The following is a 72,089-nucleotide window of genomic DNA, read 5'->3' as shown; positions in this document are numbered from 1 at the left end:
GTGTGGTGGGTATGGACACAACATGAGGGTTTGCCCGAGGTTGAGGAGTGCTCAGCCGCACCAGTCGAGGTCTTGCCATGCTTGTGGTGACCCGACGCACATTTCCAGATTTTGCCCTCGAGCTTCGAGCAGCTTTCAACTTCAGAGTTCTCGTACTAGGATTCAGGCACCAGAGGTTCCACAGCTTGCCCAGCCAGCTAGAGGCAGTGGCAGAGGTGTTAGAGGTGGAGGTAGAGGTCATAGAGGTGGAGTTCAGGCCGCCAGAGGTAGAGGCCTGCCAGCAGCCAAGCCAGAGGCTGAGTCTTCAGATGCAGACATTACAGGTACCATTCTGATTGTATGAGAGATGCTTTAGTGCTATTTGACCCTGGGTCTACGTATTCGTATGGGTCGTCCTATTTTGCACCATACTTGGTCATGCCTAGTGATGCTTTGAGTATTCCTGTCTATGTATCTACACCGGTGGGTGATTCTATAGTGGTCGACCGAGTTCATCGTTCTTGTGTGGTAGTGTTTGAGGGCCTTGAGACCCGTGTCGATTTATTGCTCTTAGACATGGTGGATTTTGACGTTACATTAGGGATGGATTGGTTGTCCCCGTATCATGCTATCTTGGATTGTCACGCCAAGACTGTGACCTTGGCTTTGCCAGATTTGCCCCGTTTGGAGTGGAGAGGGACCCCAGGGCATACCACTCGCAGAGTTATTTCATTGTGAAGGCTCGACGCATGGTCGAGAAGGGGTGTTTAGCTTATCTGGCGTATGTTCGTGATTCCAGCGCAGAGGTCCCTTCTATTGATTCTGTTCCTATTGTTCGGGAGTTCCCCGAGGTTTTCCCTTCAGACCTGCCGGGTATGCCGCCCGACAGAGATATTGATTTTTGTATTGATCTGGCTCCGGGAACTCAGCCCATTTCTATCCCGCCGTATCGCATGGTCCTGCCAGAGTTGAAGGAGTTAAAGGATCAGTTGCAGGATTTGCTGGAGAAGGGTTTCATTAGACCCAGTGTTTCGCCTTGGGGTGCGCCAGTGTTATCTGTGAAGAAAAAGGATGGTTCGATGAGGATGTGCATTGATTACCGGCAGTTGAACAAGGTAACTATTAAGAACAAGTATCCACTGTCGAGGATTGACGATTTGTTCGACCAGCTTCAGGGTGCGAAGGTGTTTTCAAAGATAGACTTGAGATCTGGCTACCATTAACTGAGGAATAGGGCGTTTGATGTCCCTAAGACAACATTCCGCACTCGGTATGGGCATTATGAGTTTTTGGTCATGTCATTTGGGTTGACCAATGCCCCAGCAGCATTTATGGAGTTAATGAACCGAGTGTTCAGGCCTTATTTGGACTTGTTCGTGATAGTCTTTATTGATGATATCCTAGTGTACTCCCGCAGCCAGGAGGAGCACGAGCAGCACCTCAGGGTGGTTCTTCAGACTCTGAAGGATAGTCAGTTATATGCCAAGTTCTCCAAGTGCGAGTTCTGGTTGAGTTCGGTTGCATTTCTGGGTCACGTCGTATCAGCAGAAGGTATTCAGGTGGACCCGAAGAAGATAGAGGCAGTCAAGAACTGGCCTCGACCAGCATCAGCTACCGAGATTCGGAGTTTCTTGGGGTTAGCAGGATATTATCGTCGGTTCGTGGAGGGATTTTCATCTATTGTAGCCCCGATGACCAGATTGACCCAGAAGGGTGCCCAGTTCAGATGGTCAGATGAGTGTGAGGCGAGCTTTCAGAAGCTCAAGACAGCTCTGACTACAACACCGGTATTGGTTTTGCCCACAGGTTCAGGGCCTTATACGGTCTATTGTGATGCTTCCCGTATTGGACTTGGTGCAGTATTGATGCAGGATGGCAGAGTCATTGCCTATGCTTCGAGGCAGTTGAAGATCCACGAGAAGAATTATCCGGTTCATGATCTAGAGTTGGCAGCCATTGTTCATGCTTTGAAGATTTGGAGGCATTACCTGTATGGTGTGGCGTGTGAGGTGTACACTGATCACAAGAGTCTTCAATACTTGTTCAAGCAAAAGGAGTTGAATTTGAGGCAGAGGAGATGGTTGGAGTTATTGAAAGATTATGATGTTACTATTTTGTATCACCCGGGGAGAGCCAATGTGGTGGCCGATGCATTGAGTAGGAAGTCCGCCAGCATGGGTAGTCTAGCTTATATTCCGGTCAGCCAGAGACCGCTTGCTTTGGATATTCAGGCCTTGGCCAATCGATTTGTGAGATTGGATATTTCTGAGCCTAGCAGAGTGTTGGCTTGCACGGTCGCTCGTCCCTCATTATTGGAGCGTATCCGTGATCGGCAGTTTGATGATCCCCATTTGTGTGTCCTGAGAGACACGATGCAGCGTGGAGGTCCCACGAAGGTGACCTTAGATAGCGATGGTGTTTTGAGATTGCAGGGGCGAGTTTGTGTGCCCAATGTCGATGGGATTCGAGAGTTGATCTTAGCGGAGGCCCATAGTTCTCGGTATTCTATTCACCTGGGCGCCGCGAAGATGTATCAGGACTTGCGGCAGCATTATTGGTGGCGTAGGATGAAGAAGGATATTGTTGCATATGTGGCTCGATGCTTGAACTGTCAGCAGGTTAAGTACGAGCATCAGAGGCCTGGTGGACTGTTTCAGAGGATTGAGCTTCCCGAGTGGAAGTGGGAAAGGATTACCATGGATTTCATTACCGGACTTCCGTTGACTCGGAAGAAGTTCGATGCGATATGGGTTATTGTTGATAGGCTGACCAAGTCAGCACATTTCATTCCTGTGGCAGTCTCCTATTCATCCGAGATGTTAGCTGAGATTTATATCCGGGAGATTGTTCGCCTTCATGGTGTGCCGGTATCTATCATTTCGGACCGGGGTACGCAGTTTACCTCGCGTTTCTGGGGTGCAGTTCAGAGAGAGTTGGGCACACGGGTTGAGTTGAGCACAGCTTTTCATCCTCAGACGGACAATCAGTCCGAGCGGACTATTCAGATTTTGGAGGATATGCTCCGAGCTTGTGTTATCGACTTTGGAGGTTCGTGGGACCAGTTTTTGCCTTTAGCAGAGTTCGCCTACAACAACAGCTACCGGTCCAGCATCCAGATGGCTCCATATGAGGCGTTGTATGGTAGGCGATGTCGGTCTCCAGTGGGATGGTTTGAGCTGGGAGAGGCCCGGTTATTGGGTACAGATTTAGTTCAGGAGGCCTTGGATAAGGTCAAGATCATTCAGGACAGGCTTCGTTCGGCTCAGTCGCGGCAAAAGAGTTATGCAGATCGTAAGGTTCGGGATGTAGCTTTCGTGGTTGGTGAGCCGGTCTTGCTTCGAGTGTCGCCCATGAAGGACGTGATGAGATTTGGGAAGAAGGGCAAGCTTAGCCCTAGGTTCATTGGTCCCTTTGAGATCCTTGATCGAGTGGGAGAGGTGGCTTATAGACTTGCCTTGCCGCCTAGCTTGTCAGCCGTGCATCCAGTGTTTCATGTGTCCATGCTTCGGAGGTATCACGGTGATCCAGCCCACGTGTTAGATTTCAGCACTGTCCAGTTGGACCAGGATCTGTCTTATGAGAAGGAGCCGGTAGCTATTCTAGACCGGCAGGTTCAACAGTTGAGGTCGAAGAGTTTTCCTTCAGTGCGAGTTCAGTGGAGAGGTCAGCCTCCTGAGGCATCGACCTGGGAGTCCGAGTCTGATATGCGGAGCCGTTATCCCCATCTATTTCCCGACTCAGGTACTTCTTTCTTTTGTCAGTTCGAGGACGAACGATTGTTTTAGAGGTGGAGAATGTGACGACCCAAAGGGGTCATCACCCGTTTTCCCTTTCATTCCGTGCTTCCGAGGCCTTGAAAACCTTATTTTTACTTGCCGCGATTTACGTGCGTAGTCCGGGCGCGTAGCCGGAAAGCTTAAATAGGAATTCTGTGTAAAAATTTATGAATGTTGATATTAATATGATTAAAGTTGACTTTGGTCAACATTTTGAGTAAACGGACCCGGACTCGTGATTTGACGGTCCCGGAGGGTCCGTAGGAAAATATGGGACTCGGGCATATGCCCGGAGTCGAATTCCGAGGTCTAGAGCCCGAGAAATGAATTTTTCTGTGAAATTGTTTTTCTGAAATTATTAAGGAAATTGGAAATGAAAATTGATTAAAAGACTGTGGTATCGGACTCGTATTTTGGTTCCGAGGCCCGGTACAAGTCTTATATATGGTTTAAGCGCTTTCTGTAAAATTTGGTTGAAAACGGACGTCGTTTGACGTGTTTCGGACTCGAAATGGAAATTTGATTCTTTATGAACACATGAGTTTTGAGGCTTGATTCGATGTATATGATGTTATTTTGGCGATTTGATCGCATGGATAAGTCCGTAGGATGTTTTGAGGTTGTGTGCATAATTGGTTTGGAGCCCCGAGGGCTCGGGTGAGTTTTGGTTCGATGTCGAGTTGCATTTTGAACCTTTGAAAATCTGGTATCTTTCAGTTCTGCAGGCTTCGCATTTGCGAAGCCAGCATTCGCAAATGCGAACTCGCAATTGCGAGCTTCTCATTGCAAATGCGATCTTCCACCTGGGGCAGCAATCTTCGCAAATGCGAAGAAACTCATCGCAAATGCGATGCCTGCCTATGAGCCCAGTCTTCGCAAATGCAAACAATTGTCCGCAAATGCGATATTGGGCCTTCGCAAGTGCGACGTAGTTTTCGCAAATGCGAACTTCCCAGCATTCTTTAGAGTTCGCAAATGCGAACAAAAATCTCGCAATTCCCAGTGTTCGCATTTCCCACATCTGAGGCCTGCATTTTTCATACTTAGACGAATTTTCAACCCATTTCTTCATTCTTTCAAACTCAAACACTCCATAGGCAATTTTCCAAGAAACTTATCTTCTCCAAATCATTTGTAAGTCAATTTTTACTTAACTTCTTCAATCTTGAACATCATTAAACATGTTTTCATCTTAAAATCAAGGATTTTCATGGGTGAAAATGGGGATTTTGGGTAGAACTTAGGTTTTCTTAAAATTGGGGATTTGGACCTCAATTTGAGGTCCGATTTTAAAACTAATCATAGATATGAACCCGTGGGGGAATGGGTAACCGGGTTTTGGTTCGAACCTCGGGTTTTGACCACGTGGGCCCGGGGGCATTTTGGGAATTTTTGAGTAAAACTTTGGGAAATTCATTTTCATGCATTCAAATTGATTCGATTAGCATTTGTTGATACATTCAAGTAATTTGTGACTAGATTCGAGCGGTTTGGTGGTGAATTCGAAGGGTAAAGCTATACTAGAGGCTTGAGTTGAGTTTGGAGAATTTGAGGTAAGTGTTTGGTCTAACCTTAGCTTGAGGGAATATGAGTTGAGTCTTATTTGCTATTTGCTAATTGTCGAGTACGATGTATAGGCATGGTGACGAGTATCTATACATTGGTGTCTAGCATGACCGTGAGTCCTATATTGTGAATTTCATGACTTCGTTGTATTATTCATGCCTTGGCGAGTATTTCTATTTGTTGTGCAAAGTTGTGGAAGGAATCGTGGCTTATGAATATTGAGGAGCGTTGGCTCCAGTCGTATAACGAGTTGCGAAAGTATAAGTGATAATTGAACCTCTAGAGCATTGGCTCGAGTTGTGAAGAGAATTGTGAAGTAAAAGTGAGAAAGAGAAGAGATCATCATGTTGCCCCCCCTTGGCGGGCTATTGTCGAGTTGTGGTTCCCTTGTACTGTGTTCTTAATTGATATTACGGACGCTTAGGTTAATGCTTCCTTGCGTTGAGTGATGACTATAGTTATAGCTGAGGTAGATAAGTGTTGTCATAGGTTGGTTATAGCTGAGGTAGTTAAGTGTTGAAATAGGTTGGTTATAGCTGAGGTAGTTAGGTGTAGTAACAAGTTTGATTATAGTTGTGGTAGATAGGTGTCGTAACTGGATTGATTATAGTTGTGGCAGTTAGATGTTGGGACCAGTGCGGTTATAGATGTTTCCCCCTTGCCAGGACATTTGATTTAATTGTGTTAAGTAGAAATTGAATGAGTTTGGTTATAGCTGGATCTCCCTTGCCGGGATAGTTATTATAACATCTTTCTCCCTTGCCGGGATAGTTATTATAACATCTTTCTCCCTTGCCAGGATTATGTTGTGTATTGTGTTGAAAGAAATGGGATCGTGTGGCACGCCGACCACGAGATATTATGAAATGGGATCGTGTGGCACGCCGACCACGAGATATTATGAAATAGGATCGTGTGGCACGCCGACCACGAGATATTATGAAATGGGATCGTGTGGCACGCCGACCACGAGTTATTATGAAATGGGATCGTGTGGCACGCCGACCACGTGATATTATTGTAATGGTAGCGTGTGGTATGCCTACCACGTGATGTAAGGAAATGGGATCGGGTTGCACGCCTGCAATAAGAGGTAATTGAAATAAGTGAAAGTGGTTTGTTTCCCTTTATTCTGTGTTAGAAGAAATCAGATGTAGTTTCTCTTGTTATTCCTGATATTTTGTTTATCTGCTTCCCCATAAGCATGTTCCCCTCTCAGCTTTAATTGCTTACTTTCTGCTATTATTTTTTTGTACTTGTATATATATATCTTTACAGTTTTATCGGGTAGTATGGTCCTAGCCTCGTCACTACTTCGCCGAGGTTAGGCTAGGCACTTACCAGCACATGAGTCGGTTGTGCTGATGCTACACTCTGTGCATCTTTTTGCACAGATCACGGAGCCGGAGCAGCTTTGGACAGCAGTAGTTGATTGGGAGTTGAATTCAGTCCAGAGATTTCGTGGTAGCCTTGCTGACGTCCGCATAGCCCGGAGTCTCTTCTATCTTTGTCAATCGTTTGTTATCCTTGTACCGGAACAAACAGTATTGTGTTTTATTCAGACCTTGTGTTTAGCATTCTGTAGATTTTCGTGAGTTAGTGACTCCAGTCTTGGGTAGAGGTTGTAATTGAATTTCCGCACTTGTTTTCAGTTTTTTATATTTAAAACTTCCGCTTTTATATTAAATGTCTCATTGCCTTAGTATTGTCGATGTTTGCCTAAAAGGTTAATAATTAATTGGCTTGCCTAGCTCCTAATAGTAGGCGCCATCACGACTCCCGACGGTGGGAAATCCGGGTCGTGACACAACTGATGCCGAAACCTATTAAAACACGTCTGATTGACCTTAAATTTTGCACACAAGTCATGTTTGACATTGCGGACCTACTCCAACTTTCGGAATCGGAATCCAACCCCGATATCAAAAAGTCCACTCCGGGTCAAACTTCCCAAAAATCCAACTTTCGCCATTTCAAGCCTAATTCAACTACGAACCTCCAAATCACAATCCGGACACGCTCCTGAGTCCAAAATCACCCAACGGAGCTAACAGAACCGATGAAACTCCATTCCGGAGTCATCTTCATACAATTCCAACCACGGCAAAATTCCTAGCACTTAAGCTTCCATTTTAGGGACTAAGTGCCTCAATTTACTCCGAAACCAAAAACAATTCCTCCCGGCAAGTCACATAAGCATAAAATGATACAGGGGAAGCAATAAACAAGGGATCGTGGCTAATACTCTCAAAACAACCGGACTGGTCGTTACAGTCACCTTATTTTTCCCTTTTATTATATGAAGTGTGAGCTAACTAATCTGGCATAATTCAAAGCTAAAATTAGATTAAATAGTAACTTGTTGAAATTTAGATGTGCCAGATAGTCCATTGAACTGATCAATATTTGTATTAAAGCATTCTACATTTCTGAGTCAGCGTCTGACGTTTTTGAAGGGAAAATAACAAAATTCTTGAATATATAGTAAAATAAAAAAATTGGAAGTTTTCGTGGAAATTGTTCTTTTGAAAACTTCGCAATAAAGCTAACCGTGAATACAAGACGCGCATCATAAAACTGTTTGTTTCTTATAGTTAATTAATTTGTTAAGTCATAAATGAATTTTCCTTTCAACTTCTCTTTTCCTTGCAGTATTGGAAAGTAAAGGAATAATATTAACAATCTATATTTATGAGCAGATAGCCATTGTTGTTCGAGCGTTGTAGGGAATCACCTTTAAAACTTTAGAAGTAAACCTCGAGGGCTTTCTAGTCTGTGCCTATCGTAGGATACCATACCGCGTCGTATTTATATGTAGGCTAGGAACTCTTAAGTAAATACTTTAGCATTAGGGACTTCTTCCATAAAATACGGTTACCCTAGGGACTCATAATTAATAGTTTCCTTCCATGCATCAAGGAAACTTCTAGATATGCATAACCATAAAATCTTACTCCCTCCGGTCTACAATAAGTGATTTTCTGGTTGTTTCACACAAATTAAGAAATTCACCTTTTAACATTAATTAACAATGCAATTGGCCATATTAACCTTTACTATTTCTTCACATAAACACTCTTAACACATACTCCAACACTATTTACTCTACGGGAAATGTAGGAAAAAAATAATTAATTCATTCTTGAAATCTGGAAAAATTACTTATTTTGAACCACAAAAAAGGATAAAAAAAAATCACTTATTATGGACCGGAGGAAATATCTGATAAGGTAATTACTTGGGAGACAAGTTAATTAAATTAACTACCATAACACGTGGGCCACAAAAGTCTTAAGAAAGAGACGTGTAATTCTTACATATACGCATAAAGCTTGAGTCATTCTTGTTGGAAAATTAATTCAAAGTTGTAGTAGGAAACCATAGTTATTTAGGATTTGGTTTATTTAATTCATGTCTAAATAGGATTTGCAGTTAGAATAAATATAGGAATAAGCTTTCATATTTCTAGTTAAAATAGGTTTCATACTATTATAAATAGGGATGTTAGCAGCTTAATTTATGCATGAAGAAGTGTGGAGAAATAAAAAATTTGTGGAGATTTGTGAGAGTTATAGAATATTTTCCTTCAAAATGGTATCAGAGATCCTACGATCTTGGGAGAGAACCAAGTAGCTTCCGCTGCCGGCGGGCGGTGCTAGACAATGTGTGCCGCCCGTCTGGTCAAAAAATATGTTGGCAAAATCATAGATAACTGTCAACAAAATTAGATTATTTGATGATAAATTTCAAGACAAAATCAAGAAAAAACAAGTTTAAAGAGGTGCAAACAAATATGGCACATGAGGAAGAAACTCTTCTCTAAAAGTTGGAGAGAGGTTTAAAAAAGTTTGAAGTTGAAGACAAGTGCTTCAACAAAATTAGGTGTTGGTGACAAAGGGCATCAACAGTTGGTGACAAAGTGCATCAACGTGAGTTGAAGACAGGTGCTTCAGCAAAAATTGAGTGTTGGTGACAAAGTGCATTAACGTGAGTTGGAGAGAGACGCTTCAACAAAAACGGGTGTTGGTGACAAAGTGCATCAACGGTTGGTGACAAAGTGCATCAACGTGAGTTGGAGACATGTGCTTCAACAAAAATTGAGTGTTGGGGACAAAGTGCATCAATGTGAGTTGAACACAGGTGCTTCAACAAATCGAGGGATGAAGACATGTGCTTCATCAAAAGTGAGAGTTGGAGAGAAGTGCTCCAACATAACTGCACAACGAACAAGTCAAACGTATACAACTTTGAATTACGGGTGAATGTTGGAAAACTAATTCAAAGTTGTAGTAGGAAACCTTAGTTATTTAGGCTTTCACGTTTATTTAATTCATGTCTAAATAAGACTTGCAGTTAGAATAAATATAGGAATAGGCTTTCCTGTTTCTAGTTAAAATAGATTTCATAGTATTATAAATAGGGATGTTAACAACTTATTTTATGTGTGAAGAAGTGTGGAGAAAAAAAAAAGATTGGTGGAGATTTGTGAGAATTGCAGAGAACTTTCAGAGAATTTTTAATAAAATATTTTCCTTCAATTCTTAATAATATTTTAAAAATTATTTGAACAATGAAAAAGTTCCCTTGTGATTAAATAAGTCTTCTTCTGCAAAAGAGCATAAATAGTAAAATCTAAATAACAAACCAATAACAAGTAAAGAAAGAAAAATGGGAAAAGGAACAACTAAGAGTTTATTGAAGAAATAATTAGAGGAAACAAATTTGGCTGTGAGAAAATTGTTGAAGGAGGCTTATAATTTCTTACGATGAGAAATGAACTCTTATTATGACAAGAGTAATAGGTTATGAAGCCATTTGTCGATAATCACTCATGAATGAAGTTACTTGATTCCGATTTTTTAACAATAGTGATATCTGCCAACCACGCAATTTTTCATCCTTTTTTTTTTTAAGGATAAGATACTTATATTATATTATAACTTACGACATTGTCTTAGAGATAGTGTCCCAAAGAGCCGCCGTTAATACATAATTGGTTCATATCCCCTAAGGCATTTTCATTACCTAGGGAGGCCAAAATATTACATGCAACTAAACTACAAGTTCGAAAACTATTACAACCATCCTTATCAGCATAATACACATTTAGAGCAAAATTAGGAGGTTCCGCAAAATAGCTAGTAATATTATAGCTAGGATAAAGTAGTGCTTTCTTGGCTAGTTGGTGTGCAACTTTGTTCCCCTCGCGAAAGTTATGCTTCAGTCTGATCTCTCCCATCTCCATTAGCTTCTCCATGAAGTACCTGCACTCATTAAGTAAACTATTGTAAGTAGGAGAATCTTCATCCATGAAACGTATGACCTCAGTAGCATCCGTTTCTATTTCACATGGTGTGAAATTTTCTTTCATAATTGTTTCCAATGCTTGTCGAAAGGCCAGCAGTTCAACATGGATTGGGGATATACTTACACACTTTTTGTAGTATCCTAGCATCCATTCTCCCCTATTATTTCTTATGGCTCCACTTATGCCGCCATGTAAATTCTCTTCATTGAAAGCTCCATCAATATTGATCTTATACCAATCCTGAGGAGGTGGGTGCCACTTGACCTTCACCTGAATGGATCTATTACTAGTGGTGTGTGTAGTAGCTAGGAAGAAAAATTCCATTGCATTATTAAACATTTTAGTGGTGTTGATTTTATTGGCAGTATTGTTAATATTGTTGTCGTTTCTGTTTTTCCAAATTGACCATAATGCAAATGGAAAAACCCCTTCCCAGGTGATGAGAGTGTTTGGAATGTTAGGAGTTTTATTTCTTAGAAAATCCACCCAGTGCTCATATGGCATAGGGTTGCTTGAATGTACCCCTATGGATGCCCAGAATTATTTTGCTATTTTACAATCCCAAAAAATGTGGAGAAGAGATTCGTTAACTTTACAAATTGGGCAGTTTGTGTCTATGTTAACACCAATTTTTCCTAGGTACTCCCTAGTAGGGAGTCTTGAGTGGTAACATTTCCATATAAAAAATTTGATCTTCCTAGGACATTTCAATCCCCATATCCATGCAAAATCATTTCCATTATAGATAGGATTGTCAATTAAATTGTAGCATGATGAGGTTGTGAATATTCCACTGGTATTTTTGGTCCAAATAATAGTGTTAGGATGAGAGATAGATGTGGTTAGTGAGTGGATACTGTTCAGAATATTGTTAGGAAGGTCAAATGAAATGTTAGCCAAGTCCCATGAACCATGGAGTTTTATGTCTTTTATTTTCAGATCACTTTCCTTTTTATTGAGAGGGCCTATAACATTTTTCCTTAATTTCCCAAATTTAGGATCCAATTGGTATCCTATATGGACATGTTTGTATTGTTATCCACAGGCCATCTTATACCTTCTCTACACAAATGCCATCCCTTTAAGAGGCTTTTTCACGTGTGTGAAACTCCCTTTGTTGATTTTATATGGCCGTATATACTAGTAATAATGCATGCCCAAGTGGAAGAGGGGTTATTTAGGAACCTCCAAACCAGGCTTGTTAGGAGGGACAAGTTTTTAGATTGAGCCTTTCTAATGCCTAGACCCCCCCCCCCCCCCCCCATATCTTTTGGCAGGGTTACTACATTCCTGGCTATTAAGTGCATTTTCTTCTTTTCCCTTGTAGTTCCCCACAGGAAATCCCTTTGAATTTTATCAATTTCTTTGAGTGTCCTACTTGGGAGTATTGAGAGCTGTATTTGGTGATTAGGAATTGTATTTAGTGTAGACTTTATAAGAGTACACCTTCCCGCCATATTGAGCCAATTGGCATTCCAAATGTTCAGTCTTGCCCTCATTTTCTCAATTGAAGGCAAATAATCTTTATGTTTGGGAGATTTACCACTCATTGGAAAACCTAGGTAGCTACCAAATTCCTTACTAACTTTTACGTCTAGTGTAGAAATTATCCAGTTGTTCAAACCATTTGAGCAATTCTTTGAGAGAAGCAGTTTTGATTTATCTTTATTGATATTAAGCCCAGATAAATGGCAAAAGGCATCTATATTGTCTTTCATATTAGTGATTGTTTTTTTGTTAGCTCTATCCATTAGGGTTAAGTCATCAACAAAAAACAAATGGGACAGAGGAGGGCTTTTTTTATTTAAAAGAATTGGATCCCAACGAAGGGTGTCAATTTGGTGTTCAATATTTTTGGATAGCATATCCATGCATAAGATAAATATATAGGGGGATAAGGGGTCCCCTTGCCTGATTTCCCTTGTAGGGCAAAATTCCTCAGTTTTATTACCATTAACAAGAATTGAGATTGAGCTAGTTGTAATGCAACTCATTATAAGGGAAGAAATGTTCGGAGGGAAATTGTGGAAACCTAGGGTTTGATAAACAAAAGACCATTCCAATTTTTCAAAGGCCTTCTCTAGGTCAATTTTCAAAAGCCAATTTCCTTTTTCTCTCCGGTTATTAAAACGTTTTAGGACCTCTTGGATATTGATCGCATTATCACTAGGTCTTCTATTTTTCACAAAGCTAGTCTGATGTTCACTAACCAATTTGTTTAAAAAGGGCTTTATACAATTAGCGATTATCTTAGTAATTACTTTATACAAAGTGTTACAGAGACTAATTGGTCTAAAATTTTGAATTTTGTTAGCATTGTCGAATTTTGGGATCAAGCAAACATATGTTTTATTAAGGTCATGGGGTATTGTTTTGCAATTGAAAATTCCATGACATAAATTAATAACCTTATGACCTAGAATAGGCCAAAACTTTTGGAAGAAAAAAGGGTGTAACCCATCAGGTAGGGGTGTGCATTCGATTTATCGATTCGATTTTGGCCCTTATCGATAATTACTTATCGATTATCGATTTGTACATATGCTTATCGTTATCGTTTCAATAAGGTTTCGATTTTTTCGATTTCGATTTATCGATTTTGAGGGCTTATCGATTCGGTTATCGATTACACCAATAAGAAAATTTGCGTGATTCCACGGAAAGTATATCGCTATAAACGCGCCTAACTAATATGGACAAAAAGAAGCTAAAATAAGATAAACGCCATTTATAATATAAAAATTGTGTCAACAAGCACATACAACAGAACTAAAGTAAGGGATCAAATGTATGCCACCAACACTCCAACGGTATAAAAAAAAATAAAACAAGACAAAACACATCATCACGGCTAATTCTGTTTTCCATTAATTTGAATTTCATTCCCTTGATCTTTAAATATGATCATTCCTTAAATGTGGTAGAGGAAATAATAGGGTAAGGGACTTAGGGTAAAGGAATGGGTATAGATTAGGGAAAATAATATTGTATAGCCGCTTTCAAAATAGTAGCGGAATATATATACATTCTGTATGTTATATTAATCTACACAAATAGGTAATTACTCATTTAACAAGTGTCTACAGTCTAGGGGTATCCATTCGATTTATCTATTCGATTTTGACCCTTATCGATAATTACTTATCGATTATCTATTTGTACATATGCTTATCGTTATCGTTTCAATAAGGTTTCAATTTTTTCGATTTTGATTTCGATAACAAATATTCGATTCGATTTATCGGTAAACCGATTCGAATGCACACCCCTACCATCAGGGCCAGGTGCCTTAGTTGGTTTAAAGGAAAAAATAGCTCTTCGAACCTCATGATTTCTAAGAGGCTTGTCAAGACAAGACAAGTCTATTTTACTAAAGTTTTTACTAGCTGAAGTTACTTGTTTCCAATTTGTGACTTCATGAGATGTAGTAAAGATATTGTGGAAGTAACTTGACACATGGTGCATGAGAGCATTTTGGTTCTCAATCCAGCATCCATTGTTGTCCTTGAAGAAGACAATATTATTTCTCCTTCTTCGATTAGTTGCTTGTATATGGAAATATCTTGTATTAGCATCTCCCTCATTTAGCCAATTAACCCTAGAATGAATTTTCCAATAATCCTCCTCTAATTTGAGAACAGACTCATACTCGTCTATAAGGTTAACTTCTAGGTCCCTAAGAAATTGACTATACTGGTAGTTAGGAGAGTTTTTTATTCTAGTTATTCTCTTTAATTGATTTCTTTTTTTTGCAAAAATGTTCCCAAATGTTTCCTTTTTCCACTCTAATACATTTTTTTGGAAATTCACAGTACCTTCTATAATGTCCTTATTAGCCCAGCTATCCGTAACAATCCTTGGGAAGTCTGGGTGGGAACACCAAAAATGTTTCCATTCTAAAGGGTCTAGCATTATGACTGTTAATATTATTGTTAATGTTGACTAAAATAGGGTTATGGTCAGAGTGAATTTTAGGTAGGTGTGTAACCGTAACCTTATTATACTCTTGTAACCAAGATTGATTAGTGTATACCCTATCTAATCGTTCCATATTGAGGCCCCTATTTCTCCTCCTATGGTTTCACCAAGTGTATTTACATCCTTTGTAGCCTAAATCCATTAGGTGGAAATAGTTCAGGCACTTAATAAGATTCTTGGCCCTTCTTTGATTAATAGTTTTGCCCCCAAATTTATCCGTAGAATTAGTAAGTTCATTAAAATCCCCAGTCACTAGCCAGGGTCCCTTATATCTATCATAGGTATATTTAAAATCATCCCATAATAACATCCTAGTAGCAATATTATTACTAGCATATACTGTAGAATAAAGCCACGGAAAATTTTTGGGCTTTACCTCACTCATTGCATGGATGGATTGGCCATTTTTGGTGAAATTGTACACTTTAATCACAGCAGTATTCCATAGGAGCACCATTCCACCAGAGTTTCCCTCCGCTGGGACCTCCACCATCTCATTAAAGTTGTATTCTTCCAGAATAGATACATGGCACTCCATTTTTGTTTCAAGCAGTGCAACTAGATTTGGCTTATGAGTATCCATAATTTCACGGAAGTGTCTCCTAAAATTATCATTATTTGCACCTCGAACATTCCAAACAATTATGTTACTAGGATGATTCATTGGATTCATTGTGGCGGGGGGGGGGGGGGGATGTTTTTTGGATCCCTCCTCAAGGAGGGGACTAGAATGACTACATTCTTGCCTACTGTGGGATCGTGGGGAGGACGAATGTCCAAGGAGCACTTGTAAAGTGTCGTTGGACAACTGTAGATACATTTCCTGTCTAGCATTTCCTTGAAGATTAGTATTTTTACCTCGTTTAGGTTTGAAAAGGTCACTGGTGGCTCTAACAGGATTTCTAGGTCGTCCTCTTGCTCCTCTTCTTCCTCCTAGGCTCCTTCCTGGTTTTGCATGTTGGGAATTGGCGGTTGAACCTCCATTGGCTCTGGATGTGGACCTAGTTGTTGGTCTTGCATGTGATGCTGTGGTGTCCATTGTGTGAAAATGGGGTTCATCATGATTAGATCCTCCGGGGCAAAGAAGGGCAAGTTGAGTGGTGGATTCTGTGGTAGTTGCTGATTGGCATTGTGTGGTATGTTCCACATGCCTTGCATGGTTTGCACTAGATTCTGGTTCAGTGATGGAGCAAGGGGTTGTAGAATATTGCTCATCCATATTTGGTTGATATAGTTGTTCATGGCTAGGGTCATTCCTTCCGAGATTAGTTGTGCCAGAAAGTGTGTGTTTTGAATGATTAGAATGGAGTCTTGCCCGTTGATCTCCATGTTGAAGGATATGGCTTGCCCCTGAAGCCCCAGTTCGACCCATGAATGGGGTACATGGTTGGGAGGGCTTGGTGGTTGGGCATAGACTACTGGTGGTGATTGAATTTGGGGTGGGAGAGGAGGTAGGTTGTTCATTGTTGGATTCCTTGATAGATGAAAGAGTTGGAGCAGTCGATACCTCCTTCTCAGTGTTAGTGGAGTTCTTGCCATTCTCAGATGCTAAGTGTAATATAGAGGGGGAGGTAACTATGTGGGTAGTAGGGTTTGTAATGATTTGATCTAGGGTAGTAGTTTGAGGGATTTTTTGTGTGTGGTTTATATCAATATCTACCGGATCTTGCATGGAAATGGTAGTTGCCACTTGGCATTGTTCTACTTCCATGTGTTGCATGGATGAGTTGTTATTTATGGAGGGAGTTTGCAAGTTGTTAATTTGATGATTATGATTTCCATCCATTGATTGGTTGTTTAGGGTCACGGGTTGGCTAGGAGTAGATGTAGTTATGTTATTTAGGTTTAAGAAGTTTATTAACGGGCTAGTTAATTGCTTGTCCATTTTGATAGCGAAAGGTTTTGATTCATAATTACGGAGATTTTCTTGTGACACGTATTGGCCACTTGTAGAGAGGATGGCATTAGTGCCATGCAAAATTGTATTTTCATTTACTATTTTTTTGCTTACATAATTTTTCAAAATAGTGTTCTCATGTGGTTTCTTAGTAAAACCGCTATTACCCATGTAATGTGGTTTTTCCAGTGGGGATGTGAGCATCTGAGTTTGTTTCTTTTCCCTTAGCTGATTGGGGAACAAAATGAGAAGAAGCAGTAGCTAATTTTGATGTAGTAGTTAATTGTGTAGAAAGGTTTGTAAGAGCTGTACCTGGGGAATAGCTGGACTTACCTGGCCTTGAAGCCAATAAACGTGCATTATTACCTTTGTCATTTTGGAAGACTTCCCTCAATTGCTGTTGATTGCCTACCTTGTTCTTATCTTTCTTGGGAAAGGACACTGTTTTCCACTCTTTTTTATCTTCACCTTCAGGGACTGCTACTTCTTCAATGGTCCTTCCTTGTTGTTGTCCACCCGGGGCTATGCAATAGGTGCAATTGATGGTTGAATGACCCAACCGTCCACAATTTTTACATAGGAAGCCTTCTCCTTCCTATAGGATTGGTTGAGCGTGTTGCCCTATTAAAATAGAGGTTTGGACTGGTTGGTTCAATGGCAATTCCACACATAGGCGAGCATATCTTCCTCTCAATATGACAGATGTGCATGCATCCACCTTCAGTAGTTTCCCAAAGCAGTTTCCAATTTTTGTGAGGATGATCCCATCATAAAATTCCATAGGTAGTTGAGGTAATCTAATCCAGACGGCTGTGTAGTTTTGGGATGCCTTAGTTGCCACAAAATTTGGAATCCATTGTTGTACTGATAAGAAGTGGCCATTGATGAACCGTGGACCATTGTGTAGGATCTTAACCATGCTTTCCTCCTTCATCAATTTGACCGTGTAGTAATCCTCCCCTAAGTCTATTAGGGGGTAATTTTCATCAATCTTCCATAGTTCTTGTGTTTTCTTCTTTAGGTAGTGATGAATTATTCTTTTCCCCAAGAGCTTTATTATTAATGAAAACCTCCAAGGATCATACATTCTTTGCTTGTCTTCCTCACTTAGAGTTATTTGTTTCAAGTTTTTACACATAGATTTCAATGGAGGGTCTTCATCATCATAGGCTTGGGTGTCCATAGATGTGCAGTGTGATCCTAGGTGTGTTGTTCCATAGAGGATAATTCCCCTTGGGTTAACTTATCCTTATAGGATGTAGGACTTTTTGCAGGATTTGTTATGGAAGGTGATGGATTATGTGTATGAGGTTGTTTGTCAGGAGGTTTAGGAGGGATTAGGCAAGAGTTTTCCGGTGGAGTTGGTAGTGAGAGGTTGCTCATTCTCTCTCTCTAGATTAACGAAGGGAAAAATTTCCTAGAAAGAGAGGCTCCTACATCTCTCAAAATCCCCCCAGTTTTTTTTTCTTCCTCCATCTTGAAATTCAATGGACACTGATAAAAAAACCTTTGATAATCCCCATATTCCTCCAAAGCCTCCGGACTTTTTAATGCATACAAACCACCTTATGGATCAATCAAACTCTGAAAACCCAAAGGACCCTATACCTTTAAATTTTAAGAAAAAGCTCGTTGGTAATGGGGACCCTTTAATCCTCTCTTTACGCCATCTTGATCCCAACTCCTCTCCAATGGAAATTCTTGAGGATGAATTAGTTTTTTCCTCCGAAAAGTTGTCTGATAAACAAACACTTTCAATACCCATCACAAAGGAGGATAAAAAATGAATTTACCTCCCCTGGATGTACTCTCTAATCATCAAACTTCATGGCAAAAGAATTCTACACCAAATGCTAAAACAGAAAATTCAGGCGTTATGGAAAATAAAAGAAAACTTCCCTCTCATAGACTTGGGAAACGATTACTACATAGTAAAACTCCAAAATGAAGACAGTATGAATCACATCCTCCAGGATGGACCCTGGTTTGTTTTGGCTTCTTTTTATCAACCCAACAGTGGCAACCAAATTTTGTTTCTAAAAATGCAAAGCAAAGCCATACGACAATTTGGGTGAGATTACCACAATTACCCACAGAGTTCTACGATGGCCAAATTCTGCAAAGGGTAGGGAAATCAATTGGTAAACTCCTAAGGATAGATGCATGCACTTCTTCATCTCTTAGAGGTCGATATGCAAGATTATGCATAGAAGTTCCGATGGATAAGCCGGTTAAAAAACAAATCCTTATTGGTAACCATAAACAAGAAATCCAATATGAAGCAGACAACTACCTATGCAAACACTGTGGCTATTTAGGTTATAGAGATTTGGTCTGCGAGAAGAAAGATTCTAATAAGAAGAACACAAGTCAAACACAGCCGGTAGGAGACATATCCACAACCTCAAGCATACCAGACAAAGGTTGGCAAACAGTCCACTTCCCTCGGCGTAGGAATGCTCATCAGATCAAAGGAAAAGAGGTATCCACATCTAAAGTCCATATGTCAGGTAATAATTTTAGAGTTCCAATCCATAACTCAGGTAAGACACCTTCTTCAAAAAATTTTAAATATGGTCAAAAAATTAGTAATGTTGTTCATGAGAAAATTGTTCTAAACAACTCTCAACCCCCTCTTACCCAATTTCCTCATATTTCCAAAAAATCATAACGATAAGGCTACTAACCACAAGTTTGAACCTCAACAAATGGTATTAGATAATACCACCCTGCCAGTGAACAAAAACCACCCTACTCTAGGTCCATTGAACCGGGTCTAAACCCCAAATGCTGCCAAAAATCCTACAAAATCACTACAGGACAAAATAGCAAATAAAAATGACTACCCCCTAAGTGATACTCATACCCAATCGAAAGAGTCTCAGACTAGCACTAATCACTACCTAAAAACCTCCTCATCTTCTAATAATGATTTAACTAATCAACCAAATACCATGCAAATGCATGCGGACAGCCACCCACCCAACCATGCTCACTCTTCCATCCAAATGGCAAATACACAAATACACGTGCTATTAGAATCTCATGCAAAATCCTCTATATGTTCGAGCACGCTAAACCATCCAGGCTGCATGCAAATAGATCTAATCATACCCCCAAATCCTACCCCTCAATCCTTATATCACAAAGTTTCCCCCTCAGACAATGCCAAGAAACCCTCTAGGCAATCGGAGAAGGTTTTGACTCATCCGAATCTTGACAAAACTTCGACCTTTTTCAATGGAAAATCTTCCACATCTACCCCAACAAATGCCTCCCCTTCCAGTTGTATATGCCCAGCCCCCACTTCCACAGAATCATCACCCCACCAGCTGGATAGAACTAGGTTTGATGGGGAGGGGGATTTCACTTCAAGTGACCATCAATGGGCAAGAGAGCATCATTCTCATAAACAACCCTCAGTTCCTGGCTCAAGTAATATCGGAGGGTCTCCACCTATTAATGAGCAACTACCTAAACCACATTTGGGTAAACAACATCATGCAGCCCTTAGCTCCTGGGATGAACAACAACTTAGTTCAAGCAATGAGGGCACAATGGAACCTTCCTCCCCACTTTGCCCAGAACCCTTATCTCCCTCAAAACATGGGCCTAGAACTACCTTTCTTCCCTCCCCAAGAGCTGATGGCTCTAAACCCAATCCTGATGCCATGGGAACTGCCTCTAAACCCCGTGCTACAGGAGGAGCAAATGAACCCAGCTCAAATGGCCCAACAGATTCCGGAACCTCTTATACCTCCAGACTTAGGAAACCCGGGGGGGAGGAAATGGAGGGGGATATAGACCTTATAGGGAAACACACAGTAGAAATATCAAACCTGGACGAAGGAGATCCCCTGTCCCCTTATATTTTTATACTTTGTTTGGAAATATTATCCATTAATATAAATCATCAGGTGGACATTGGTAACTGGTCCCCCATTAGTTTAGGAAAAAACCATTATAAGATATCTCATTTATTCTATGCGGACGACCTTACCCTAATGTGCAATGTTGACAACAAATCCTCAAATACCATCCTAAAATGACTAGATTCTTTCTGCACTTTATCAGGCCAAAAGATCAACTTAGATAAGTCTAAGTTCATTGTTTCAAAAAATTGTCCTATTTCCACCAAAAAGGAGCTGTCCAAACTATTCAGCATAAAATTCAGTAATTATTTTGACAAATATCTTGGCTTCCCAATAACAAACACAAAACCTAGGCCTTCAGATTACCAATTCATTATTGATAAAATGTTTGCCAAAATGGCTTCTTGGAAATCAAAATTCCTTAACATGGCAGGCAGGACAATTTCAGCATCTGCTTCGCTTAATAGCATCCCAAATCATGTCATGCATTATAATTACTTACCTATCAAGATTCTCAAGAGCATTGACAAAATTCAAAAAAGGTTCATTTGGGGATCCAATACTACTTCTAAAGATGGGGGGATTGGCATCCACGCGGCAAAAGATAAAAACCTTGTAGCTCTAGCTAGTCTTTCTTGGAGAATCCTTCACAATCCTTTGCTTCCTTGGTCACAAACTCTTTCATATCTTTATGGCTCTACCAAAAATCTTAAAACCTCTTCCTTCATTTGGAAAAGTATTATCAAAGGCTGGGAGATTTATAACAAAGGGCTAAAATGGATTCCTCATTCAAACTCTTCTATGAATATTTGGGAATCCAATTGGATTCCAAATTCCACTACTCTTAGGAATAATATAGAGGGACCCCTAACCATTCCTACTGAACATCTTTGCATCAAAGATATTTGGCTAGGTAACCATTGGGATTTTTCTAAAATCTCTTTCAAATTACCACCCCACATTCAGAATGCCATTCTTTCTTTTGAGCCTAATAAAAGTAATCATGACTCTTGTTATTGGGACTTGACTGTAAATGGTATTTTTACTACTAAGACTTGCTACAAACTGATTAATCCTAGAGCAACCAATTTGATTGATTTTGATTGGATTTGGAAGTCCAACTGTCCCAATAAGATTAGATTTCTCTTATGGAAATGTGTCCACAATAGGCTCCCTACACGTCATTACTTACACTATATAGGCCTAAATATCGACCCTATTTGTCTAGTATGCAAAAATGGGGAGGAAACTCTTGAACACATTTTCATAAATTGTGCTTCTGTCAATACGTTCTGGACAACTATAGGTCATACTTTTTCCCAAGCAAAAAACAATTCTGATTGGTTGCTTAAGATTAGGAACATATGCCCAAATTCTCCCTCCACCTTGTTACCTTGGGACAACCTCTTCCTCTTTGTCGTATGGACAATTTGGGCAAACAGAAATAATAACAATCACAATAATATGACCCTCAAATATAATCATTCCCATGCAGTATCCCTAGCTTTAGAATTCTTACTATTATACAACTAGGGAACCTATATTTACCCAATCCAATTCTATAAGATTCCTTGGAACAAACCCCCTCATAATTTTATTAAACTAAACATAGATGGTGCTTTCCAAGATAACTCCAACTTGGGAGGCATGGGTGGTGTTTTCAGAAACAATAGAGGAGACTGGTTAATGGGTTTCCAACACTCCAATCCATCGTCTTCCCCTCTCCAATCTGAACTAGAAGCTTGAAGGATAGGGCTTTCAATAGCGCTCAGAAATGGTTTCTCTCCACTAATTGTAGAAACAGATGCAACGGAGCTCATAATAATCTTATATTCAAATGCTTTGCCTTACAAATCTATTATTACTAATTGTAGGTGGTTAATGCACCAGCTGAAGCACCCGAAGGTCATCCATAATTTTCGGGAAGGGAACAAGTTGGCTCATGAAATTGCCAAGGATGGACTCAAGCATGCAAGGAAAAACCAAGTTTTTGTCAATCCATTGCCTCTAGTATTAAATAATCTAGCAATGGACAGAAATGGTTATGTGTATTTGACCAAAAAACTCAGTATTAATGCGTGTTTTATTTTAGCCGAAATGGGGAATTAAAATGTCCTCGAGGCTTGTTGTTTTATTAGGGATGCAACTGACAGTACTATGTAATATTTTTATAATATATTATCTTTTCCAGTCAAAAAAAAGAAAGAAGTTACTTGACTAATAGTTTGTTTGGCCAAGCTTATAAATTCAACTTTAGAGAAGTGTTTTTCCTCAAAAGGAGAGAAACAATTTGTGCTTGGCTAATTAATTTAAAAAATATTTCTGAGCAGCAATTAATATTTTGCCAAACTTTTAAAAAGTATTTTTAGTATATTTTTTTCAAAAGTGCTTTTCAAAAAAGTATTTTTGGAAAGAATCTACTTTTTTCTTTTTCTCCAAAACTACTTTTGCTTCTGCTTCTACCCAAAAGTACTTTTTTTCTTTTAAAAGTTTGGCCAAATACTTCAACTTTAGGGGAAAAAGCATTTAAAAAAAAAATACTTTGACCTTGAAAAAGTTTGGTCAAACATGCACTAATTTCTATAGCCACTTGTCCATGACATCCTATGCCGAAGCCACTTACTTGTCCAAGAAACTCCATTCGTATAAAAAAAGAAGGCAAAAAGGGATGTCCAAAAAAAAAAAAAAAATATAATAAGTAGAATGGACATGGTAATAGGGCCATATTTTATCACAACAACGAATTACTCAAAGTAAATTAATGTCCAACTCGAGAATGTATATTATAAACTACCAATGGCTCTTAGGAACGAGACAATTTCTTGCTCGTCATGGAATTTCAAGGATAACCTTGTCGATATCCATTGCCATATGTTCTATTCATGTGTATACCAAGAAAATTCCCCTCACACTAAAATGGATCGTACGTTCCGTTTCTTCAATAATATAGATTGTGTTTATCCGTAAAACAGTACAGTTGAATTTATAGTGTGGTATGTAAACAAGTGAATCGATCTGATTCCAAAATGATAAATAAATTAAATAAAATTTAAGACTTAGCATTGAAATGGAGGTAAAATGGCAGACAACTTGGTTCCGGGAGCAAGGCTTCCGAAGATAGCAATAAGAATATTGTTAGATAGAATTAGCTTGGAATAATGTGAAGCGTAAGTTTTTCAAAAATTTCGTCCCCTACAATGGCTGTTGAAGTCACTATTTATAGCTATACCTAGGGAACAAGGTCCTAAGATCAAGCCCCTCTTAAATGACAATAATAGGGGGGGGGGGGGATCATTGATAAATATGTAACGACAGGTGATGAATGCCAAAATTTTCTGTAACGGACATGTATTAAATAGTGAGGAATATTCTTCATTGAATGTCATCTGGCGGCAAATATTCCTTTACCCTGGTTAACAACATTCCCTTCGGGATCTACCCGATGCCAACCAAAGTTGTTGTCCTCGGTCTCGTTTTCACTTGCTTCATCTTTCGTCTATTCCCAGTTCCACGTGTTATTCTACATTCGAGTATTTAATGTGAACCAATTTTACACTATACAGATAGTCCCTTGCTTTCTGGTGGCACAGTTACATCCCGTGCTTTTGTACGTTGGATTTATCGTAAGAAAATTGACATAAGTTCAAGAAAAAGATTGTTTTTGAGGTTATAAGTATTTATGTTATTTATAATAAGAGATAAGTAAAGCCGTGAAGGTCAGAGGGTAAACGAGTTGAAAAACATGGATTTCGTCAAAGTTTGACATTTTGGGATAAGATACAGTCCAAGCTATAATACCCCGTATTTATGGATTAGTGCTATACAATATACCACATGACCATGATAGTAAAATATATTCTAGTATGTTAAAAGTGATTAGTATTTAAGTGAAATGAGATTTAGAAATTAATTATGCATTTAATTAATTATATGGAAAATTAGTTAAAGTGTATGGATAATGTTAAGGAGACAACATGTCCTTGTAGGTCCCACCAGGGGATGACCTTTATTACTATTAGTAAAGGATAAATATTGCTAGTAGTGGAACTAGATAAAGATTTGGTAGAATAAAGGGGTGGATACGTGTGAAAGTTAGGTGAGGTTATGGAATGGGTGTCTAATTTTAGTAGGTGACTAGTGCAATTATATACCCATGTATCTTTATCTAAATTATCCACACATGGCAGCACCATATATAGATAATATAGGCAGGAACATTATATAAAAGGACATCAACTTAGTTAGATAATACAAGGCAATAATATACTTACGTTGTGGAAACAATTCATTTGGAAATAACTCCATTGTTGGTGGCAATAATATTGATCACGCTGGGAACATTTCTTTGGGGAGGGACCAAGCATTGGCAGCAAGTGTATTAGCATAATTGTGTAGCAACGTTACTTCCCAAATTAATCTGAAGAACACCAAAAAGATTTATAGTGTTTGTTTGATTCCTACAAGCTCAGGGTAGAACGGGCCGGTTCCAGATTATATAAGGTCAAGACGCTAACCATGTTGCAGAATAGGAATGCTATAAAGTTTAACGAGGTATGTTAAAGCTATCCCTTCTAACCTTTTGGCTTGATCCATATGATATAACGAAACGAGCAAGCATGCAACTTTCACAAATGATTGTATTCTTAGAAGTACTAGGGTTGCCTATGTTCTTGATTTTCCATATGTCCTACTATCATATTGTCTGTTCATGGGTTTTAGAAAATACGTAAGTTCATAAAGCTTATTCGAAGGCATATTGATCTTATGCTAGTCCGAGAGATCTTATTGAGTTACTTCAATATGCATTGCATTCATTTATACATGTACATTGATCCATGACTAGATGGCGTTATTATACGTGTATATTATATGTATATAGGGTATGGGAAAAGGTTATGGCGTTATATACGCACCACCACTTGATCAGCTGGTATACTTTGATGATTCCGCCTACTGTGGCTGAGATGATATGATGGGATGCCCTCAGAGGCTTGATGATGTTATGTATGTATATACCTATGCATCACATGCCATTTATACGCATATGCATGGCATTATAAATATTAAATGATTCACAAAGCTATTCAGACATACATGTTGAGTCTTTTACTCCATGTTTCTCTCATGTCTTTTATTTAGTGATTTTTTTTTTCTTACATACTCGTTACATTATTTGTACTGACGTCCCTTTTGCCCGGGGACGCTGCGTTTTATGCCTGGAGGTCCTGATAGACAGGTTGAGAGTCTTCCAGGTAGGTTATCAGCTCAACGGAAGGTGTTGGTGCACACCATTTGCTCTGGAGTTCCTATTTGGTCAGTATAATTTTGACATGTATTGATTGATATGTTGAGGCCCTGTCTTTACCTTTATGACATTTATGTACCGGGTGCCCATCGCGGCCTATCGGTTTGGGTCGTGATAAAAGTAGTATCAGAGCAGTTCCGTCCTAGGGAGTCTACAAGCCGTGTCTAGTTGAGTCTTATTTATGAGTGTGTTGTGCACCACACTTATAAGCAGGAGGCTACAAGACATTTAGGACTGTCACTCATTCTTCGTACTCCAGATCGTGTGGTAGAGCTCAGTTATAAGAATTCAAACTCCTGAATTCTATTTTATTCGTAATACAACGATACCTACATCCAGAAAGACAGTTGGTAAGAGATGTAGCTGTCGAAGAGTTGAGTCAGAGGAACTCAATTTTGCATCATGCTTATGATGAGTAAATGTAAGGTCTTCAGCAGATCATGTGTGTACTAAGATGTGTATGCTTCTTGATAAGGAGCCCTAAGGCATGAATATCTATCTATCCATATGGTAAAAAATAATAAGAGAATCTGAAATAGATACAAGTTTCAACAAGTAAAAGAAGTAAGGTGAAGAAGGGTACGAGGTACCCAGTTAGTGAAGATTATCAGTATTTACAACTATGACAGAGAAATATAAGCATTTTGAGTTACCTTCAACAGTAACAAAGGTATGTACAATTGGCCACACTCATCTTAGTTATGCCATATTGGAGCTAACATATATTATTTAAGAGAAGGATGGGATATCAGGATCCAGCTGGTGTTAGACTAACCCAAAATGGTGAATGGATCATTAGTATTAGCTGGCATTTCTGAAGGATAGTGCAAACGTGGTAATAGATCTCATTGTGAGATACCTAGATGGTCCACTCTAGAATAGTATATTCGGATATGAATATTAGAATGTTCAGAAAATAGGCAGTGTAAATCCTAGAAGGCATAAATATTTACCTTAGTATGGCTTCCGTCCCCAGCAAAGAGAGAATGTTAGGTGTTCCGAAGAGCTAGTGAGATGAAGCAAGGGGAGTTAAATGTGAAAGAACATTTTGTTGAAGTTTCCAAATGATAGACCGAAATATTAGCAGGAGAATAAGAAGAGAGTAAATGAAGTATTATGAGTAAGATATGATATATGGGTGATAAAGGTAAATCAAATATGACATGATGACACAGTCTATAATCAAGTGAAGGAAAGACAAGAGGAGACATGCCTTGAAACAATAAAAGAGTATAAGCCATAAAGTCATATCCTCATTTCAAGAGATAAGTTAGTGATTCCAACATGATTACCAGAAGCAAAAGCTAGACCTCGGAGTAATAGTAATCAGTATGGGCTGGAGAACAAGATAAATTGAACATGAAATTAGGGACCGAATGATTTGATAATAGTAGGAATCATGAGAATTTTAGAGATCGCATTCTGACGATATAAGTATGGACAACAGAAGAATAACCTTTAAAGGTCATTCAGGAAGAGGCTTCCCTGAAGCGAGCACTGTGAGCAAAGTTAAGCTTAAAGAACTAAGTGTGCCAGTTACACTAGGTGTCACCTTTATGAGTAATAAATTTTATTATCTTTGGTACAGAAAGGGTTACCGCAAGGCAAGTAAGAGCACATAAAGATGTTAAAAGATGCCAAAGATGAGGAGGTAAATCTAGAATAGTAAAGGAAGAATATGGTAGAATGGCGAAAGGAATGAGATTACACTTATTCAGATCCTACAGATATGATACAACTCTAGAACATTATGCAAGCATGACATCGGGGAGAGGCAGTACGGGTTCCATACCAAATGATAATGATAAATAAGTGGGAATGAACACTTGATACATAAGGAGCCAACACGAGAGGTAAGTTAAGACAAAAGACATAAACCAAGAGAGGTTACGCAGAATAGAATAGATCAACGAGTAGTCTGTAGTGGATTCAGGAAGAGTCTAGTTATGGCTAGACAAGAGGATGCAGATAAATCAATAGATCATGTAAGATAAATGTAGTGAACCCCAGCATAAGGAAGTCAGTCTCGCAGATACGAGATCGCAATCGTTGAAAAATTTTCAGATAGAAGTTGGGGCAGTTAAAGGTACCGTATAAGTTTTACCAAAATAAGAGAGAGTCCACTAACTAGACAATCTAAATTTGAATTCAGAAGTAATCCTACGAGCACAAGAGCGCGGAGATAAGTAACCAGGGATAATTATAGGCAAACAAGAACATCAAAACAATTCCACCAGGTATATGATGTAATAAGCTCGCAGCTTTACGAAAGTCAGAGGGTGTCCCCTAAGTACTACAACGAAAGACTAGATGAGGAAATAAGGAAGAAGGCTTCAACCTAAGCACAGTAACTTGAAGAAGAATGGTCTTGTAACAATAGTCTCACTACAATATTGTATACACTCCATAAGCAAGTGCTAATGAACGGGATGTAAAAATCAAAGGTGATATTTGAGATCATATGAATTACAGGAAATTACAGTATTCGTGGGCAACAAGATAAGTCAAGTATTCATGCAACCAGTGATAGAATGACCAAGAAAAGTAATTTGCTTACAGACAATTGAGAATGCACGAAAGGAAGTCTATGGTGCTAGCAAGTTAAATGGAGGTTGCGAGCAATATGGATCAATATGTGTGGGTCGCACGCTAAAGTATCATAGAGAGACAAGGTTTTAGGCAGATAAAAGTAAGGATAAATGTGAGTGAGAAGGTGACGAGAACAGGTAAGGCCTTGGGATTAAGCCCATCAAAATAAGAGAGTTGATGGTTTTCGTAAGTTATAGAAAGCTCAGTATAGCCTTAATGAACGGAAAGGAGTCTAAGACTAGTAGCATTAAAAAAGATGGAATGTTGCCTTAGTAGTAGAATAAGGGTGTAATTGTGTTAGATAAGAGGATGACCTTTAGGCATTCGATTGAGTAATGATCTAAAAAAAGTGATTTCATGAATTGTACAAGATTAGAATACCCACATAAGATGAATCACATTGGAATGCTATGAAATACAATTATTGAAGAATAGTATTATCCCTAGGTGGATCTGGAAAATCACTTCAAATGTTTCTCAATGCGACGTGATCCCTAGTGACAATGTGTTACGTAAGAGGTTTCAAGTTTTCAGTGGTAGATTATAGATCAACATTAAGGTGAATCAACAATGGATGGATAGAAGTTACAAAGTATGAGATGAGATTAGGCTATCATTCTTAAGATGAACAGTAATGAGGAAGCATTAAAGGACTTATTTATACATATAGGAAAAGAAGCGAGAGAGTAACTTGGAGTTAGGTAGCAGACCTCAATAATAATAAAATCAAAGTAAGATTATGGTATAGTGTGACCTACCTAGATGCAATAAATTCATACAGATAAATAACCGCGTCTATGAAACAAGATATAACAATAGTCATAAGTTCGACAAAGTACCGAGCGGAGCACTTCACTACACCTATAGATTCCAAGAGGGACACCTTTTCATAGTTCTATATGTGTTCACAAAGTGAGGCCTAGAGATTGGCTAATAGGCTGGAGGAAAAAAGGAGAGAAGAGTCGCATAGGTGCACTTATAAGGTCAGAGTCGTACAAGGTGCATGATAGAAGGTAGCAACAATTACGAGATTGGAAGGATTCCGACCATAAGTCGTGGTATGAGAAAGAGGCCTAAAGGGGGGAATACCCTGACCTTTGGATTTATTCACAAAACAGTTGCCTAGATGGTAGGGACAATATTGAAGTATTCGTAAGGGTTGTAGGGTACGAGATTGATAAGCGCATCAATCAATATCAAGGACGAATGTTCCAAACGGTGTAATGATGTTACATCCTGTGCTTTTGTACGTTAGATTTTTCGTAAGAAAATCAACATAAGTTCAAGGAAAAGATAATTTTTGAGGTTATAAGTATTTATGCTATTTATAACAAACGATAAGTACACCCGTGAAGGTCAGAGGGTAAAGAGTTGAAGAAAATGAGTTTCGTCGAAGTTTGACAATTTGTGAGATAAGCTACGGTCTAAGCTATAATACACCGTATTTATGGATTAGTGCTATACAATATATCACATGATCATGATAGTAAAGTATATTCTAGTATGTTAAACGTGATTAGTATTTAAGTGAAATGAAATTTAGTTAAGGAGACAACATGTCCTTGTAGGTCCCACAAAGGGGATGACCTTTATTATTATTAGTAAACGATAAATATTGCTAGTAGTGGAACTAGATAAAGATTTGGTAGAACAAATGGGTGGGTACGTGTGAAAATTAGGCGATGTTATGAATGGGTGTCTAATTTTAGCAGGTGACTAGTGCAATTATATACCCATGTGTTTTTACCTAAATTATCCACACATGGCAGCATCATATATAGATAATATAGGAAACAACATTATATAAAAAGATATCAACTTAGTTAGATAATACAAGGCAACAATATACTTCCATTGTGGAATCAATGCATTTGGAAATGACTCCATTGTTGGTGCAACAATATTGATCACGCTGGGAACAATTCTTTGGAGAGGGACCAAGCATTGGCAGCAAGTATATTTCCATAATTGTGTAGCAACTTTGCTTCCCAAATTAATCTAAAGAACACCAAAAGATTTATAGTGTTGTTTGATTCTTACAAGCTTAGGGTAGAGGGGGTCGGTTCCAGATTATATAAGGTCAAGACGCTAACCAAGTTGCGAAACAGGGGTGCTATAAAGTTTAACGAGGTATGTTAAGGCTATTTTTTATAACCTTTTGGCATGATCCATATGATACAACGAAACGAGCAAGCACGCAACTTTCACAAATGATTCGATTTAGAAGTAGTAGGGGTGCCTATGTTCTTGATTCCCCATATGTTCTACTATCATATTTGTTCATGGGTTTCAGAAAATACGTAAGTTGATAAAGTTTATCTGGAGGCATATTGATCTTATGACAGTCCGAGAGATTTTATTGACTTACTTCATTATGCATTGCATTCATTTATACATGTACGTTGACCCATGACCATATGGCGTTATATACGCGTATATTATATAAATATAGGGTATGGAAAAAGGTTATGGCCTTATATACGCACCACCTGATCAGCTGGTATACGTTGAAGATTTCCCCCACAGTGGCCGAGATGATATGATGGAATGCCCTCAGAGACTTGATGTTGTTATGAATGCATATACCTATACATCATATGCCATTTATACGCATAAGCATGACATTATAAATATCAAATAATTCACAAAGCTACTCAGACTTACATGTTGAGTCTTTTACTCCATGTTTCTCTCATGTATTTTATTTACCGATTTTCATTTTTTACATACTCGGTACATTATTTATATTGACGTCCCTTTTGTTTGGGAATGCTGTGTTTCATGCCCGTAGGTCCTGATAGACAGGTTGAGAGTCCTCTGAGTAGGCTATTAGCTTAGCGGAAGGTTTTGGTGCACTCAATTTGCTCCGGAGTTTCCTATTTGGTCAGTGTGATTTGGACATATATTGATTGGTATGGTGAGGCCCTGTCCCGACCTTTATGACATTTATGTTCTCTTAGAGTCTTTTAGATAGATGTCATGTATATGAATACTTATATGGCCTTGTCGGCCTATACAAATGATCATGTCGGCCTTATAGGCCCGTATGTCATATGTTTAAGTCGGTATATCATGTTGGGTCGTCCTATGTCGAGTATTTCCTCATGTTTTATTCTAGTTATCTCACGACAACCTTTTCGGTTCATTTACCTATGATAGTATGAAATGAGTGATACGTTACATTGGTACTCGGTTGAGTAAGGTACCGGGTGTCCATCACGGCCCATTGGTTTGGGTCGTGACATGCATATCTTTGTGTCACCGGGAAGTTGTTTAAATTTCCTTTCTTGGCGGGAAATTCTCTAACCCTTCTAAAAAGTTTCTCACGCTTGATAAGACACACGTCTCTTCGCATTTAATACCCCGAACACGTGTTACTCCATGATTTAGTAATATTTTTGCCGGTTCTCTAGTAATCGTGGCCATGATTTTAGCCACCTATTCCTTTACTTATATGCGTCATTCGTCTTCTTTTTCACTTAACAATTCTACAACAACTCTCTCCACTTCTTTGTATTCAACTCTTTGTTGCTTTCATCTTTCTTCACAGAAATCTTAGCACCTTCTGCCGATCATGGCTTCCTTTAATAAGTATTCCAAGAACTCTGGTCTTCTCTTCGGTGGGTGTCCGAAAAAGAAAAAAGACAAAGAAATCGATGTTGATGTTGACCCCCTACGGTGAGCACCATCATCCCCAAATGACTCAACACAGCTAAGGACTTTGAAAAGATGTTCCCTTCTTCAAGTTCTCGCACTTGGGCTATTAGCATATACCCTTCTTCTATTCGCCCTTCCAGCATTCCTACTGTGAATTGGGACTGTGATTGCCGTGACATGAACACATTGCTCCCGAATTGGTGGAGCGAATAACCTTCACTAAGAAGGGCTTCATGTATATTTATATGTACCAATTCATGTTGGATGCATTTTCTTTGAGCAAGGGGCTAGACCCCGTGATTTTGAAGTTGTGCCAACGATACCAAGTGTGCTTTGCAGAGATGGTACTTCGGTATGGCGAACAGTGGCCTGTCTGAGGTAGTTGTGTCAGGAAACATAGGAGGAATTCACCTTGGCTCATATGATGAATCTCTACTCCCCGAAGATTTTTCGTGGGGGTGGGGATAATAAATTTCAGTAAACGTGGCCACCATGCTTTGCTCACCAGCATGGATGATGATAGCGACCGTGGATGGATGGAGCGGTTTGTTGTTAATGCCACCAGGGATATCATCCCGGCCTCAACTTCACCTTTCCCTAAGTCCTTGACTCGTACCCGTAAGTTCAAATTCTATCTTTTTCTGAAAAAGGGATGTTTCATGTTGTTGGTGATCTTTATTCTTTTATTATTTCAGCAACTCGGTTGAAACCACCAAGGGTTGAAGGCCTGGACCGGTGGGTTCAGAAGATTTTAGATATCACCATGCCTGAGACTTGCCGGGGAAAGAGCTGGCCCCCAAATACGGATGGAAGGCTAAGAATCATCATAAGTTGACTGATTCTGCCCTTATTTCATGTTCGTGTATAAGAAAATTAGTTAAACTCTCTTTTTGTTGAATTCAGGTCTCTCACAGGGCTCTGTTACCATCCTTGAGGAGGATGTTTTTGTGATCCCGTGGAGTCTGCGAGGTTGCTGAAGAAGGCTCTCACCCGAACAGGCGCCATCGGATCTGCTTCCAGTGCAAGCGCTTCCTCTCGGAGTCCTCAGTCGGAGAACAAGCAATCAAAAAGGCGGCATTCTTCTTTGGCCGAGGGCAAGAATAAAAAGGTGAAGAAAGCTGCACCGAGCTAGTCATAGTCACTGTGGTGATTGATGATGATGGGGTAACCAGTGATGAAGGGGATTCCCTACAAAGGAGACAACGTCCTTCATTAGGTCAACAAAATGCTCAATCCGAAGAGCTTATAAATCCAATTGAGGATGATGCCCAAGCGCTTTGGTGAGAGTTTGACTTGGTGGAGAATGCCAACTCTCCCTTGCTGGTCCCAGCTGCTGCTCCCGGTACTGTGAGGCCGAGTAGTGGGCTTCTTCCATCTTCGATTGGTGAACAACCAATAACCAGCACTACCTCCGCCGCAACTGCTTCTCAACCTTCAATATCATCCTCTTTATCTCCTTCCACGTCGGCCATACCTTCATCACCAATAACTGTTGCATCACCCCCACCGGCGCCCGAAAGGAGGATGTCCCTCCTCTCTAGTCCCCAGACCATGGGAATCTGGGGCACAATTATTCGTTCCTTTCTGGAGATCTTCAAAGGAGGAGGAGTGTCTCCCTCTCGGTATCCACCAAGTGCTAATGCTGTCTCGGCCGGCGGAATCGCAAACTACCTGAAGTTGCTGGCTATAGAAAAGGATAAGAAGAAAAAATTCTCTCTCTTCGGAGAGTGTTTGTTAAACAACGCCATGCAACAACAATAACATACTTGTTATCTTTACTTTTCTTGTTTATTCTTTACTTGCTATGACATGGTTTCTAACTTGGGTTTTTGCTTCGCAGGCCAACTTTCTTGCTTCCGAGGGTCTTTAGAAGTTGATCCTCAATAAAGGAAAGCTTAAGTCAGAGCGGGATTAACTGTTGGCCGAGAGGGACCAAATTACTGCTCGCCTCCTAGTGCTGGAAGCCAAAGCCGCGGAGTTTAAGGGACGGCTGCAGCAGAGTGAGCAAGAAGTGATGGCCCTCAGCCAAGAAGCCTCCCAGTTAAATGTATTGTTTCAAGAAGCTAAAGCTAAATGGTCTGAGGTCCAGAATGCTGTGCTTGCTACTGTCGAGTGTGAATCTGACTCCGTTACGAGAGTGAATAACTTGGAGGCAGCCTTGAACTCCCAAGATGAAGAGGCTGTTGTTGCCGAGGAGAAGTGTGCCCAAATATAGGATAAGTATAGGAGGATCATGGAACACAATAAGTTTCATACAGCCACTATCCGTGATCTTGATCATAGCCTTAGTGGCGTGAGGTCCGAGCGGATGGACTTTCAGCCGAGGTCGATTGGCTTATATTAGAACTCCAGCGCCGAGTAGATTCCCTCATCATTTAAAAAACATATTCTATGTATAACATGAGGAGAAAAATCACGGAAGAGGCCAAAGAGGACGTCATTGATATTGATGATGAAATCGCCAAGGCCCGAGAGCTGGAGTACCGCTAGAAGATGCCTCCCGATTTAGCCTGATGCAACTGACTCTTCTGGTTCCGGTTCCGATTTCTCAAAAACTGAGGAGGAACTTGAGGATAATAATGATGAAGGACACGATCCTGAGCCAACGACGGATCCGCCTACTTCTCCTGGGGGCACTGATGCTTCTCTTCCCCGGAGTTCTGGGGGCGATGTAGTTTAGTTCTTTGTTTTCTTTTCTTTTGTTGTTTTCTTTTTGTATTTTGTACTTGTGTTGCTTGGCACGTTTGATAAATAAAAGTCCTTTTTGTTTAATAATTACGTAGAGTTTACTTTCATGCATCGAATTATGTAAGGCTTCGGGTGCATTTTACCCCGATAGCTTTTGGGTCTCGAGCATAAACTCTTCCAGAACAAACCCTTTATTGTGAGGGTTTCATAAGAGAGGGATCTCTTATGTTTGCGGTGTTCTTTAAGAGGATGTCTCTGTCACGACCCAAAACTCCAACCTGTTGTGATGGCGCCTATCGATGATACTAGGTCAACTGACTTTCAAAAAATACTTCAATATTTCAATAAAGATAAACCAAAAGTCGTTTTCATAATAGAAATCCCATAAAGAGTTAAACTCATAATAAAAATGCGGAAAAGATAGCCCGACATCGGGGTGTCACTAAATCATGAATGTCTAAGCATAACTGATCTGAACATAACACGAGTAATCTAAAATCCAAATATAACTAATAGAAAGATAGGGAGAAGAAAGCAAGGCTGCGAACGCCGGGCATCTACCTCGCTATCTCCAATAATCAGCTATGAGGACTATCAGCACTCTCCGCCACCAACAACTCGTGGATCTACACACGAGGTGCAAGGAGTAATGTGAGTACACAAACTCAGTAAGAAACAATAATAAATAAGGAACTGAAGATACTGACGAGCTACACAGTTTTAGTTCATTTTCAGTAATTTCAAAAAGGAAAATAGTCATGCTTCCCAAATCAGGTAATTCAAGTCAAATCAATTTGTTTAAGTCAAGTTCAAGTAAAACCAAATAAGAATATCTTTTTACAGTTTTGAAAAACATGGATATAAGGCAACTGTGTGCATCAAAAATGAAATCATATACTGCCTCTCAAGCAATCATCTCTCGGTCCTCCCAATCATTCTAACCTCACAAATCACTCAGTCCTCCCAGTCACTCATTACTTACAATCACTCAGCACTCGACACTCGGCACTCAGCACTCAGCACTCTCACTCAGTACGTACCTGCGTTCACTGGGGGTGTGTATAGACTCTGGAGGGGCTCCTTCAGCCCAAGCGCTATATAAAGTCAATCATGGCATAAATCAATAAAACATGGTGCGGCATGCAACCCGATCCCATAAATATCCTCACAAACAGGCCCTCAGCCTCACTCAGTCATCAATCTCTCCAGTCTCTCGGGCTCTCAGATATCAGGAAAAATCATCCCAAACAGTAATAACATGAAGTATCAGATAGAATAATAGACACTGAGATACGATATGTGAGTAAACTGTAACTGAGTACAAATAGCACATAGCAGGCAATTCAGTAAGTAACGCGGCCTCTGTGGGACCCAACAGTACCAACACATAGCCTAGACTTGGTTTCTAACATGATTTACAATTAATTTCCATAACACATAGAGAGCATATAACTAACAACATGTTGTTCAACTTTGCTGTTTCCATGGGATTGGCCAAGTCACAATCCCCTGGGTGCACGCCCACACGCCCATCACCTAACATGTGAGTTACCTCTAAAATAATCACATAACATCAAATATGGGGTTTCATACCCTCATGGCCAGATTTACAACTGTTACTTGCCTCAATCCGAGAAAAATCCTACTCCACAATGCTTTTGCCTCTCGAATAGGCCTCCAAACGTCCCGAATCTAGCCACAATCAGTACAATACCGTTAATATATGCTAAAGGAATCAATTCCACAAGAAAACTACTAAATTAGACTCCAAAATCCAAAATCTACTCAAACCCGGCCCTCGAGCCCACGTCTCGAAATCCCACAACGGTCACAAAACCTGAAAACCCATTCACTCACGAGTCTAACCATACTAAATTCATCAAAATCCGACATCATTTGCCCTTCCAAATCCCAAAAACTCACTCTCCAATTCTCAATCCCAAATTTCACCTCAAAAACTCATCAACTAGGTGTAAAATCAGTGGGGAAACACCATTATTGAATATAAATAAGCATAAGGAACTCACCTCAGTGATTGCTCTGAAATCCTTCTCAAAAATCCCCAAAATCCGAGCTCAAAGATGTGAAAATGGGAAAAAAATCTGAAGTGTTCTAGTGATACCTTCTGCCCAGCAAAACCGCATTACGATCCCTTTAGCGCTTATGCGAAACCGAATCGGCAGACGAAGCTCCGCTTCTGCGCAGAATCACTTAAATCCAGCCCCCGCTCCTACGATCACTGTCACGGCCCAACCTCGGGAGGTGCGACCGGTGCTCAATCGAGTGAACCCGACTGAGCAAGCCTCTTTGGACACTCTCTACCCAACTCACTATGATCAAGAAACCATGCTTTCATTTAATTAGATAGTTGGAAAGATCGTACACATGACATTGCTAGTTCATTTTATATTACAACCCTTAAAAAATAGTCAAGATTCCTAAAGTTCATACAGTTACAACTTAAAGGAACATGAGTTTAGAATTACAACACAGTTCAATGACCCATCCAACACCCGTACATAACCCACATAAACGTTTATGGAGCCTCTAAAGATACAAAAGTCAGTTATGATAATGCCGGTAACAAGGCCCCGACTGTACCTCAAAAAGTGGTAATTTATAACAAAAGATATACTGCATAACCCTGGAAGGAAAGGGGCTCACCAAGATTGCTGAGAGGAGGATGCTCCGCTACCTATGATTGGCACTGTCTGCTATGGAACCACCTACATCCATTCAAAGATGTAGAGCCCCCGACAAAAGAGACGTTAGTACCATAGAATAGTACTAGTATGTATAACTAAACACCATCTCATTAGAAAGAACTATCATATAAGAATAAAGAAATCATAAGTATCAACAAAGCTTTAAACAATCACCACATCCTCAAATAAAAGGGATCACATAGATTTCACACAATTTCCATAGCTTTAGGTTGGGACATTTAATATTGTTGCGTCATCATTCACAATACCACCGCTTTCTTGCGCGGAGTCCGATCATGACTCGATCGGCTAGGTTTCCTCATTTGAGACATGTATCTCAGTCACAATTTCATTCCCACTTTCCGATTTCAACATCAGCACAATACCACCATGTGTGAGGCATGGCGTCCGATCACGGCCCGATCGGCTAGGCCGTCTCACCAAGACGTTTTTCCTTTTTCATCAATAATCTCATTTCAACCTTTTATTCACATATATTAGTTCATCGGCACTTGGGGCCACAATTATCATATCATACTTGGCACTAGGTTGTATTTCATAACTCAAACTCTTTTCCCCCACATTTCACATCATTTCCACTTTCAACATTAACCTTGCGATTTAAGATAATAGGCACACACAAGAGCAATTCAAGTTGTAAGCATAAAGGGGATTTCACATAGTTTGGCATAACAATCCCAATTTAAACTTGACTTGAATCTAGGCATTTTAGCACATGGTTCACATTCTTCACACATCCTTAAATTACCAATAATAGCATATTGAACACATAGAGACGCACCTTTCACATTTATATTTGCAACACCAATTCATTTGAAATAACAAGCAATACATCAATCAAATTTCGGACTTACAACATTTGCAAGGACACAAAGGAGCTCAATTTCTAAGAAGAGGGGGGTTTTAGCCATACATACCTCAATAGAACTTTTCTTAAATTCTTACAAAATTCCGGAACTCCTAGCAACTTCGATCTATTTTATGAGAATTACAAGTTGAACCAAAAATTAGAGAGATGATCAAGATTCTAGCTCATTTGAGTATATTATCAGTGCATTATGATTTTTAGACCTTTTTGTGAAAGATTCTATTATTCTACACCCCATTTGTTATATTTTTATCTCACAATCTCCCCATACCTTTTTATCATACATGCATGCAACATAATAAATCCTTATGCCCATGAAACCACTTGTTAATTACTTATTTTAATAGGAATTTCGAAATAAAAGTCTAGGGCACAAGTTCTTACCTCTTAGAATGAAGGCTTATTAACTTTACTTGATAATCTTCAAAGATTTGGGTAGGGATTGAATAATGACTTCGTGAAGATTACTTTCTCCCTCTAGTACTCCTTTTCTCGCTCTAAATGTAGCAGAAAATAGCATAATATGGTCAAATAGGGGTGTTTCTAATGGAATGGGGTCGGGTTTTAAAAGTTAGAAAATAGGAGCCCCGACTCAATCTGCGGTCGCATATGCGACCGCATAACTGATGTGCGGCCCGCCAAGGGGACAACAAAAGTGGCCCTCGAGACTTGAACATTCTACCCGGGTATGCGACCAAAATGCGGTCCGCATACCTGTTCTGCGATCGCATAATGCACCGCAGAACTGCCCTTCGCAAAAATCACAAGGAGGTTATGCGACGACTATGCGACCCGCATATCGATTATGCGATGGCATTATTGGCCGCATAGTTGTCCTCAAAATTAGCCAACATTCTGCCTCACTCTGTGGCAGTTATGCGGCCCGCATTGCTATTATGCGGTCGCATAATGGGCCGCAGAAATGCACTCTTCTGAAAACATTTTTCCTTAACTTCAGAAATGCACTCTTCTGAAGAATTTTATAAATTTCTAACACATATTCTTAACTTGGCACTACGAGATTTCAGGTTTTTTGAGTAAGAATTTCACGGGGCCTTACAATCACGAATAGCATCTGCGCCACTCGCAGGTACGGAATAATCATCGTACCTGCGGACTAACACAAACACCTGCGCGCACACTTCGCTTCTGCGACCGAAACCCCTCGTACCTGCGTACTTTGCCAGCCCTTCTTCCTTTCTCTTCTGCGGACATATCTCCGCCTCTGCGAGCTCGCACCTGCGATGAGACATCCGTAAGTGCATTTATGACAGCTGAGTTCAACTTCAGCAGCCTTCCAAATTCCAAACTTGTTTCGTAAATCACCCGAAATCAACCCGAGGCGCTTGGGACCTCAACCAACCATACCAACATATCCCACAACATCATACGAACTTAGTCAAATTGTCAAATCACCTCGAACAACATCAAAAGCACGAATTACACATGGATTCAAGCCTAATGAACTTCGAAACTTCCAAATTTTACAAACGATGTCAAAACCTATCAAACCACGTCTGATTGACCTCACATTTTTCACTCAAGTCATAATTGACACCACGGACCTAGTCAAACTTCCAAAAATCAAATCCGATCCCGATATCAACGTCCACTGCCGTCCAAAATCGCGAAAATTCCAACATTCGCCACTTCAAGCCTAATTCTACTACGGGCCTCCAAATTACATTCCGGACGTGCTCCTAAGTCCAAAATCACCTAATGGAGCTAACGAAACCATCAAAATTCAAATCCGAGGTCGTTTACACATAAATCAACATCCGATCGTCTCTTCCAACTTACGCTTTCAAATAAGAGACTAAGTGTCTCAATTCACTTCAAAACCTCTCCGTACCCAAACCAACTAACCCGGTAAGTCACAATACAACTGTAGAACACAAGAGAAGTAGGAAATAGGGGAACGAGGCTATAACTCTCGAAACGACCGGCCGGGTCGTTACACTCTCATCCACGTCCAATCCGCACTCAATTGTGAGTAGAAACGATCGTTGGAAGAATAGTACCCAACAAGAGTCGGGGTCGATTTTCACAGGGAGTTTAATATGGGTGTTAAAGTATACACTTGACGAGAGCAAATGAAATAACTGAATTGCGCTCCCAAACTAGGGATTTTGTTTTCTACTTCTAAATTAGCACTAACAATTATAAACTAATGAGAAGAAACTAGAAAGCGAGTGATTGTTTTTATTGGTTTTACCAAATGGTTAAAAGACCTAGGGGTGTGACCTTTACCTAAGTGTTTGCCTAATGGGTTAAGTCTGTTAAGACTTATTTTATTGAACGGCGTGCATTATAGCTCTCAACTCTAAGTTACCCACTCAATACCTCTCGGTAATAGAGTGATTTTGCCCAATTTGGCTTTCTCAAGCCCAAATGGGTATCATGCTAAATAGTTGATATGAGTTCAAGTCGGGTCTTCCCTATCTCTACTTCAAACCCTTTAATTAGGCTAGTCCAATTCTCAATTAGTCCAATTTCTTGTTAGACAAGTTTTTCTAGACTAGGTCTCTATTTCTCAAGAAAAGACCAAATCAAAAAGGCATGAATCATTATTTGCAACCATTAATTCTAAAATTAAGGCATAAACAAGGCTAAATAATCAACACTCAATCATAAACAAGTATTAAATTAAATACCCATATGGTTTACACACCAGGGTTGGGTCATAGCCCTAGTAAATGAAGAAAGCAAAGAAGAAATACTAATTAAACTCATAATATATGATTAAAATGATAAACTATGATGTTTTCATCCCCAAAATAATCACAAATTTCCTAAAATGGAAAACTATAATAGCTACAACTACTAGAACTTCAAAACTTGACCTTGAAATGTGATTCCTGTCTATTTATAGTGGCCCAAAATTTACTGACAAAAATTCCCCTCAGGAGGTTCTGCGGCTGCACAATTCCATGTGCGGTCATCACATTGCTTGGTTCTGCAGCCGCACAATTCTTGTGCGGTCGGCACTTCAGGCAAGGCTTCAGTCTTGATCATTTGCACAGTCTCTAAACTTTTTTAATTCTTGTTAGTGCGGACCATGTTCGACGTTCGCACAATTCATGAGCGGTCCGCACTTTTGTTTAAAGTACTGCTGAGCTTCTTTACCAGTTCTGTGGCTGCAGTGGGAATTCTGCGGTCTGCACTTGCTTCTGCGGCCATAGAAATGCCTCCGCAGATCGCACTTCTTGTGTGATGTGCCCCTTCTTTCCTTGTGAACGGAACACTCCTTTTTGAGTCTGATTTCTTCTCAAGAGCCTAAATTTCCAACATTCCTGCAATTTGTACACTTTTATTAGTTTTTGGAACATAAATCAATACTTTCAGACTAAAAAAAAAGTAAAAAGGTACTAATAAGTGGTAAAAATCCACACTTATCAACTCCCTCAAACTTAAGTCTTTGCTTGTCCTCAAGCAAATAGATTAGTTTCCACCTCCTCAAAGTTGAAGTTCATTTCAGCGAGTCAATGGTGAGCCATTCATACTCAGTTGGGACCAACAGCCCACAATACTCATGCATTATCAACAAGGTAAAAAGTCAAATATTCATGCACATATAGTGGGGGCTAGAGAGACTTGACATCGCTCTTTCTTGTTCATTTCATTCTTTTTCTCCCTTTGATGCTCATGTTAGGGATCATTACCTCTTTTTTAATCCATCAACCCTTCCACATTTTTTTTTTGTTTTTTTTCTTTTCTTGCCTTCTCTTTTCATAGAGATCATTTCTTTTCTATTTTTGTCCCTTGATACCTTTTTCAAATTCCTCATCTTCCTCCAAAAATTATGCTTTAAGCCACTTATTTCACATGATAGGAAAGTCCGGGTGCCAAGAGAAGATCACGACAAAAAGAGTAAAGGCTTATAACATGGTTATCAAATGATAAAGGCTAGAGGTTCAAAGGGGGTTGACTAGGGATAACAATGTTGGTTGGAAATCGAAAGCTCAAACGGGCCAAGGAAAGCCTACAATCATTTCTCAAACCAAGCAAAACTTAGGATTTCACCTTGAAGCACATTCGGGAAAGTTCTAGACCATTTGCACGGATACTTGAACTAGCAACAATTCATCTCACCCTTCCCGCAACTAGATCATAAAAGAGGATAGAGTCGAGAGCCTATAACAACCAGACTCAAGTTTAAAGATTACTATGGTCCACTAAACCACTCGATGATTGCTAAAGTCAACTCAAGAGTCTCAAAGTCACTAACTAGAGCTATTTTCTTTCAAAAACCTTGACTCTAACCATAAATACATAGTTAAGTGTGTTGATAGCAAATGAAACATGATTAACTCTTTTTCGAGAATGACTTGATTAGACATTTCTTTACATTACTACTACTATTATTATTATTACCTAAACACTAAAACAGACTCATTCCCTTAAGAAGGTTGTCACGCCATCCGTCTTTGGGATGAATCACCCGATTCACACTAAAACTACCTTTGGAAAGAACCGTGGCGTTAAGAAAACCAAAGGCTTATTATCTACGAAAGAATAAAACGAAGCTACTTAATCAATACAAGAATTAAAGTGGAAAACTAATGAAGATAATGAAAATAACTACTAAAGCTAGATAACTACAAATAAGAAAAGAAAGAGAATCATCAAATTATTATAGTCCAAATGTATCCAAATGCGTCAATGTATCAAATGAACTCCACCCCTGAATAAAAGTAAGCATTATCCCCAATGCTTAGCGAAATAAGAGTGAAAGAAAAGAGGGTGAAGAAAACTCCCTAAGGATCCATGAATATCTTAGTGTCCCTAGAAACATCATGTCACGCCCTAAACCTAGGCCAGGACGTAACACGACACTCGGTGCTGACTATATGTGACAGAGTGAACCAACTGGCTGGCTGAATCAACATGTGATATCATAACATACTAAATGCGGAAGAAAACTAACATATGCTGATATGCTAAAAATCTGAATGATATAAATCAAAATGTGGAAACACTAATACACGTCTGAAACATATTTGTATCCAACATTGCTTAACATGAAAAGCTTGTGACTCTGTCTTGATGTTATTCTAGTCTATGAAGCCTCTAATAAAGTATTGAAAACACTGACTGTCTGTAAATACTTAAAGACTGTAAGGTAATTATAATTCCCCGAAAGAACTAGAGATTACCAAATAGCTGGTACGAGAATCCTAGCGCTCCGAATAGTCATTACCCGCATCATGAGATGCAGGCCCCAGGCAAAAGGGACGTTAGTACATTTGAATTGCACTGGTATGTAAAAAAACTTAAAGAAAGAACTAAAAATGCTGAGACTGAAACTGAGTTGATAATTAAGAACTAATAACAAATAACTGAAATGATAACTATTGAAACTGAAACTAAAATGACCACTGATAGCTGATAACTGATAACTAATATATGATAACTGAAATGATAACTAATAACTGAAATGAACAAAGGAAGTAAGGATATGAATAGTCCCTCTTCTGAATGATGAACAACCAGTTTATATGAATAAACTACGGCCTCATCCCAATATATATGTGCACAAGCTACAGCCTCATGCCCAAGTATACTTATTCATAACTACGGCTCAGGCCCAAAAATTCATAAGACATCAACTACAGCCTCAGGCACAAATATGCATAAAGCATAAATTACGGCCAAAAGCCTAAATATGCATAAAGCATATAAACTACGGTCTCAGCAAAAATACAGGTGTTCAACATTCAGGGATATAAAATTAGGAACTGAGAATCATACTACAATACATGATACTGAAATACTGAATTACAGTGAGTTACATGATAGTGAAATACTGAATAGGACTAGACCGAGACATGAATTCTTGAACTGATTATGAACACTGAAATTATAGTTGTTTATGAAATACTGAGTAATCTAGACTAAGACTCATGAGCATCAACCCAAGTCTATATTGACTACCTACTGAGCTCACAATATTCCGAATGAAATTCATGAACGAGTTATGAAGCTAGAGAATAAAAGTTCTGCAACAATACATGGAACTAAGACATAATTACTTTCTGAGGAAACTTGTAACAGTCATAAAGGATGGGATGTAGGGAGAATCATAAACATTCCCAAATTTAAAGAGAGTTAGCCTCGCATACCTTATCTCTGGCCCTTTATAAGAGTATCACAATGTTTTGTCGCCTCTTTCAATGATAATCTATGGCAATATATATCAAGAGGAAACAATATTTGCACTAGGCTCACGTTTTTGTAACTTAGGACTTTTATCAAATAACTTATGGGCGTAAAGCCTCAAAGCCCTCATTAATGGTGTTTTCTCCACCCAATTCTCATTCTACTACTTCTAGATGATTCTACAATCCTAAATAGATGTAACTAACACCATTTCTCATCACCCAAATATTTACAACAATCATAAGTCAACAATTCAAAACCCTAGCATAGTTCTTATAGTTCTCTTTATAAAAGCCATTTACTATTATCCCAAAAACTCACCAATTCATAGTTATAAATGATTAGGGAGTAGAAGAGTTACCTTTTCGAAGTTCACTCCTCTTGAATTTGAGTTCTAGGGTTTCCTTTCTCAATAATGGTGTCTCGACCGAATATCTAATGAGTTGAAGGATTTACCCATACTAATAAGGTGTTGGAGAATTGAAATTAACTTAGAATCATTGTTAAAACTTACCTTGGATGATGGAGGGACCTTGGGGAAGTTTGGTTCTTGAGAGCATCGCTTTCTAGAGTAGGTTTTTGTGTTTGGGGTGTGAACGAGGTAGGGCTTTTAAAAAAGTGAACACATCCCAAAATTGAAGAGGAAAATAATAATAGCTCGGGTAAGCAACGTCGGCACGAGGCACCGTCAGGGGCGCCAAAATAATCGTGCAAGGCGCCATTAGAGACACCAAAATTACAGTGCCTTGCATGGTCTAGGGCACTGAGGACAATGCCATGGACAATGCTTGCACTGTCAAGAGCGCTGAGGTTACAGTGCCTTGCACTATCAGGGGCACTGATGTTACAGTGCCTTACACTGTCATGGGCGCTGATGTTAATGCCCCGGACAGTGCCTTGATTTATGGCTGAGAGTTTTTATGGCCTTGCCTGTCTGGTTATAAGACGTACCTCCCATACCTTAGTCGATTCTATCAAATTTTATGCACCTCACTATCGGTCTTGATTTAAAAACAATTGTTTCTACCCATACTCATCCCAATAAGAATCCGTATGTCTAAAAGATCACATTAATACTCATTTAACGCATCCAGAACTAAATCGGATTTACGTGGTGTTTTATATCTCCCCTTTGGGATCATTCGTCCTCGAATGATTGTCCTGATTGTAACTACGACTTCCTCTAGACCTTAAACAAGACTGATGGAAACATGTGAATGATGTACTGTCGCGAACACATATATACTAAACTGAATGAAATACATGATTGCTAATGTTCTGAGATACTGAACTGGCTGAACACTGAGCTGACTGCATACTGAAAGACATGGAGATTATAATATAAGTTATGAATGAAATGGTTAGTTACATTCAACATTTCTCCAAAACACCTGCCAACTAACAGAGCATAACACAAGCCTCACAGGGCATCATAATACGCATAACATGAAACTTATACGTGAATACCAATCTGTCGTGGATACGTGTATTATGAACTAACATGGATATACAAATACTGAACTGACATGAATATTCTAACATGATATCTGAATACTAGAAACATATATTACATGACATGAGATTTGAACACTGGAAACTTGAATATTATAACATGTCACATGAAATACTGGGTGTATAACCACCAATTCTGGCAAAAACTCTAACTCATAAGCTACTTTCCCAATACTTCGTAGGATCCTATATGGCTTGATGTATTTGGGAATGAGTTTTCTTTTCTTCTTAAATCTTATAACACCTTTCATAGGCGAAACCTTTAGAAACACCCAATCATCGACTTGAAACTCTAGGTCTCTATGTTTCATGTTCGAATAGGACCTTTGGCGACTCTAAGTTGTCTTCAAATGCTCTTGAATGAACTTGACTTTCTCCATAGACTGATTGAGCAAATCTGGTCCAAACAACTCTACTTCGCGAACTTTGAACCAACCAATTGGCGATTTACACCTTTTGCCATACAAATCATGCTTTTAAAATGAGCGAGATAATCCTATTATAAGGTCTATATTTGCTATCTCCACTAAAGGATATGTATATTCTATGGTAAAACACTAGGATTCATGCTGCTTGACTTTAACTTGCTGACAATTTAGACACTTGGACACAAAGTCTGTGGCGTTCTTTTTTATGTCGTTCCATCAATAAATCTCCTTGAGATCATGATACATCTTTGGGGAACCTCGATAGATATAATACTTGGAATTATGGGCTTCTAACATGATCCTCCTTCCTAAGTCCATCTATGGTTGGAACACATCTATCTTGGTACCTCAAAGTACCATCATCTCCCCTTGTTCAAAAGCCCTCATCTTATGCATGTGAATCCCCTCTTACAACTACAACAATTAGGGATCATCAAACCATTTCTCCTCCACTTTGACTACTAAGGAGGAAAAATCCTTTTTGGACAACAACTCTGCCATATTAAGGGTCGAAAGTCAAATTCCTACCTTGGCTAAGCAGTGAACTTCTTTCACCGTAGTTCTCTTGTCTGCCTCAATCATGAGATATACTTCACATACTTGATTATATTTTTAAACACTTCCTGAAAACACTTATAGTATTGTTGTGAGCTAAGTCTTTGACAAGTAATCTGAATATTAGAGTCTCGTGCAATAGCACTACCCTTGTAATACATAACTGGGCATGATTTTATTGTTTTTTTATCCCATGCTAACTATGTGGGTTTCAAATCTCCAACTGGACTTACTGACAATTTTCTCATCTCCCCTCGGACCAAAGGTTAAGGTTTTGTAGTTGCATATCCTTCTCTTTTGTTGGGATCCGAACAACTTTCCTTATTTTCCGCAATTCTTTGCACTTTACGTCAATGACGACTCATCTTCAAACTTACTTCTGAGAAATCTTTTTTACTAGGACTAAATTATTCACATAAACGGAAGGCTAATGTATTCACAACTATCATAGACAATCTTAATGAAGTAACTCTTCTCAAACTAACAATATCGGGGGAATTCCCTTTTTGATAACTCTTAAAGGATATTCTTCTATAGTTTGCTCTTTTATTGCCTAGCTGAATTTTTTCCCCACTATCACTATTCTTCATGTTTAACTTAAACTCTTTGGGTTCTAACACACGTTCAGTGTTTCAAACCGTTACCCACTCACTAGTGTTAACCTGACTAAGTAAATCAAATTGTACCTCCACTAGCTCTGCTGAAATTGCTAATTTGTTGTATCTACTCAAAACATACATACTATCCTATTACTAACCACCTGCTAGTATCATGTTTTCTTGTTCTTCTTTGAATAATTAAAGTGAAGCATAAGGTTATTCCTAACTTCCCTCACCATCCGACCCTATTCTACGGTCGAATACTATCTTTCTTTTGTGCTACGTACATGGATCACACTTTGGAAAATTTCATCTATCTTAAACAAAATTGGAATATCTAACCCCAAATATTCTATACACTTCAAAATCATATAAGACTATAAATATCCAGGGTAAACATTTAGTGACAAAACGTAAGGGGAAACTGGCATATCCTTTATCTCACAATAATAGTTGCTTCTTATAGTAACTAACTAACGTGGTACTTTCTAGTTCTAATATGAATAAATCTGAACAACTTAAATCATTCCCTGAAATTCAATATCGGCTTCTCTTGATTCTGATTTTGTACACCATATCTTCTTAGTCATATACATGAACTATACGAAAGACACATCTTAGTAATAACGAAAATTTTTGACTCCTATTTATTTTTCTCTTAGGCTCTTTTCTGTTCAAAACTATAGTGACCAATGCTATTCCAGTTGCGGTCAATTTCATAACCTATTACACCATGGGGTTTAACATCTGATGTATCATCATCCAACTTGTGGCTCCATATTTGAGAATGAAAATAAAATTGCTATGTGAGGTAAAACACATACGCATACACTACCATACATAAACTTATCCTTCAGAGATACCATCATCTCATAGATCACTTCCTATACCATCCGGCGAGTCTTGGGTCTTAATCTGGAACTAAAACATGCGAAGATTTTGCTATATCTGTTACTTACCTTTTTGTTTAGCACCCATAGTTATCATTGTATACTCAAAAGTCACCGGAATTTGGATACACTGAAAATTGGTGATCTGGTAGCTGAATAACTAAATCCTGACATACTGAATAACCATAAACCTGCTAAATAAAAGACTGCATAACTGGTAACTGAGGTAAACTGATAACCATAAAACATGATAACTGCTTTTGTACTTTCTGATGAGGTTATGCTCTAATATGTACTACTGTCCATTGTATCCCACTTTCAACATCCTTTCAAGTCTCAGTTGCTACCAACCTTTACTCCATTATTTTACCCCAATGGGAAATCACCCTCTCTAGGACTGGGTTTTCCTGCCAATCGTTTGGTCATTACATACATCTGGAATTCGATAAGAAGAGAAGGTTGCCTATTGCTCTAAGCTTCATGGCACGATCTAGAGTAGAAAGAAATGAGACAATCCTAAATGTCTTGGTAGTTAGCCATTTATATGTGTGGCCAGCACACACACATAAAGGAAACTCCACTGGTCACGGCTTCATAGACTCCCTATCACATTTGAACCTAGTGCCCTGATACCAAGCTTTGTCACACCCCAACCTGGGCTAGGACGTAACACGACACTCGGTTCCTGACTACATGTGATCGAGCAAACCAACTTGCTGGTTGAATCAACATGTGATATCATAACATACTAAATGCGGAAGAAAACTAACATATGTTGATATACTGAAAATCTGAATGATATAAATCAAAATGTGGAAACACTAATACACGTCTGAAACATATTTGTATCCAACATTGCTTAACATGAAAAGCTTGTGACTCTGTCTAGATGTTACTCTAGTCTATGAAGCATCTAATGAAGTATTAAAAATACTGACTGTCTGTAAATACTTAAAGACTGTAAGGTAATTATAATTTCCCGAAATAACTAAGGATCACCAAATAGCTGGTACGAGAATCCTAGCAATCCGAATAGTCAACCTGTAAATCATTACTGCATCATGAGATGCAAGCCCCAGGCAAAAGGGACGTTAGTACATTTGAATTGCACTGGTATGTAAAACAACTGAAAGAAAGAACTAAAAATGCTGAGACTAAAACTGAGCTGATAATTGAGAACTAATAACAAATAACTAAAATGATAACTGTTGAAACTGAAACTAAAATGACAACTGATAGCTGATAATTGAAATGATAACTAATAACTAATATCTGATAACTTAGCATACAATATATATATATATATATATATATATATATATATATATATATATATATACAAGAGGAAACAATATTAAGACTACAACTCACGTTTTGGTAACTTAGGAATTTTATCTAATACCTTATGGGCGTAAAGCCTCATAGCCCTCATTTATGGTGTTTTCCACCCAATTCTCATTCTACTACTTCTAGGTGATTCCACAATCCTAAATAGATGCAACTAACACCATTTCTCATCACCCAAATATTTACAACAATAATAAGTCAACAATCCAAAACCCTAGCATAGTTCTTATAGTTCTCTTTATCAAACCCATTTACTATTCTCCCAAAAACTCATCAATTTATAGTAATAAATGATTAGGGAGTAGAAGCTTTACCTTTTGAAAGTTCACTCCTTTTGAATTTGAGTTATAGGATTTTCTTTCTCAACAATGGTGTCTCGACCGAATATCTAATGAGTGAAGGATTTACCCATGTTAATAAGGTGTTGGAGAATTGAAATTAACTTGGAATCATCGTTAGAACTTACCTTGGATGATGGAGGGACCTTGGGGAAGTTTGGTTCTTGAGAGCTTCCCTTTCTAGAGTAGGTTTTCGTGTTTGGGGTGTACGGAAATGAGGTAGGGCTTTTAAATAAGTGAACACGTCCCAAAATTGAAGAGGAAAAAAAATAGCTCGGGAAAACAATTTCGGCATGAGGCACCATGGTGGCGCCAAAATAATCATGCAAGGCGCCATTAGAGGCGCCAAAACTACAGTGCCTTACACTGTCAGGGGCGCTGAGGACACAGTGCCTTGCACTGTCAGGGGCGCTGATGTTACAGTGCCTTGCACTGTCATGGGCGCTGATGTTAATGCCCTGGACAGTTCCTTGCACTGTCTATGGCCGTGAGTTTTTATGGCCTTGCACTGTTTAGCTATAAGACGTACCTCCCATAACTTAGTCGATTCTATCATTTTTTATGCACCTCACTATCGGTCTTGATTCTAAATCAATTGTTTCTACCCATACTCATCCCAATAGGACCTCATACGTCTAAAAGATCACATTAATACTCATTTAATGCATCCACAACTAAACTGCATTTACGGGGTGTTACATATCATATCCCACAGGATCAACCAACTGTATCTCATCATCATCAAATCTAGGCGTGGTAGGAGTGGCGAACATCGCACGCACTGCCTCAGCTGTGTTGGCAGCAAGGTCTGGCTCCTCAGACTAGCCAGCCGGTACTCTTGGTGCAGATGGGGCTGATGGATCTGGGGCAGATTGCTACGGGTCAAGTAGCATATCAAAAGGTAGGTCCTCAGCTGTTGCAAGTCTAGTCACCTCCTTTCTGAGCTTGTCACTTGATTTCTTGCTCTCCTGGGACTTTCTCATCTTCTACATTTCCTTTCCCAACTCCTCGATAACCGACCTATGCTGCACCAAGGTGTCCATAATCATCTTCTTGATAACCAGAATCTTCTTGAGCGTCTCATCAATGTCAGAGGAGGCCTGTGGTGCCTGTGTAGTGGACTGCACTGCACTGCAATAGTACTAGATAAGTCAGACAACTTTGAATTAGCTATCTGCATCCGGTTTTTGAGACTCGCCAATGTCTGGGGGACTCACAGAGCAGATAATGGAGTTATAGGCATGGGTACTGGCCTCAGAGCCATAGCAAGGGTGCCTTGGGAGGCTGTGGTAGGAGCTGATAATGATGGCGGAAGCATAGCAGCGACACTGGAAGAGGGCTCAACAGAGGTGGATGGAAGGTCAGCTGTCTTAGAAACTACCACCGCCGGCTCATCAGACTAGCCTATCGTGGTAGAAGGCTGGGTTTTCTTCTTTGGGTTAGTGTCATCCATCAGTGAATACCGGTCAAATGGCTTTTTCGGCTTCACCTTGGTGCCAAAAGATCTCGGCTCTACCTTTGCATCAGTGAGTTACTAAGTGATAGTGTTAGAATAAGGGTAGGCTGAGCCAGCCTGCCGTTCTATCAATGAAATGTTGGGCGACATCATGGAACCCTCGTTAACTGGGTACCTGGCCATGATGGAAGCCACATGAACAGCCCGAGGAATGGGTAGATGAGTCTCATTCTGGCTTGGATCCAGTCTGCTGCAAACAAAGGTTTACCACCCTTTGCCTCGAAGCTCAATGTGTTCTGCTGAATGGGAAGCCCAGCAGTAATCCATTGTGGTGGTGGCGGCCCTGCTGGTGCTAAGATATCAGTCGGCCAAGGTCGGACTTCTTCCTTCATTGCACATTCCTCCAGGTACTCCTTTGGCTCCACGTCCTCAAATACCAAGTACGCGTTTAGCGTATGCTGATCAAAACTCACCTTTGAGGTTATGTACTTTTGTCACCTTCATCCCCTTCTTGATGTGAGCAACATTAGCGTAGAACTCTCAGACGAGGTATTCCTTGGAATTCTCAACTCTCTCAGTAAACCACATCCACCTTTTTCTCGCTCTAAACTACCTCAAGGTCGTAGGGTTGTATTTCTCTAAATCCTTTAGTAGGAACTGTCTCTAAAGTGTTAAAGACCTCACTGGCCACCACGTACGAAAATCAGTGAAGGAGGCCAAGATAAAAAAACCTATCCCCCCATACCTCTTTCTTATTTGATCGCTCCACACCCGCGGTTGTACCATTTCACCCTTTACCATTATCGAGGATCTCCTGTATAGTTTATGCCATTGTGTCTGGTGTAGCTGATGGTTCAGAGGCCTGGCTAGCACTCTCCGACCCCTCGAAGGTGCTGTGAGATGAAGAGGGCTCATCCCTAAGCTGGTATCTCCCTTGCGGCCTCGACTGTGTGGTTGTCTTCTCCTCCTGAACAGAGGCTGAGTTTCCCTATGACACTTTCCTAGACAGGACATAGGAACTAGACTCGAAGAGGTCTACACCTCTCCCTCTACTTGTCGTGGCTTTCTTTCTAACGGTCTTAGGCTGGCCAAGGTGCAAGGTACCTCTACCTTGTCCCCTAGAAGATTCACATTTTCCATTTGTAGTGTCTCCTCGGCCTCTCAATCGAACAATTGTTTGTATCAAAGTAAAGAAGATTATTAGTTGCAATTCATTATTCAACACATTTACAACTTATGTAGGCAAGGGAGGAACATGGGGACACAATGGGTTTTGTGATTAAAACATAGGGTTGCATGTAATGGGTTCTGCGGTCCTCACATTTTTTATGTGCGGTGGCAGAAAGGAGCTGCGGTTTGCAGAAATTGGTTATACGATCGCAGGAAGAAAGTGCAGTCCGCACAATTTGCAAGCACGGGCGCACTTTAGATTCTCAAAGTGCAGAGTCTCTGAAGACAGTGTGATGGTCGATCTGCGGCTGCAAGAGAAATCTGCGGTCCGTACATTTTAAATTTTGGCAGTAGATCATAGCTTCATTGAGTGCCAAAACTTCTAATCTGCGAGCCGCATAAATTCAACTACGGCCTCAGATTTCAAAAGTTACGAACAATCATTTTTTTGTACTCAGAGTTTTTAATTTCTTGCACAAATAGACACAGTAACATGGTAAAAACATGAAATTTCACTAACCCAAACCCATTAGAGCATGTATTATGATTACCCTGTTCAGATCTACCCCACATGGACTGATAGTTGAACTCTAATAACAGATGGCCTAAAACAAACTATAAATCTAAAAAATGAAACTAACACAAAAATTTAACATAAAATGACGCATACCAGATAGAGTGAGTGCAATAGAGGAACAATCACAGGTGGTTGTGTGTGGGGACAGTTTAAATATCTCAAGAAAATCAATAGAGCAATAGTGTTTGTTAAGAGCGTGAAAAGTGTAAAATGATCTCTATTCTCCTATTTATACCAAGTGACTAAGAAGGGTAAAGAGTCGAGTGCGGCCGCACATTTTCATGTACGGTTCGCACTCTGTCACCTATGTTGAAAGTCTCTGAGCTCATTGTGCGGTCAACACATTTTCAGGTGCGGCCGCAGAATTCAAGTGCGGTTGCAGTTTAGCCTCCGCACTGACAAGCTCAAACATCCGATAGTTAACATTTTGACACTTTTTCAATAGTCCAAATGTGTGGTCCGCACGAGAAATGTGCAGCCGCAATGCTCTGCTGCCGTGGCACATTGAAATGTGTCATTCGCACAAATGAAGTGCGGTCTGCAGAATTTTGAACACTTAGCCATATTTTTGTCCACCTTTCTTATAAGTCATACTCATCCCTATAGCACACTTCAAATCAAGTTAGAACACAAATAACACCTAACTACAAAAGAAAAAGGAAAGAACATGTGTTGCCCCCAAAGAAGCGCCTGATTTAGCATCGAGGCACGACGTAAAATACCCTCAGGTGAAGTGAATGACCGCCACCTCATGGCTATATCCAACCTTGCCCAAGTAGTGCTTCACCCGGTGACCATTGACTCAGAATACTTCATTGTTTTTTTCTTAAAGTCTAATGCACCAAAAAGTGTCACACCAACAATTTCAAATGGACCACTCTGCTTGGATTTTAGCTTCCTGGGAAACATCCTCAACCTTGAGTTAAACAACAATACAAGGTTAAACAACAATACAAGGTTAAACAACAATACAGCCCACCTTGAACTCTTTGTTCCAAATATATTTGTCATGAAGATATTTCATCTTTTCTTTGTTAAAGGACGAACTCACATATGCATGGTACCGGAACTCATCCAATTCATTCAAATGTGCAACCATCAAGTTAGCGGCTAAATCCCAATCAAGATTCAACTTCTTTAGAGCCCACATTGCTTTGTGCTCTAGTTCTGCAGGAAGATCACAGCTTTCCCAAACACCAACCGGTATGGAGACATTCCGATAGGTGTTTTGTATGTCATCCGATAATTCAATAATGCATCATCAAGCTTCTTGGACCAATCTGTCCGATTAGCTTTCACCATTTTAGACAAGATACTCTTATCTCCCGGTTGGAGACTTCCACTTGCCCTCTAGCTAGTGGGTGATAGGGAGTCGTGACTTTGTGAGTTACACCATACTTTCTAAGTAAAGTGTCGAAAGTCTTGTTGCAAAAGTGTGACCCCCCCATCGCTTGCATGTGGAGTACTAAACCTTGTGAAAATATTCTTCTTGAAGGAGGCCACTACACTTCTCGCCTTATTGTTGTGTAAAGAGATAACCTCAACCCATTTGGACACATAATCCATCGCGACTAAGATGTAGGTGTTTCCACAAGAACTCACGAAAGGGCTCATGAAGTCAATGCCCCACACATCGAAAATATCAATCTCCAAAATGGTTGTGAGAGGCATTTCATTTTTCTTTGAGATTCCACCGGCCCGTTGACATTCATCACATCTTTTCACTAACTCACTAGCATCCTTGTAAAGAGTGGGCCAATAGATACCACAACTAAGCACTTTGGCCGTTGTTCTTGCTCCACCATGATGGCCACCATGTGGCAAAGAATGACAAGCCCCAAGAATATCACCTTGCTCTTCTTCCGGTACACACCTCCTAATAACCCCATCCGTACAAATCCGAAAAAAGTATGGTTCATCCCAATTATAATCTTGACAATCCCCTTTGAGCTTCTTCCTTTGGCTTGAAGTGAACTCATCGGGAATGATTCCACACACAAGAAAAATTGCTAAGTCCACCAATCACGGCACCTCTTTCATTGAAATTGCCAAAAGTTTCTCAGCGGGGAAGGAGTCATTCATTTCAAGGCAATCACGCGGCCTCACCTCCTCCTCCAAATAAGACAAGTGGTCCGCCACTTGGTTTTCACTACCTTTCCTATCTTGGATGTCAATATCAAATTCTTCTAAAAAGAGTACCATCTCATCAACCGAGCTTTGGAGTCCTTTTTTCTCATAAGATAGTGAAGCGCCGCATGATCCATGTGGACAATAACTTTTGCACCTATCAAGTACGGGCGGGACTTCTCAATTGCAAACACAATAGCAAGGAGCTCTTTCTCCGTAACGGTATAGTTGACTTGGGCACTATTCATGATCTTACTAGCATAGTAGACCGGATGGAAAATCTTGTTGATACGTTGCCCCAAAATAGCCCCAACAGCTACGTAACTTGCATCACACGTGAGTTCAAAAGGCACACTCCAATTTGGAGCGGTGATGATGGGAGTAGTTTTCAACTTGAGCTTCAACAATTCAAAATCTCTCATGCAATCATCACTGAAATTAAACTTGGCATCCTCCGCAAGAAGCTTGCATAACGGGTTCACCACTTTAGAGAAATCATTGATAAAGCGCTGTTAAAAACCTGCATGGACTAAGAAACTTCGCACACCCTTCACCAAAGTTGGGGGTGAACGATTAGAAATCACCTCAATTTTTTCCTTGTTCCATTCCTTGAGATTTTATGGCCAAGGACAATACCTTCCTCAACCATGAAATGGTACTTCTCCCAACTGAGTACCAAATTGGTTTCTTCACATCTAGCGAACACTTTGTCCAAATTTGTGAGACAATCATCAAAAGAATCCTCAACCACCGAGAAATCATCCATGAAAACTTCAAGGTAGTCCTCCACCGTGTCCATGAAAATAGCCATCATACACTGTTGAAAAGTCGTCGGTGCATTGCATATACTTCACATTCTTCAATCTCAATTTATTGTCTAAGCATTTCAATACATGATTCACATTTCTTGCACCTTTTCAAGTTACCAAGAATAGCATATTGATCATATTGAGACACATCTTTCATGCATATAAGGTTGCAACACCAATTCATGTGGAATAACAATCAATACAAGAATTCAACTTCAATCTTACCATATTCACACAAACACCGATGAAGCTCAATTTCTAAAAGACGGGGTTTTAGCCATACATACCTCAAAGAGCTTTCCCTTAAATTTTTAGAATACACCAACACCTCTAGCAATAACAATCTATAAGAAAATAGCGGAAATCGATTAATAATTAGAAAGATTACCCATGGTATAACCCTCTTAGGAATTTCATCAAACACCTAACAAGTGAAGTAGACTACAAGGTTCTACAATGGAAATTCCTTCTTCCCTTATCCAATTTCATCAAGAACTACCCAAAATAGTTCATTAATCCCACATACTATAGCTTAGTGTCACATGCATGGCCTATTTCTAACCCCACAATATATTTTTGAACTCATAATCTCATATATGAAATATTAGAAGTAGGACATACCCGGAAGATAGTGAGCTAGAGATTGGCATGCTTGATTCTTGAGGGTTTGTGCAAGATTGATGATTAGGAGGCTAGGTTCCTCTTTATCTCTCTAAAATGCTCTCACCTCTCTCTAGATTTAGTGTAAAAATAGTCCCAAATGAAGCTCCAAAACTTATTTATCAAAGTGGGTTTGGATATGAAAATTTCCTAAAATGACCCCCGAAGTCAAAAATGTGGTGCAATTATGCTATAGCATAATCGAAATGTGGGCAGCATTCTTGCAGCATAATCAAAATGCGATAGCATAATCGACAACATAATTGATTATGCTACAGCATAATCAACATGCGACAGCATAATGTTTTTCCCGACACTGCTTCACTATGCGACGCATATGCGGTCCGCATGGTCGTTTTGCGACCGCAAATTGGTCGCAAATCCAGCCTTTGGTAATTTGATCATAACTTTGTGTAGGAATGTCCAAATGATGAGCGGTTTGAAGCGTTGGAAACTAGACTCAAAGACCTTTCATTTGATAGGTTATGCATCACATAAAATCTTATACATATTTAGATATGCTCGTTCAAAGTATGGACTAGTGCAAGTACCTTTGGAATCTTAGCCTATTATGAAATTTTCCCCATTTGGCTTACACTTAGGCCTCTCCTTGGACCCCACCTTACTTAATATATGACTCGTACACTTGTTTACCAGCTCCAATTGATTCTCACCATGTTAATAGCACATAAAATATTAAAATTAGCCTACGTGGCATCATGAAATCCTAGATTACTTAGCGAAATTTTTCCGGGGCCTTACATTCTTCCCCCCTTAGGATCATTCGCCCTCGAATGAGGAGTGGAGTCTGACTTAAATGCTTAACATAATAAATCTCTTTTCTCGCCTATCTCAAGTCCCTAAATTTTGACTAACTCCTAAATTTTTCAGAAATTTCGGCAGAGTCTCCTTTGTAACTAGGCCTATCCACCTGTCAGAGAATCACCCAAAACCATTCTAAAAACTCATCCATAGATCGACAAAGCACAACAATGTATATACCCATAACACAAATTCTCAGCATCACAAGAACTACATTATCATAATGACACCTGAACATGGACTTCACAATTCTAGATCATAACACTCATAAGGTGCTCTTTTCAAGTCAAAACCAACTGCTATACAATCTAGAGAAAATACCTTATTTACACAACACTCTCGGCATTCAATGATGCCTCCTCGACTTACAGGCTTTACCACAACACATTCGCGAAAACAATACCAAACTTCAAGTTTATCTAACAAGGATAACAACTAGATACCTCGCATAAGTTAACTATCCATTAACTTCACGCTCAATAGTTTACACCAGGATAATACACAAATGATCTCTACCTACCTTCTTAGACATAGACATATGAAGACACAAATCATGAGGAACGACTATAAGGAAACGTCACACTCCTAGAGCGACCTAATGGGAAATGCGCTAACGTACCCTTCATCATCAATTCACATAACATCTATAGGCAAAATTTTTTGAGAATAACCGGTTCACCCTCCTGAATTCTAGATCTCCATGCGATCACCCAAACTGAACTCGTGGTGACCTTCACGATTACTCTAAGATGTGCTATAATAAATTGACCATAAAATTACCTACTGAATGTATGTGATCACAGGGTGACTTTGACACGTTTGAACCTTTAATACCAAATAGATCCAATACAGTAAGGAGCAACGAAGTTCAAGATTGGGATGGAATTATTCAGAAATCCATTTATGCGCCGAGCAGAGTATTTCATGGGGTTACATACTAAGAGACATGAGGATTTCTATTAATGATGCTGACATGGTTTAGTCCAGGTGACTACATCAATTATCAGATAAATGAAGCATAGTGGTAACTAATATTCTTAGATAAGGTGGATACCATGTATGTGAACTGGAGATTTTTAAAGAAGTGACCAAGTAGGATACACCAGTTGTGTCCTTGAGCATAAGGTAAGTAGTTGGGCTCAAATGGTAAGACTCTTGCAACATGGGTGTGATTGTGGACGCAAATGAAATACGTGGAATTTGATTTCACTCCTATCAATAAGCGACACAAGGACTCTTTGCCACAAGCACATGAGGATGGAAAAGAAGTCATCTACTTATGAGATTATCATATTTCAAACAGCTCAACCCTTCCTGACAGTTGGTCCTATATAAGAGAGCTAAAGATACGACAACTTGTCTTCCAAATAACTATGCTCATGATATGTGCAAAATTCTAAAGGAATCTAATCTCAACCTTTCACGAGTGAAACCACATAGCTAGAACATTCTACCATGGGGGGAAATCATGTATTGGTTGGAGGAGTTCCAATGGTTGACGTAATGCTCCGGGAAGAAAGACAATTAAAACTCCTATCCTCCTTAAGGAGGTGAACTGCCAGGGGTAGCAAAATTTCCCGCACATGACAATGACGTTGTCAATAATCCTAGAAGTCGAGTGAGTAGAAGGCCACGTAACCCATCCAATCCGACCCATTTAAGACTTTTGAAAAGGGTATACACTTTGGTTTGAAATCATGGCAATTTAATCTCGAACTTCAAGGAAAATCATTACTTTTTGAAATCCAAGAGACAAGCCCTCTTAGTCCTAGAAATCGTCAACAATGGCAAGAAAGTACTTAAAACCATTCCGAGTTGGTATGAAACAAGGCTTCAAAGTGCCTACATGGATAAGTTTGAAAGAATGAGACGTCTTAATGCATTTATCGGGGAAAAGTAACCTAGGTTATCTAGNCCAAGGTTATGGATTATTTCCTCCCAGGATAGAACGAATTACACACTGGTGTAGTGGTACTTCAAACCCCAGTGTTTCAGCGAACACAAAGTTCGGTAGCAAATCACACTTACTTTTGCTTGTTTTGATGCTAAAAGTATGCAGAAGAAGGAGAGGAAACTCAGAAAATTGTAGTTAAAATTCTGAGCAGAATAGTGTTGTATTTATAGCCAAAGTTGGGTCTCTTCAGAATGGCTGTTTATGCAAAACGCCCACAACATAAATGCCATTACATAAATGGCCATTTACTCAATAATAAAGAGGGAAAATAAAGAGGGAAAATTGAAGAGGGTAGTTACTTTTCTGTTACCAAAACAGAAAAACGGATTGGATTTAATATTAATATTTAATATTAATATTTTGTTATTAAAATAAATATTTAATAACATTTCTGTTAATATTTTACTATTAACAAATAAATTTGGTCCAAAAAGTTAATCCGAAGCCGAAGCCGTAGCCGTAGCCGAGCGAGCGAGCGACGACGACGGCGCGAGGCTTGCCTTCTTCTCAACTCTTTAAGAGCTAGAAGAAGAGCAATTGCTTATATACCCATAAAAAACCTCTTCCTCTTCCAATATGGGACAATGCCCATTTGCCAAGGGAGGGGGAACTTAAAACTTCACTCAAAAATTTCATTTCCCTCCATTTCCCATTCACCCTCTTTTAAGTATTTAATATATTAATTAAATACCTTAAAAACCCAACACTAACATAGACTCTTAGAATTATACGTGGCCTGCAAGAAAAGTTAATGTCAAATATTTTTCATATGGAAATCAAATATAAGGAAAGGAAAACGTAATACATCTATTCGTCCCAAATAATTATTTTAAAGTGTTGAATATGAGGACTTCATATATAATCTAAATTTTAAAAAAAAATTTAGTTGATTTTAAAATTTTAAATATTAAAAATAACTAAATTACGATTTTATCAAATATAAAATTTATATTGGAAAGATAAAAATTAATCAACAGTCCAAGAGTAATATCGAAAGAAATTATAAACATGCTCATATTGTTCAAATAAGAAAATAGTCTATAAGGTCCAATACTTTTAATTTAACAATTCTAAATATTACGACTTACCTTAAAGTTCAAATAGAAAGAATTTTATATGTAGTAATATTCTTATTGATCTCAAAATCTTAAATATACGAAAAATTAATGTGGACGGAATTATAGTCATATAGTCATCGTCATTATCACTTGCTATTCCTCTGGTTTATACTTCATGGCCATATTACCCCATATGAAGTTTTCGAAACCTCTTTACTATGCATTTTCTTCCTTCGTAATTCAACTCTTTGGAATCAATTATACGACCAAATCATCTTTTATTTTTTGTAACTAACAATTTTATTAATCACCAATAGATCATTTACAATTCCATAGCCTGCTTATAACTCAGCAGCTATATCTTACAGAAAATCCAAACCTACATAACTGTTTATAAGAAAACATAAAATGTTGCACTAAACTACTAATCCCAGTGGTGGCTCTCACATTACAGATGTAGGCTACTTCTCTTGCAATACTATCAACTCCTCTGCTTCTCTTTTCAAATATCCTCGTGTTCTTTTCGATCCACATGACATGAGTTATCTCAGCATACACCATTCTATACAATTGAGCTCCATGAGTCCTGCCTCTAGCACATTGTATCACCAACTGCACATGTTGATCCCAGTTGTCTCTAACTACATCTTGTCTTTGCATCCAATGAAGAATTTTCTGCCATACTGCCTTTGCAAAATGACATTCCACAAACAAATGTTCCCTAGTTTTATCATGGTTTTGACATAAAGAACATCTTGAGTCCACAGTTATACCCACATTGCATCAGTTTCTCTTCCATGCAATTGTAGCCACATTGTAAAGCCTTTGGTCTAGCCTTGTTTTGGAACATGAAACATTTCCAAGCAACTCTTGGTCTATTTCCCAGTAGCTGGAAGTAAAACTGGCTAATCACACTCTTTTTAAGATGCGGCTTGTGTTGCACTTGCTGCAGAGTTGTTCTAGCACCTAGAATCTGCCTAACCATCCAGCTTGCTTGTTGAGGGATTGCCGTCTCTTCTAACTGCTTATCTTTTATATAAAAAGCATGAATCCATCTGATCCATAGATCCTGTTTATGTGCTACATCCCAGCAAATTTTTGCTAGTGCAGCCTTGTTCCACAGTTGCAAGTTAATCAAGCTTAGCCCCCCACTTGATTTAGGTGTACACATTTTGTTCCATGCTACTAAAGCCTTTTTTGTGATGATATTTGAAAGTACAAGAGGGGGGTGAATTGTCACTAATTGAAATTAATCGTTACTGAGTTGACTTAAAACTTTATAGTCGACTAAATATGGCAATCTTGCAGATATAACAGTTTGAGGTAATATGCAGAAAGTAAATGCAGAAATTAAAGACACCAGGAATTTTATACTGGTTCGGATTCAATGTGAATCCTAATCCAGTCCCCTTGGGTTACAAGGGATTTCTCTTCAAGCAAATAAGCTTTCTTTCGAGTACAGATGTGATGTATATCGCTCAGATTCTCTGGCACTCGTTTGATACAATGCCTCACCAGTTGTATGCCCTCTTTCTATCCCTGACTTATTACACAGCAGATCTATGTAGGCTACTATGCTTGTTTGCAGTAGAATGAAGAGAGTTATTTTGGTTCGATCAAAGTATGCTAAAGATGATGTTACACAGTACATTTATACAAAGATGAATGGTGAAGGCTCGTCAACCCAAGGGTTTTGATCCTTGGAAAGAATTGATTCTTTCCAAGAATAAGGAACTATCCATTGTTTCTCTTGAGATCTTTTCCTTCGGCAGACAATGGAATTAACAAGATTTCTCCTTGATTGTTGGACCTTCCAAACTTGACCACTGACCGGATCTTCTAGCCTTTATTATTCTCCCGTGATTTCGCCAATCACAGATCACTTCGAATCTTCACTTCGTTATGGCTGATTTGATTTCCCAGATTCACGGAGCTAATCCTGATTTGCTGATGTAGATTTGTAGCTTTCCTTGTACACCGTGCGTTCTATAGGTGGCTTCCCTTGTGAGAGATTTCCTTCCTTGTTCGACACAGCCATTTCACTAGTTCTTCTTTACTTCTTTGAACTCNGTCGAGACATTGAGATAATATCGCATTGAATATTACGGGTAAGCAACACACGATGCAAGATGAATGAAAAGAAAGTGAAAGAGCCTTATGGAAGTAACCTTTGCATTGTAACCACTAGGAAGGGTGGTAATATAAAGCGATTACGAGAAGCTACATTTTTGAAAGAAGATCTCTGTATGAAGTCACGTGATGTATAGCTCCGGAATTCTAAAATCCAATTATGTTTAGCAACTCTACCTCATAATGAAGCACTACAACACACTTCTACACAACCAGCTATTACAAACCACATTGGGAGATGCTATAAGACTTGACTTAGAGAAAGGCTTTGACATATGTATGTGTTACTAGGTGTATTTCTCCCTGGTCAACCCAAAACCTAAATGCGAGAGTTAGACTGATAAGCAGATCGTTGGACTAGGACATGTGTAGATAATCCATTATCGAAAGGAGATCATTCAATCTCAGCAATTGCGACATGCCACCAACCCTTGATGAACTTGAAGTGATATGGGAACCCAATGAGATAATATAGAATAATCATGGAAGGTTTGCAGATGTTCATAATGAGTTCTTCATGGATTTTGACTTGAGATCTTCCCAGATGCTAATGAGAGACAGAAAAACATGAGAAACGGGCGTTGTGCTATAATAACCCCCAAAGGTGTGCTTAGTCTTGACGGAGAGCCTAGTAAGGGTCCTTACGAGAAAGGAAGTGCTACAATGTCTCATAGAAGGATACGTTCTCTCATGGTTATCGAACAAGTGTGGGGAAACTAGTACAATGAATTCACTAACTAAGGAACACAATTATCACATGTTGTGGAGGTGCAAAGAGAAAATAAATATTTGTTATGAGCCGGACATGCTTCTGCTATATTAACACCCAACTGCAATACACGACCACGCCACGAGCAACCACAATACTAGGAATAAAGTGAGATACTTACTGCGGGATGTCCCAAATGGACATGAAAGTTATACTAAGATGGCGACACAAGATTTTCCTATGACGGGGATGTGAGGATCTCAATTTTTAGAGAGACTTTATGCACACGGTGACCATTTCGATTGACATGAACTCATGTGATAGGTGTTAAGGTATTCTCTTGTGTTACATCGCAACACTGGGATGCTTTACATGGAACTCGACACCACATAGGTAAACTTTACGACGGTGCATGCGTAGGCACAAATGGGCAGATGTTGTCCATTTCAATAAAATATTCTGTAAGAAATTAATCAGGTATAGTCCCTTGTTAAGAATTTAGGAAAAGCAAGTCGGAAGTATTAATCCTAGAGTCATAACTCCATTCAAGGACACAATTATAGAACTTAATTCCACAAGAATGTAAATAAGAGGATTTGTAATAGAATGGATTTACGAATATTACATCTCGTTCAAAGAGTCAATACNGCAATAGCTTAATCGATACTCCTCGACTTAACATCCCTAACGTACGTAGGTAACATACTGATATACTACATGATCTGGTGGTACAGAGACATTAATAGGAACAAGGGTACTCCCCTTAGCAACAAGTTCTACCAATCCCTCCATGGCTCGATACATTCTCCTAACAAACACTTGGGCAATCTCCCTCATATTCAATGGTGGGGGCATTCCCTCCTTTCGGCTTCCAAAATCATGAATTACTCATCTTGAGATTAAGACATGGAATGGAAATTAGCTCCCTATCTTGAGCTCTATTGCACGATCTGGAGTATCAAAGAAGGGCGAAATTCCTAAATGTCCGAATAGCCTCCAACTTATAGATGTGGTCGACTACACACCAATAAGAAGGACTCTACTAGACACGACTCCGAGACATCCTAGGACACTTTAAAACCTTAGGCTCTGATTCCAAGTTTGTCACGCCCCAAAAATCGAGGAGCGCGACCGGCGCTCAACCGAGTGAACCCAACTGAGCAAGCCTGCTAGGTTTCATTCTACCCAAACCGATTCATGAATAAATAGGAGATGGACTCCGTTAATCATACTTAGTAAGTATCTCATTAACAACTTCCATTAGCAGCTTAAATCGTAATTATCAAAATATTACAAGTTTTATACATCATTGCCAAACATCAATATTTCTATTTTAATTCCAATACCCGACAATACCCACAACATGTCTACGGAGCCTCTAAACACAACTGAAGAGTAATATAATATGGAAATGCCGGTAACAAGGCTCCGACTATACCTCAACTATAAAGTACATGATAAACAGATGAAACAGGACCCAGAAACAAAGTGGGGCTCACCAAGTTAGCTGAAAGGATGATGCGGCACTAGCTGCGACCAACACTACCTGCTATAGAAACACCTACATCCATTTAAAGACGTGGCGCCCCCGGCAAAAGGGACGTTAGTGCCATCGAATAGCACTAGTATGTATAACTAAACACCATCTAGTTAGAAAGAACTTTCATACAAGAATAAGAAATCACAAGTATAACTCAAAAGCTTTAAACGATCACCACATTATCAAATAAAGGAATCATACAACTTTCACATCATTTTCCGTACTTTTTTAGTTTGGGGCATCTCACATCATTCATCATTGCTCACAATACCACCGCTATCTTGAGTGGAGTCCGATCTCGACCTGATCGGCTAGGTTGCCTCGTTTGAGGCATACGCTTCAATCACGATCTCATTTTCCCTTTTTCCGAAATTCATTCACAATACCACCGCTATCTAGAGCGGAGTCCGATCCCGGCCCGATCGGCTAGGCCGCCATGCCAAGGCGTTGTTTCCTTCTCATTAATCATTTCATTTCATATATATCATTTCATAGGCACTTGGGGCCACAACTTATCACATCATTCTTGGCACTAGAACGCATTTCACAACTCACATTCCACATCACTTTCACTTTCAACAACAAACTTACAATTTTAAGATAATGGGCATACACAAGAGAAATTCAAGTTATAAGCATAGAGGGGAATTGTCATGATTCGGCACAATAATCACAATTTAAACTTGACTTGAAATCTAGGCAATTTAGCATATACTTCACATTCTTCAATCTCAATTTATTGTCTAAGCATTTCACTACATGATTCACATTTCTTGCACCTTTTCAGGTTACCAAGAATAGCATATTGATCATATTAGGACACATCTTTCACGCATATAAGGTTGCAACACCAATTCATGTGGAATAACAATCAATACAAGAATTCAACTTCAATCTTACAATATTCACACAAACACCGATGAAGCTCAATTTCTAAAAGACGGGGTTTTATCCATACATACCTCAAAGAGCTTTTCCTTAAATTTTTAGAATACACCAACACCTCTAGCAATAACAATCTATAAGAAAATAGCGGAAATCGATTAATAATTAGAAAGATTACCCATGGTGTAACCCTCTAAGGAATTTCATCAAACACCTAACAAGTGAAGTATACTACAAGGTTCTACAATGGAAATTCCTTCTTCCCTTATCCAATTTCATCAAGAACTACCCAAAATAGTTCATTAATCCCACATATTATAGCTTAGTGTCACATGCATGGCCTATTTCTAACCCCACAATATATTTTTTTGAACTCATAATCTCATATATGAAATATTAGAAGTAGGACATACACGGAAGATAGTGAGCTAGAGATTGGCATGCTTGATTCTTGAGGGTTTGTGCAAGATTGATAATTAGGAGGCTAGGTTCCTCTTTCTCTCTCTAAAATGCTCTCACCTCTCTCTAGATTTAGTGTAAAAATAGTCCCAAATGAAGCCCCGAAGCTTATTTATCAAAGTGGGTTCGGATATGAAAATTTCCAAAAATGACCCCCGAAGTCAAAAATGTGGTGCAATTATGCTATAGCATAATCGAAATGTGGGTAGCATTCTTGCAGCATAATCAAAATGGGATAGCATAATCGACAGCATAATCAACATGCGACAGCATAATGTTTTCCCCGACACTACTTCACTATGCGACGCATATGCGGTCCGCATGGTCGTTTTGAGACCGCAAATTGATTGCAAATCCAGCCTTTGGTAATTTGATCACAACTTTGTGTAGGAATGTCCAAATGACGAGCCGTTTGACGAGTTGGAAACTACACTCAAAGACCTTTCATTTGATATGTTATTCATCATATAAAATCTTATACATATTTAGATATGCTCGTTCAAAGTATGGACTAGTGCAAGTACCTTTGGAATCTTAGCCTATTATGAAATTTTCCCCATTTGGCTTACACTTAGGCCTCTCCTTGGACCCCACCTTACTTAATATATGACTCGTGCACTTGTTTACCAGCTCCAATTAATTCCCACCATGTTAATAGCACATAAAATATTAAAATTAGCCTACGTGGCATCATGAAATCCTAGATTACTTAGCGAAATTTTTCTGGGGCCTTAGAAATGTGTTCCCTACACGGGATCAGCTCCTCTCGAGTCTCTTCCACACTATCATCAATATCAATCCGTACTTCCTCATTAGGTTGAAAGACATTGTTCGGGATCTCTTCTTGTTGCATCACTTGATCATCATCAACAAGTCTCCTTCCACTTGAGGTGGGTGCATTCTCGCCTCTTCCACTTCTTGTGATAACTGCCGTAGCATGACCCGAATTGCTACCGCCCATTGGGTTTACCACCGTGTCACTTGGTAGTTCCCCCTTAGGATGAGAATTTAAAGCTTGAGAGATTTTCCCCATTTGAACTTCTAGGTTGCGGATTGATATGTTTTGTGAGGAAAGTTGCGCATCCAAATCGGCATCCTTTTTCATCATTTGTTTGAACATACTTCCAATACATCCCATCTCATTGTTTGAAGAACTTGAACCATGGGAAGGATAAGGAGGTGGGTTTCTCGATTATTGATACATTGGGGGCCTTTGAAAACCCGACCCCCGATTGCCTTGATTGTTACTCCAACCACCTTGATTGTTGCCTCCCTAATTTCCTTGGTTGTTTCCACTCCAATTTCCTTGATTGATATTGTTTTGCCAATTGGCTTGATTATAATTCCAATTTCCATGATAGTTTTGTGGTCGCCAGTATTGTTGGTTTGGGCCTTGGAAGTTGTTTCTTTGCCCTTGAAAATTGATCACATATTGCACTTCCTCCTCTTGTTCATTATAAGAATCATCTTGCTCAAAACCACAATCATCTTGCACATAGTTCTCCACTCGAGTTTGCACTTCTTGATCCTTGGTCCTCCTCTTGTTTACCAACACATTCACTCCCTCCAAAACATTAACTTGCTTATGGGCTTGCACTTGATTTAGTTGAGCTTTTGCTAGTTGAGTCTTGGTAGTGGTCAGCAATGGTTTTCCCATGGTCTTGCAATTCTTTGTCAAGGTGGATCATATTCGGATCCCCTTGTGGAACATTGGCTCGGGATTGCCAAGCCAATGATGTTTCCTCCATCTCATCCAAGATTTCACATGCCTCTGCATAAGAAGTAGTCATAAAGTTCCCACTGGCTAGTTGATTCACTACACATTGGTTGATTGTGTTAATCCCACGATAAAGGTTTGTTGTATCAGTTTTCTGTCATATCGATGTTGGAACATTCCTTAACCATTGTTCTATAGCGCTCCCATATCTCGTGTTGTGGTTCATTCGGCTCTTGCTTGAATGACAAGATCTCATCGAAGTATAGCCATGTGCTTGGGAGAGAAAAACTTAGCAATGAACTTTTCTGCCAACTCATCCCAAGTGTGAATTGAATGGTTCAACAATAATTCTAACCAATCTAAAGCTTTCCCCCATAGAGAGAAGGGAAAAATCCATAGCCTCAATGGATCCTCAGAAACATTAGTTTGCTTGCTCCCCCAACATGTATCCACAAAGCCCTTCAAATGCTTATAATCATTTTGAGTTGGAGCACCGGTAAAGATACTTCGTTGATCAAGCAAGGTGAGCATCACATTGGTGATTTGGAATTTTCCCGCCTTAATACGGGAGGGACTATTGCACTAGCATAACCTTTGTTGCGCAATACTCTGTGTGGGGCCGCTGGTGGTGGAGGTGGGGTGAAACAGGCACATTTTCATAAGGTATCCGGCCTCTCGGATTGGCTTTTGTCTCTTGAGGTACCTCCTCAACTTGTTCTTCCTCGCCGTCCAATTCCCCCAAAGTCAAATATCCGAGCTCGTTGTTCGTACCTAAAATTTCTTAAACAAACTAGTAACACGGAAGGGAAAGAAGATTCCAACACACACTCAATTATATAGCTAGCCAAAAATTGATCCACGTTCAATCCACACTCAATAGTGAGTGGAAACGGTCGTTGGAAAAATAGTACCCAACAAGAGCCGGGATCGATTTCCACAGGGAATTTAATATGAGTGTTAGGGTATACACTTGGCGAGAGCAAATGAAATAACTAAATTGCGATCCCAAATAAGGGATTTTGTTTTCTACTTCTAACAAAATAGTACCCAACAAGAGCCAGGGTCGATTTTCACAGGGAATTTAACATGAGTGTTAGCGTACTTGATGAGACCAAATGAAATAACTAAATTGCGCTTCCAAACAAGGGATTTTGTTTTCTACTTCTAAATTAACACTAACAATTATAAACTATTGAGATGAAACTAGAAAGCGAGTGATTGTTTTCGTTATTTTTACCAAAAGGTTAAAAGGCATAGGGATGTGACTTTCACATAGGTGTTCTCCTAATGGGTTAAATACGTTAACACTTGTTTTATTGAGCGGGGTGTATTATAGCTCTTAACTCTAAGTTAAACACTCAATACCTCTCGGTAATAGAGTGATTTTTCCCAATTTGGCTTTCTCAAGCCCATATGGGTATAATGCTAAATATTTGATATGATCTCAAGTCGGGTTTTTCCTATCTCTAGTTCAAACCCTTTAATTAGGCTAGTCAAATCTCAATTAGGCCAATTTCTTATTAGCCAAGATTTCCTAGACTAGGTCCCTCTTTCTCAAGTAAAGACCAAGTCAAAAAGGTATGAATCAATGTTTGCAACCATTAATTCTAAAATTAAAGCATAAAAAAGGCTAAATAATCAACACCCAATCATAAACAAGCATTAAATTAAATACCCATAAGGTTAACACACTAGGGTTGGGTCACAACCCTAGTAAATGTCTAGCTACTCATAGTAGAAATTGAAAAAAGCAAAGAAGAAATACTAATTTTTTATAGCAAATATACCACTAGGAAGGCTGCCTAGTGGCTAATATATTAATAAATCACAAAACTGGGTCAAAAGCTTACAATATGTCCAAAATTAAGTAACTGTTACACCAAATCACTAGCTATTAGGAAGATAAAATAATTACAATCTAAGGAACTATCTATTACAAGTTGATAAGTTGAATGCTTCATTCTCAAGTTAGTGTATGTGAATCCAATAGCCAAGGGCAAATACCAAGTTGCACCTATCAAGCTCTTATCAGGCGCCAGGGTAAGCATTTCATTGGAAATGGACAAGGCTAATATGAAATCAAGACATTTACACCACTGAATTGAAGCAACCAAAATCTTACAACCAACATTGTTGCTCCAGAACGAGGAAATCCATCAGGTCTTCAAGTTCAAATCAAGGTAGTATACTGACTCTACCCAATTCATCTGATAATTTATCTGCTCACAGAAAGATTAGCAGATGATGAAATGAGTTGTGAACCAGCCTTGTATTATGTAGTGTGTGTAAACACTTACCCTTATGCACAGAACAAGGCACAGTAGTAGCTTTATGTATATGTCTGATCCAAGCAGTTATAGTGTGTAATGAGATACCTTCCGATACCATTGAATCCCAACTTTTGTCCTTTAGAGTATCCTTCAAAATTGGAGTGCTAAGTTGATCACGCTCAACTGAGTCTCGCAAAAGACTACGCGGGCGTTGCAAATATAATCTGAGTATTTATGCCCAGAGTCGAACCACAGAGAATTAATCTATCATTACTATTGTCAGATTTACTAAATTCACACAATCTGTTTCCCCAAACTTTTTGATTCACAATGGTTGATTTTTCTAACAACTAAAGACTGAAAATAAGTAACAACTGGAAATTAACTATGCTTGATGTGTAAACAGTTGGAATAAGGTCTAAGGCAATGGTTTCCCCCGTTGGTAATTTCCTTGGTTGTATATGTCTTATAACTATGATTTAGTTGTCTCTATCAATCATGAACGCTCCAGCTATCATAAATCTTTCTCAAGCAATTATGATAATTTACTAGACGCACTCTCTCAAGCTACGCTAGCTAGATTCACAATATGGTTCACTTAGATTGCACCCGAGGTATCGTTATCTCTAATCCAACCTCTAAACCCTCGGTTATGACTCTCGTCTATGCTCCGGGAGTGATGTTGTTCATACAATCACCTAAATATGCACTCTCTCTCAAGTAGATACATAATAAATAGGAACGGATAATTGAGGGCCCTTTCAACTAACCACAATCAAAACATAGATGAACAAATAGAGATTAACAACCAAATCCAACTATATTAATAAAACAACCAAGTCATCCCCAACGGGTTCCACCAAAACCTTAGACTAAGGTATTTAGCTACTCATAACAATGGAGGATTAAACTACTAGAAGATTCATAATCGAAGATTGCAAGAAAAATAAAAGAGAATAAGAATAATGATGTTTTAAGTGATCTCTCACACTTGTTTCTCTTGCCAAAGTACTCTCTAAAACAAAATCTGACCTAATGTGGCCGATTTCCTACTTTTTATAAGGGTTTTTACACCAAGTTTTCCCGACTTGACACTTTAGTCCCTGGCTCTTCCGCGTTCTGCCGCGGTCCCACCGCAGTTACGCCAGGACCGCGGCCAAATAGGTCCTCTGAATCTGCAGCTCTGCTCTGCCACGGTCCTACCGCGGTTACGGTCTGACCGCGGCAGGCCAAGTTTAGCTCTGCTTTTGCCTCTTCACTTGGTGCATTTCGTAGGCATTGTTTGATTGGCCTCCTTTTCTCCGTAATTGATCCCAAACTTGCTCCATCGACTTTATTCGTTGGATATAGCCTGCAAAGCATGAAAAGCACTAATCAAGCATTTGGTTATCACTTTTTACCACAAAGCTATACAAAAATGTGGTTCTTTAGGGTCCAATTATAGTCTAATTCACCTGTTATCAACACCCCACACTTAAATCTTTGCTCGTCCTCGAGCAAGTTGAACCACACTTCTAGGCCTAAACATTTGATGCATTACCCTTTTTATATCACACCTTCTATTATGAAGGAACAACCTAAGCAGTGCAACAACCACACCTCAGATGAAGACTCTAATGCCATGCCACACTCATGCTTACTCTATGTACTCTAACAGAAGTGAAGACTTGCTCTTTCTTCTTGAGTTAAATGCCCTCACATCACATTTT

The sequence above is a fragment of the Nicotiana attenuata genome, chromosome 10 (genome assembly GCF_001879085.1).
Source record: "Nicotiana attenuata strain UT chromosome 10, NIATTr2, whole genome shotgun sequence".
Lineage (NCBI taxonomy): Eukaryota > Viridiplantae > Streptophyta > Magnoliopsida > Solanales > Solanaceae > Nicotiana > Nicotiana attenuata.
This window is presented reverse-complemented; position numbering follows the sequence as displayed.